Genomic DNA, 72,089 nt, shown 5'->3' on the forward strand with positions numbered 1-72,089 from the left:
GGAGAAGCAAGCAAACCATTGCATGGATACAACTTTCTATATATGGAAAGAATCGTTTCAAAGCTATCTGAATTGGTTTAAACTTTCTTGAGAAAGTTATGAAGAAAGAGATCATATAGCAAATATATAAATAAAGGGAGATCAATCCTTCCCTTTATTTTGTGGCCAAGAGACACCCAAAAGGGGTAAGTCTTATGATTATCATAAACAAACAGGGAAATTAAGTGTACAGAGGAGGCATCATAGCCAGAGCCCAGAGCACACAGTCTTAAGTTCTTTTTGTTGTTCACTTTTACGTTTTTTATTTTTCCCTTTTATGTTCTTATTTTCACATATATCAAGGAAAAATCCTCCAAGGATTGGATTAATGTATTGGACTATCTTGTTTAGTATCCATAAGAATGTCACAATGCAAAACATAAAAAGTGAAGATGGAATATTTATTTTTCTAAATTTGACACGCTCTTTTCTTTTTTCAACTAGTTTTACTTATATGCGGTAGCAATGAAGTTTGAAAATATTGCAGATATAGAAACCACTTTCCAATTTTGTTTTTCTAGATAAGAACTTCTAACATAACAGTATACGATACTCGATCAAATCTTAATAAAATTTTATAAATATATCCTCAATTTTTTTCAACCATGGGATTATATATATATATATATATATATATATATATATATATATATATATATATATATATATATATATATATTATTTTACAACAGTATAAGTTACTCTATATATATGGATCAGGATTATTTTACAACAATCTTGTCCGTTGATCCCACTTATATCGAATGGCTCAAATTTTTTTTAATGTGAGCCATTACCCCTATATATATATATATATATATATGAGGTAGGATCATTTGACACCTCATCTGAGAGTCATTAAATCAAAAAAAATCAACGACTCTGATTTGTAAGCATGTGACACTATTGATCTTTTTTGATTTAACGGCTCTCATATGAGGTGTCAAATTTCAAATTTGACACCGATGTCAAAGGATCCTACCTCATATATATATATATATATATATATATATATATAGCCACAGATTCTTTTTACACCAGTATAAGACTAGCAAATCTTACACCACATCTGAATCGTTGATGACGAAAATCATCGATCGGTATTTATAGTGCAATTAATGATTATTTAGTATCAATTAATTCGTATAACTTCCTAAATTATAACCGTTGGGTGCATGAAAATCAACGGTTGAGATGTGATGGAAGACTTATTAATCTTATATCGGTGTAAAATGATCCTGATCCATATATATATATATATATATATATATATATATATATATATATATATATATATATATATTGTTAGAAAAATACAAAATCATTAATATAATTTCATCCAATAACTTAAGCTTTTGGGTTGAATTTATTTTTTACATGGTATAAAAGCCTCAGTGTCAAGGGTTCGATTTTTACCGCCCGAGCACAATAGGTAGGTTTGTGCATTGTCCAACCTTCAAATCCAGTAGCTCTCATGTGAGGAGATATTTTAGATAAACATAAAACTATTAATATATATTCTCGCCCAACAACTTAAGCTTTTGGATTAACTTAAGTTTTTAGATTAAATTAATTCTTTACATATATATGCACCCAATAGTTATTTAATAGTGAATAATAATCTTAATGAGCAAGAACACCAAACCTTTGGGATTACATTAATTTTCTCTTAAAAAATAATTATGTTTTTTTAGACGGTGTATATGCACACAATGTTTGATGTATTTGGTAAAGATATTCGGGACAACAACTACATGTGCATTTTTGTCTTTTTCTTAAATAAATTAAATGGGCTATTTGATAACTTAAATAATTCCGTTCCTTTATAATTTAATTTTCAAGTAAGAGTAATGAAATTCTATTTTGTTCCCTTATTATTTAAATAAGAAGAAAAAATAGCTTTGTCTTATTCTTTTTTTCTCTTTCTAATTCATTTTTTTTGGTAAACCTTTGAAAATAAAAAATTTATTTGCACTTAAGTTTCTCTATATCTATTATCAACCTTTCTTAAATGCCGACTCAAAGTTCTGCATGTCTCAGAAGTCATAACAAGAGAGCACAGGTGTCTCACTTGTGTTCTTTCATGTTATGAGTTAACTGTATAAGATGTTGAGAGACTAAAGGTACATTTCAAACACATGACAGCGATACTGAATGATTCCAAAACTTAGTTCTGTCATATCTGCGATGGATATAGCAGCATATTTTTGGTTCTTTGAGTGAAATTTTGCATCGATAAATGATAAAAGAATATGCACCGTGTCAAAGATTTTATTTTCTTGTTATTCTGAATGTAAATTGAAGCAAAATATCTTTTGCTACACATATGAATCCAAGTATCTCACTCCTTGAAAACATTATTATAAAAATTTAGGTGAATAATTAATGGTGAAAGCTCTCGAGTAAAATCATGCAACTGTATTATAAAAGTCAAAATCATATCATTTGTGTTTTAAAAAAAAATTATTCAAGATTGACATGAAGTTGAATATTCAATTATTTGAATGTCAAAGGACTAGAGCAAGTAATTAAACACATTGATCAAATATCCACGTATAATAAGGTTGAAAAGTTTTTTAGTGATTCATCTGTACAATTTGCCGTGTGGCAGTTGCAGAGTTTAGGTATTCAATAAAAATATTTTTGACCATTATCCTTTTTACAATACGTCCTATATATATAGCATGGTTTAGACAAGTGTAGACGTAGAGCTTAGGTATATTAATGTTTAACAGCTAACTAAAAATTTTAGTTATTGGGTGAAATTATTTTAATAATTTATATACTGCTATAATAAGTCCTTTCACACGAGAGTCATTGGACATGAAGGGTGGATAATGTACCGGTTCATCTAACTATGTTAAAAAATCACACAAGAAAAAGTGGTGAGATAAGGATTGAACCGGTAAAACCGAAACTTTGATACCAAGTAAAGAATCAATTAAATATAAAATCTTAAGTTGTTGGGTAAACCTACATTAATAATTTTATATATCTCTAACATATTATTGGTTCTTTAGATATATAATAATAAATGAATATACCATTATTAATATCCATTGATTAAACTAGTTTTTTGTACGTAAATTCCAAAATCTTATGCAGACTCGAAGTTCTGCATATCTCATGACAAGTGTCTCACTTTTGTTCTTTGATGCTGTGAGCTAATTGTCAGATGTTGAAAGACTAAAGATAACAGAATATGATTCCATTCTAGTATATCCAAAACTTATTTCTATCATATCTGAGATGGATATAAATACAACAAAATAAGATAATAATGGTGAACAAATGATGTAAAATGATTTTATTTCCCACGTCAAAGATGGATATTTTACACCCTTTAATTCTGGATGTAAAATGAAGGAAAGTATGTTTTCGTACACAAATGAATCCAAGTTTATACATAACTCTTTAAAAACATTATTCTAAAAATTTTGGTGCATGGTGAACGCTATCGAGTAAAACCATGGAACTGTATTTTAAAGTCAAAATCATATCATTTTCCTTCAAAAATAAAAATAAAAATTTAGGATTGACATGAAATTGAATATTCAAATATTTTAAGTCAAAGAACTAAAGCAAGTCAAACAAAATGATCAAATATCCACGTATAATAAGGTTGAAAAGTTTTTTAGTGACTTGTGTACAATTTGCCGTGTGGCAGTTGTAGAGTTTAACAAGGGAAATGATTTGTTTATAAATTTTATTTACAAATTATACTACGTATGACCAGTTATATACTCTTAATTAAAGTATGATCATACTTAATATAGTTTATAAGAGTTTGTAAAAAAAAAATTGTAAATATAACCTTCCTTTTTTAACAAATATATTTCTTAACTTTATCCTTTACGATGCATCCTATATAGGTGGCATTATTTAGACAAATGTCAGACGTAAAGTTTAGGCAAATTAATTTTCAACGACAATTAACCTTCTATACTTTTTTATAATAATAAATAAATATGACATAATTAATATCCATTTATTAAACTAGTCAAGTTATATATAACACACACATGTACACCCGTTGAATAAAAACAACAAAGAAAAAACCAGTAAGAGGGAAGTTTCTAAAAAAAACTTTCATCTTCTTATCTTTAAAATTTCATATAGATGCTTTATGTATAAAGATTCAATATAAAGTTTTTGCACTACCGATCGGTAACTAAAAATAACGCATCGATCATTGTATAGAGTAGTACTACACCTTTTTTTTGGTACATCACACCTTTTTTCACTTATAGTAAAAGCTTTTATGATTCATAGCTTCATAGATTCAGTTAAGGTACGAGTTAAAAAAAATAGTGAATAATGTTGAAAATTCACAATCACACAAATCGCAAACGAAAAAAGAAAGAGAGAGAATAGACACACAGATTTACCCTGATTTACCCAATTTAAGTTACGTCCAGCTTGTCTGTACTATATTCACCTCACCGCCACTCGTTACAAGTCACTCAGTTTACAAGGAGAATATAAATAGGATTAGAAAAAAATCCTAACAACAGCTATTTATGGGTCCAAGCCCAAACTACTAAGAAAAGAAAAATATACAATAAATCAGAGGTCCACAACAGTACCTACCAAACTACTAAGAGCGGGCAATTGCTTTTCTCTTCCCTGCTGACCCTGACAACAAGAGTCTTCATCAGCATGCGAAGTATGAGCCATACACAACAAATAAATCCCGAATCGGGATTAATCTCTGTAAATAACCAATTTAACCAAAAAACTTAAGTTAGTAGGTGAGATTATATTAATGTTTTCTTCTTATACTCTAATACGCCCCTTCAGAAGGGAACTCATTGGGCTTGAAAAGTGGATGCAAGCCCAGTCTACCTGTGCTAAGAAATTCCACACACAAAATTAGGGGCGACGAGGACGGAATCTAGGACACCGATGCTCTGATACCATGTAAAGAATTAATTCAATTCAAAAGCTTAAACTAGTGGGTGAGACTACATTAATGATTTTTTATTTTATATATATATATATATATATATATATATATATATATATATATATATCTAACAATCTCATAGTTGACTCAAAGAGTTGAAGCTTGTAAAGATAACTGGGCCGGAAAAAAATTAGCCAGTATTCTTGCATTGCACATATATTTTCTTAATTTTTTTTGTTTTAAAAAATAAAAATTTATTGAAAGATAGAATATATCATAATATGCAAATGAATATATACAACATACAGAAAAAGGGAGTGAAAGGAAAGAAAGGGATTATGCAAATTCGACTAAAAGAAAAATTTAATTAGAAAATTAGAAGTAAAGAATGATAACGTATGTCATTCTTTACAGAAAGATGAAATAAAAAATGAGTAAATATCATTTTTGGTCATCAGCAAATTTCACGATACCCGCTTTAGTCCCTAGCAAATAAAAAGGCTATATGTGGTCCCTAAGAAATTCAAAATGGACCCATTTAGTTGAAATTGTGGTTCTTCACAAATTCAAAAAAATCCACATTAGTCCCTCAAAAGAACTAAAATTGGTTCACTTAGAATTTCTTAGTGACCACGAATAGCCTTTTTATTTGTTAGGGACTAAAGCGGACATCATAAAATTTGTTGAGGACCGAAAATGGTATTTACTCATAAAAAATTAAACAGCTATGAAATAATTATATTTAATTTAAGAGGAAATGATTTGTCCTTTTAAAGAAGGTATATTATGTCCTTTTAGTAATTTATAACTATGTACTGAAACTAGCACATAGTTATAATATTAAAGTTATATATTTTTTTCTCTCTTCAAATATAGTTATATTTTTTTCTCTCTTCAAATACAGTTTGCTGACGTAGAAAGTAAAAAATTTTTTTTTAATATTATAACTATATACTATCTTTAATATATAGTTATAAATTGTTAAAAGCATATAAGTTACGTCTGGACAAATTTTTAACCCTTAATTTAATAGATAGGAGTAGATTATTCATCCAATGTGATTATTCAACTATGTAAGAATCAAAATGCTTTTTTAAAAGGGGTTAAGTACTTCCATTCTTGTTGCAAGCAATCTCATAAAGGTTTATGGTATGCCCTTATATCTTCTCTTGGAATGAGATAATCTATCTTCCTTAAACTTTATTTGCAAAAGTAAAATAAGATTATTGATGTAAATTACCACGTCTTTTTAAATCATACACAATGAATGATTTTATACAAAAATTGTCATATGCAACACGTGTGTATTGATTATAACTCAAAATTTTATAAGTACTTGATCCAGGACATAATATCAGAGCAAGGTCATGAGTTTGAAACCCCCTATAAGACTAGGGGTAGATTGACAACCTTATGCAGAAACGATTAGCCGATTAATCGAATTGGAAAAAACCAAACCATATTTTCATGATTTATTTATTTTTTAATACTGAACCATGTATGGTACTCCTATTGTGTAATATGTAATTGCATTCTTTTATGCAGCTTCTACTCATATTAATCGAAAAGGGAAAACACGTTTTGCAATAATCTCATCTTTTACCTCATCAACTTCGAAAATCAAAATCTTATTTCCACTTTGTTTCCCTCTCTACTTTCAACCGTCAACCGTCCTTAAATGCTGCTATGCCTAATTATCGGTAGCCTTTCATCCATACGTAATTTGGTTACTTCCAATTCAAATGGTGAAGGTATACTTGCTATTTCATATATGGAAACTGGTAGTTTCTAATAGTCTGTATTTGTAGGAAGACAAACTGCCCTTTATGGGAAAAATCTACAATGCATGGGATACATCTTCTTTCCAAAAAGAGTAATTTTTCTTTTATTTTAATCCCTATATTTTTAATTATTTTCCATCAAATCCACTCATATTTCCTTTTTTTTTTAGTACCGATGTACCATACATCCCAAAAAATTGTTCTTATTTTGGTTTCAGAACTCTATGACGTATATGTCACAATTACGTAATTCCACCCTCCATTTATTGAACTTGCACAGCTCATCTATACGTGTCAATCCCCTAGCAAAACATGTGAGGATACGATCTTATTCACAAAATAATAATAGTAATAATAATTCTCAATCGATTGGACATATATCCTGGCTTTCGTATAAAATTTTTGATATCTTTTTGAAGGTGACAACTATATTTATAAAAAAAAATTGTTTATTTCCAAAAAAAAAAAATTGTTTATAAACTCTTACAAAAAATATTATATATTCTTAAGAGTATATTTATTTAGATATACATAAAATATTTTATAAGTATTTATAAATAAAAAATTTATAAATATAACTTATCTTTTTTTTTCAAGTACTTCCCACTATCATTCTCATACCATCCAACAACTGATGCTGACTGAATGTGCAATTTCGTCATACGGAAATAAAATCAATTCTCATACAAAAATTAAATTAAATAAAAGTTTAAATTATTAGGTATAAACATATAAATAAATTTTATATTTATAATACTTCGTGTTACGCAAGAGTTTTTTGAAATTAAAGTTATAGTGAATAATTTACAAGTCTACCAATTAAATTCCACGATATTTATTAAAGAATGAAGTGATAAGAATTGAATTGTGAACCACTAAATCTCAAAGCTCTGATAATATCATGCAATTAACTCTTCCAATAACTTAAGCAAGTAATGGATTTTATATTGATATATATTATATCATGAGGCATTTGACTAACAAGTCTTATTCTCAATTTTAGTCGTTGTTGTCCATGTAACAATTATAGTTTATTGAGTTAATAAACTATAACTGTTAGATAAAAAAAAATCAAAAACTAGGATAGAGAGTAAAATTTATTAATCTTATACCGGACTCAAAAGATCTCTTCTTTCCTAACATAAATATACCACATTATCCCATATAAAAACTTTCTGCTGCATCACTTTCAAAAGTCGGAAAGGGTAACTACTGAGACATATCAACAATCTAAAACAGTCTTTGTAGACTTATAGTTTGCTGAGAGGTGGGATCTAGACCATAATCTAGCATAAGATCAAACGAAAACGAAGTCTGTTTAGTCTATTTTCCGCAACGAAAACTACACGTGGCCACTTTATGTTGTTTCATCATGAAATGGTTGAATTCATTCACGTCCTTTTCCTCCTAAATCATCTCTGAAAGAACAGAAAAACACTTTAAAAAAGATTTTTACATAAATTCTAAAACCTTGGCCACAAATGCTGACTCGAAGTTCTGCATGTTTCATAACAAGAGCACAAGAGTCTCGCTTGTGTTTCTTTGATGTTGTTGTGAGTTAATGGTAATGAATACGCACCTTGTTATTTTCCTTTGATTCTAGATGTAAAATGAAGGAAAGTATCTTTGGGTATATGAATGAATCAAAGTATATATCTATCTCTTTGAAAACATTTATTTTAAAAAATTTGGTGTTATATAAAGTCAAAAGTATATATTTTCCTAATAAAATAAAATAAAATAACTTATTTAATAAGATTGACATAATGTTGAATATTCAATTATTTGAACGTTAAAGAACTAGAGCAAGTGAAACGAAAAGATCAAATATCCACGAATAAGGTTGAAAAGTTTTTTGTGATTCAAATTAAAGCACAATTAGCCGTGTGGCGGTTTAGGCATTCATTATCCCTCGTATCTCCATAAGCTTCAACTCTTTGAGTTGGCTATGAGATTAATCTAAAATGCAGAGCGGATCAGAAATGAAAATATTTAAACCTCTCCTAAAGGTGACATGTGAGGATCGACCCGAGATCATTTTCTTTCCACTTACTTAGTTCCCTTGTTACCAACTGAGCTAATATCCATTGATTAAACTAGTCAAATTATATATATGTCGTAAAATCATATCTAAAGTTGTTGTCCATGCAACAATGACAAATGTAATGTTATGATTGCACATATTTAATGTTTTTACCTTTTGTATGGTTATGATTTCCCACATTAAATATTTTAACCTATATATGTGAAAAATTTGTCACTAATGCACGTAAAGTGGCTGCAAAAAAATAAAACATATATATATATATATATATATATATATATATATATATCTTTCACACACACCACTAAAAAAGTATGAATTAGGGACAGATTTAGAGACGTAAAATATTTTGTCTCTAATTGGGACGAAATTAGCGATGAAATAAATTCTGTCTCTCATAGGAATGGATTTTGAGATGGAAAAATATTTCGTCCCTATTAGATACGGAATTAGGGACGGAAAATTTTCAATTTCTGTAATTCGTCTCTAATTCCATCCCAACTCGGGATAGAATTAGGATATTGTTTCTAAAATCCGTCCCTAGATCCATTCCAAATAGGGACGGAAAAAATTTCATCTCTAATAGGGACGAAAAATTGAACAAATTTTGTCCCTAATAGGGATGAAAAATGAAAAATAATTTGTCCCAAATTAGGACAAATTTAAGGACTACAATTGTATTTAAGTGTTATTGCTACATTACTTATGTCCATTGGATATTTCTATTAAAAAAAGCAACAACACGTTATTTATCTAAGAAGAAATATCTGAAGGGTGGTTAATCTAACTCGTTGTTACTACTAGAAAAGTATGGATAAGATACTGAAAAAAAATATTTCCAAAAGGGATGGATTCAAAGATGAAATCTCAATCACTCGCCAATAGGGAAGATTGATAAACTCATTGGTTATCATATTTTATAAGACTAATCTCAAAATAATTAACTTTCAAAGCAAGCCTAGAGCATGAAAAATTTGAGTTATTTGGCGAGGGAAAGCAATGTTAACCATGTCTGCAGAATCCTTCTCTTTCGGGTGTTGTTTCGATTCATCCTAATTATTCAATTTAATGGTGCAGGTTATGGTACCCCTATCCTCCTAGCCCCCTTCAACAGTAGCGGCCAATAATGGAGGAAAGTACTGGGTTTTGTCAAGTTTGGGTGAGAGAGAGTGATGGAATGAAATGGGTTTTCTTGGTCACACATACAAAGAAAGGTAAGAGATGGACTTAAGTTCCCACACTTTTTTCTCTCTTGATTGATGCTTTGAGGGAGAGGGATGAAGATGAAATTTTGGTGTGAATGGAGAGAGAGAGAGAGAGAGAACTGTGAGTAAGGGTGTGAGTGATGGAAGGAGAGATTGTGCGTGTTTGCTATTTGGGAAAAATACCTTAATAGGAAAAAACTCTCCTACCCTTAGTTCCATTTCCTTATTACCAAACACACTTACCTCAATATGGGCATGTGTGTGCATGTGGGTGTGTATATGCGTGTGTATGTGTGCATGCGTGTGGATTTGTATATATGCTTGCAATTATACACTATAAGAAAAGTTGTATTCTGCGACGGACAATTCACGGCAATTATGCTAAAAGAGTTGTCTTATCAGATTCCACGATGGTTACTGCGTTGGTTATGTTAAATGTCGGCTTATTTATGATTCAGCGACAATATTCAACGTCAGTTTTTACAAACTGCCCTGGAATGAAGATATTACACAGCAGTTACATTTAAACGTCACAAGACATGGTATTCCACAGAATGCGTACCCATATATGTAATTTATTATTGTATTGTAACTACTTATTTAATTATTTATAGATATCATTACCATATATTTGATTAATATCTCACACTCCGCTTATATAACATCTGTGAACTTGTACATAAAACCATCATTTTGTTGTATTTGCATTATATTGAGCCTTAAGTGATCTGTTCCCATAGCTACATGTTGGTATATATGGTTTTGAACACCAAGTAACTGGAGATTATTATTTTCTTATTAGAAACCTTGTGGTTATATTTATTGGGGGGCTACATTGCTCCATGAATAAATTTAACAATTCACAACACTAGACAAAGAACGTCCTTGTTTATCTTTGTCTATCGATTTATACATTAATTATTAGGTATGCCTCGTGTATATATATATATATATATATATAAGGATTCATTTTCTTACAAATTACACAGTGTATGATCGGTCATACACTCTTGATTGAAGTATGATCAGTCATACTTAGTGTAGTTTGTAAAAGTTTTTTTTTATAGCCGTAGTTTAAGAGTTTGTAAACAAAAAATTTGTAAATATAACTTTCCCCTACACACACGCACACATATATATATACTTCACAATCAGAGGATGACTCGTGGTGAAATTTTTTATGTATTTCTCTTTTATAAGTTTTCATGTAGGATCATACATATTCAATGGATAAGCATAAGCTTATATACATGAAAATTTAACAAGAGATCGATGATATTTTCTTATTCATTTTTTTCTTAACAATCCATCTATTATTTAACAATAGAATTAATAAAATATCGTATTTGGAATTCTATCTCTATTTTTATCCAGTTGTAAATTATCTTTTTCATTTTTAAATCTTTTTCTGCAAATTACTTGATCTTATAATTTTTAATGAATTATCTATTTGAAATTTAGCATTTAGAAACGGCCAAATATTTTTTAATATTGAGATAATAAAATTTTGTGAAGCTTTAATTATAATTTTTCATCAAACGTTATTATTCAATAGTTAAAATTCAAACCGATAAGAAATCAACATTATAATTTTAAAGGGGGAAATTTTAAAATCTCTCATATGTGTTTCCCTTAGAATAATTTATTCTTCTATACTATTTTTTTTATCTCTGTTAAAAATTAGACTAAATTACCTATTTTCTCCCAATTTGACATTATTATTCCTAATGAATTTTATAACACCTCGTAGTTTTAAAACATTTAATTATAGTTAAAATGTTTGGTTAGGGGATTTATTTAGGAAAAATCTTGAAATCCAGGTAAAAATACACACGAAGGGTAAAATGATAATTTGGCAAACACCTAACCTTAGTCTGTGAGATGATAAAATCATATTTGATTTGATGAAACTAATGATGGTAATGGATTCAGAACGAAATTTGGAGTGGATAAACACTTTTTGAAAAAAATTGATGAATAGTGGTCGTTCCCGGAGTGGGAACGACATTCAGCAGGACGTTCCCATGGTGGGAACGGTATTCAGCATGTTGTTCCCAAAGGGGGAACGACGTTCCTAGGTGGGGAACGTCAGATAGTTATTTTTGGGAGAAAAATATACTTTGGAAAAAGTTATCGGAAATCAAAAATAATGTTGAGGGCAATTATTAAATCACTTTGGTGAATGTTAAAATGATGATTTGATGATTAGAACATAAATTAATTGGATGATTTGAGAGTTAATTGAAGATTAGTGGTGTGTTTGAGTGATTTTAAATGAGGTGGCACTTGTGGGGACTACCTCACTTAAGTGGGATATTAGAGCACATGACAAGTAGTAAGAGTGCATCATCTTCCTCACTTTCTCCTTCAAAACCCGCAGCCCCCTTCCACAATCGAAGAAAAAAGTTAAAACTTGAGAAATTCATAACTCAAGCTACACTCAACGGAATCGAACGATTCCAAAGCCAAACTTGTGTAAAATTTTAAAAGGAACACATTTCTACCCTTATTTTCAAGTGGGGGCACTGTGTGAAGAGATCCTCCCCAAAATTAAGTGACGATTTTGAAGCTTTGGTGGGACATTGGAGGTGGCTTGGCTTGCTTTGGTACGTGAAAACACATCCTAGGAGTTCTTGGAGATCATTTGTGGTAAGTGTTCCAACTCTTGACTTGATTTGATGATGGATTGAAAATGGGTATAAATCTCGAATATTGTGAGTTGATTGAAGTAGTTGGAGGCATGTAATGGTAGTGTCCCTTTGAAATTTAATGCTCACAATGGTGAATGGTGATGATTGAACCAATAAAAATTATTATGATAAAGTTTGGTAACTTAGACAAATTTTGATGGATGAACTAGGAGTTCTTGTAAAACAAGGTGTTGAGGAACGGTGTAAATGAGTTATGGATGCCTTGAATCATTAATAATAAGGTAAAATGAGTGTGTAATGCATATGAATTGAGTGGAAAACCTTGTCCCCCTTGATATGTATTTTCGGCATAAAGGGAACGATTAGGGGAACGTGATGCTAAGTGGTAATATAAGGTAAATGAGAATTGCATTGGTGTTGAGAAAGGTTGTGTAACCATGGAGTTGATTAGGTGTGATTGAAACACATTGGGTAACAATTTAGGCCTTGTGGCCGAACTTATAGTGTGATGGAGGGATTGCAATATGTTATTTGTTGTGCTTGTTGGACAAGTTAATTGATGGTCATGTATGTGTGATCATTGTAGGTGGCCTTCCTCGGACACGATTGTAGAGGACTAACTCTTGAAGCTACCTAGTTTGGGAGCTTCTAACAGGTAATCCCTTGGTACTGGGGTTTGATCCCCGTGTGTGCTCCACCATGCCCGTTGAGGGTAATGGTAGGAAATGTATGTGAATAATGTAGTATAACATGATCATGCATATTGTATATTTGTTCATGCCATATTTTGCCTAAGTCTAGTTGTTGATTTATCATGTTGTACTTTGGAGGATTTAATTGTATTATTTATCATTTGGAAAATTATAATTGTGAACTCATGGACCTTGTGTAATATGGAAAGCATGTATGTGATGAAAGGGCAATAGGCCTATTTTAAGATATGATTATGTATCCATTGTAAGGATGCAAGCAAATGGGACAATATGATTGTAATAATTCTAAGTTTTGATAAAGTATGTAATGAATCATAAATGGATGGGAATATGTCAAATTGTGGGGGGTTGTAAGAGCACCAAGACATTGTTGGTCCTTGAGTGCCACCTTTGTCTATTAGGTACCCTTGAGGCATAATAACACATTTTTGATAAAGTGGGATAGGTTGAATAAACAAAGGAGCTGCTGCCGAAATTTATACTAAAATGACAGTTTTTAGGTTAATTTTGGGAGAGCATACCTTCCTCCACAAATAGGGACGTGCCATATATCATTTTGAATCTTAAGATGTCAGCTATGTTGTGTCAAAATTTGGTATCATTCGGAGTAGTAGAACTTTCCCAGTTTTCAAATGAATACGGACTACTCTGTTCCGCGCTGTAGAATGCAGCTTCTGTAAGCAATTTTCAAAAATTCATATCTCCCTTATTTCTTACTCAAATTAGGCTTATAATATATCAAATTAAAGCCCCAAGAATCTAGTTTCTTGTATCCAAAATTAGGAATTTTCCGGGCAGAGGATCACTCCAAGTTTGGATTATAACTAACGCTGCTAAACCTTCAAATGTTAAAATGGAGGTGATGTTCCGATAGTAGGAACGGGAATGACTGTTGTTTAGGGGACGATAATTGTAACACCCCGTGTATACCCGATTTGTTAACATGTCATCGTATTAAGCCACGCTTAATTTAAAATGCGGAATATCTTTTTCTTTTCAATTATGACATCATTATACTTAGCCAAGTTGATTACTTATTCATTTCCATAAAAACATCGCCTGTATGTAACTTGCAAATAGACATCTAACTGAAATACCTCAATATATAGATATAAATGTGAGTATCTAAGTCACGGAGCTACAACACGTAGTCCGAACAATAATCCTGATACATTATTACAACTCGAATCTAAAATAAAACATAGTCAATCAATGCGGCATGGACAATCCCCATGCTCACCAAATAAGGCAACAAAGCCCATCAAGCCTCAACAGCAACAACATAATAATAAAGCTAAAAGCAAAATAGCAACAGACATATCCGGCATCCAAGCATAATCATCATAAAGCAGAAATATCAGCTAAGCTCCGGCCTCCTGCCGCTAGAGGTCTCAACCCCCGCATTACCTGAACCTAAAATGGTTCCCCAAACGTGGGGTGAGATCTCTAAACAGAAATCTCAGTAAGACAAGGGGTCCTCAAGGATCTTCCACCCCAAGCTCACTTACATGTGCAATATAAGTTCTAAAAACAGTTTAACAGGATAAGTTCCAAAACTCAATGCAGTGCAAAAGATAATCATGCCATTTGTGTTATCGCTATTCTACTGGCCAGAGAAGTGCAGGAATACGTCTATTACCCACACAGTATGCGCCCATGCTGCACCTGCCCACAGGATCACAACCCGTCTAGGCGAACACCACATGCATATCATAAAGGCACTCACATATAACAGCTCAATAGCATTTCAACAATTCAGTATATCATGAAAACAACAACATGCATATAACCATCCCCCCATGGGACATGGTGGAACCAACAATGGCTAAACCGAGGACACGAAAGCTTACCTTGCAAGCTAACTATTCAATGCCAAGAGTCCACACAAGCTCAAAGTCCAAACACAGCAGAACCACAAACTGTTTTGGACCAACAATCATATCAATATACAAGCATACAAGCATATGACATAAAGACAACGTCTTTCCTTTACTTTCATGTCTTAAGGCTTCTCACAAAGCCAGAAGCCCTTAATCACTAGATTCTAACTTAGCTTAATCGTTACAGAAGTCCCACTTTACCAATCTAGGGTCCACAAACCCCAAATACAGTTCTGTATGAACAGTGCAGCTACTGTTCTTCGAAAACTCAGAATATTCGGATATTCGCCGGGGGCATATCTGGATATCAATATCCGAATATCTGACTTGCAATATCCGGATATAAATATTCGGATATTCAGAACCCCATATCCGGATATCAATATTCGGATATCCATATCCGGATATTTCTAACCCAATATCCGGATATTTCGCTGCAGAACTCAGATTCTGCATTTCGCGAAATATCAATCCAAAGGTCCAACTTTTACCGATTACAGAAGCTTAAACATGCATTTCTAGGTGTGTTTAGCATTACCCAACCCCAAGATATCAACTTTAGATCATTACATGCATCAAGGTTCCATTTTTAAGCATTAAAACTCATGATCATGGTTGGTACAACTTACCCAAGCTTCAAACATAAACACAAGGTGCTCTTGGAGCTCACTTGAAGCTCCCAAAGTCCGGCACACACAAGAACACGAAAATGGTGCACACACAAGGTCCTTTCTTTCCAAAGGTTGCTTCTTGAAGCAACAAAATACCAACACCAAGCTCCCACAACCCAAACAACAAAGGTCAGCCCCTCAACTCTACACACAGAAGCTGGACATCCAGAGAAAGGCTACCTCTCACCCTCACAATGCTACGGTGAAGAGACATGGAGGAAAAGAGGTCCCAAAGCTCACAAAATGGGTGGTGAAGCAATGGAACAATGTGAAGAGGAGCTGGTCATCCTCCAAGTCACGAAGAAAAAGAGTGGCACCTAGGGTTTTGGGCCAAACATGCATATATATATAGTCCATTAAGTTTTAAACACACTGTATTATCATTAATAGCTACGCTTAGCATTTTAATCTCAAACTTTGGAATCTGAACCTACTCATTTTTCTAAGATTTATTATATTTTTATTTTATTTTTCGCAGCACCTTTCCGGTACGCTCTTTTCCATAGCCAGTATCAGTTATGGCACCAGTTCTCATTATTTTAACTTGAAACTTGAAATCGCAGTCCTAGATATTATTCAAGGAATATTCCCACAGTTATTATAATTTTTCAGGATACTTCATCGGTACGCATTTATACCGAGTAGCAGAACCGGTATCGCACTTTTCGCCAGAAAAGCGACTTTCAGCATTATTATTCACTTACTATAATTATTAAAGTCTCATAATAATTATTAGGATCAATTATAGAATTATTTCCTAATTTCTCATGATTAATTAATTAACTTTCTTAATTAACGCTTCGGGTTCTTACATTCACCCCATCTTTTTAGGATTTTGACCTCAAAATCAGAATATACCTGTCTCGGAAGTCAGGGTACTGCCGGAGAAGCTCGTCCTCTCGCTCCCAAGTACACTCCTCAAGAGTTCTTCTCGTCCACTGCACCTTGACCATCAGAATGATCTTGCTCCTTAGCTGCTTCTCGCCACGATCGAGAATCTTGAGTGGTTTGACGGGAGTCTTTAAGTTCTCCCGAACCTCCACATCATCCGGTTGCACCACGTGCGAAGGATCCGCTACGTACTTCCGAAGCTGAGACACGTGAAACACGTCGTGGATGTTGGCCAAATTCGGAGGCAAGGCAAGCCGATAGGCAACTGGTCCTACTCTACCAAGGATCTGGTATGGCCTAATAAACTGCGGGCTCAGCTTCCTCACTCCGAGTGCCCGACCAACACCGGTGACAGGTGACAGTCTCACAAACACGTGCTCACCCTCACTGAACTCCAGTGGACAATGCTTGACATCGTAGTAACTCTTCTGGCGATTCTGCGCCTGCTTCAGCTTCTCCCTGATCATCTGAATCTGCTAGGTGGTATCTTGGACAAAGTCCAAGCCAAACAACTCCTTCTCTCCAACCTCAGACCAGTAGGTAAGGGTGCGACACCTCCTACCATACAACGCCTCGTAGGGTGCCATGCTCAGGCTAGCATGGAAACTGTTGTTATAAGAAAACTCAACCAATGGCAGATACCTATCTCATGCTGAGCCCTGCTCCAAAGCGCAAGCCCTCAACATGTCCTCCAAAGTCTGGATGGTCCTCTCAGTCTGTCCGTCAGTCTGAGGGAGATAGGCGGTACTCAATCTCAAGTGCGTACCGAAAGCTCCCTGCACGCCTCCCATAACCGAGATGTGAACTTCGGGTCCCTATCACCGATGATACTCTCGGGCACCCCATGAAGCCTCACGATCTCGCGAACATAAAGCTTGGCCAACTGCTCTGTAGTGAAGCTCACCTTCACTGGAAGAAAATGGGCAGACTTCGTCAGTCTGTCCACAATGACCCAGATAGAGTCACAGCCAACCTGAGTCTTCGGCAAATCCACCACGAAGTCCATGGAAATTCTCTCTTATTTCCATTCCGGAATCTCTAGAGGTTGAAGCTTACCAGACGGCTTCTGGTGTTCTAACATCACCTTCTGACAAACAAACATTTGGACACGAAAACAACATTGTCCATCTTCAAACCAAGACACACCATCCTGGTCCTTCACAAAGTCCAGGCACTCTCTCTGCACTTGCGCCTATTGATCTTCTCCAAAAGCTCAATCTTGACTCTCACAGTCTCCGTCTCGAGAAGTGCACCCCCAAACAAGGAAGTCATCGTCAAAACTCGAAACTTCACGAAGACATCAAAAGCTTCGCTCGACACACTGGGATCACCAGTCACTCTCTCAATATAGGTGACCTAACCCCACATACTCAAATCCACACCAACTTGAGTGAGTTTGGTCCTATTCCATGACTCTAGCCTCAACACGACTTACAATTTATAATCAACATACACAACATAAATTCATATTCATCTCACAGTACGAAGTCATAATCATGTTCATTTCAACCAATACATGTTATTTAACATATTCATTCACATAATAACGTACCTTAGTTCACGTACACCTGCAAAATTTTCAATTTCAATAACATAATAACTCAAACTCAATGCAACGGTATACCTCAATCTCCATGGTATCTGTAAAATCGAGAGTCAATTGAAGGTGAAATAACATTGATACATTACCACAATTTATCGTACTTATTTCATGCTTTACACTACTCCACGTGTTAACATGCCAACTACTTACGAAGCATATTAATAATCAACATTCGAACCTAGAGTCATGGAGACCACTCAACTCACAAACGAATTGTACATACACTGCCTCGCATATACAAGATCGCGCTTGGCCCCTACCACAAAGTCCAAGTGTTACACACTTAGTTTCCCTAAAGAGAATTTCACATTCTCAACAAGACACCATCACGATTAAGTAATGGCGTAAGGCATCATACCTTACAACAAAATTGACCGGTGCTCCCCACGGAGACACGCTCGGTCGAATGAAGTCTTTCGCCGAAAGATCTTCAATGAGCTTCTTCAGCTCCGCCAACTCAGGTGGCGACATCCGGTATGGAGCTAAAAAAATAGGCCCCACACCAGCAACAAATCTATGGAGAACTCTATCTCCCGCTGTGGCGGTAACTCAAGAACCTCCTCAGGAAACGCCTCGAGGAATTCCCCAACCGCAGGAATGCCAATGATATCCTCCTGCGTCCCACTCACCACACCTCCCAACATGACATATCCAAGTGCCCCTGCACTCAAGCTCTCCTAGCCTGCAGTAATGATATATAAGGGGAGGAACTGGATGTGGATTCACACAGAGGCATCACCACACGCTAGGTACAACAATCAAACAACCATTCAGTCGTCACACAACTATAGGATGATCTATCCATGCCAATGATGGTCTCCAAAATTTGCCATCGGCAATTCAATCCGATCTACCGAAGATCGCGGCCATCCCACTGAAACACGACATCTCGATGCACAGTTGTAGAATCACACTTTTCTCCGGGGGCGTGGTCACCCGCAACGGTGGAGAAAGCACAACACTGGGCAACTCAAGCCCCAAGTAATCGGGGTTGCAACTGGACCTTTTTTATATTTCATAGATGCTTTAAGCATTTGAGTTAAATTTGTTTAGATTCAATGTAGTTTATTACACCACCAATAACTAAAAAATGACACATCGATTATGGTAATAACTAGACCTTTTTTTAAAAACTTCTAGTAAAAGCTTTATTATTCATAGGGGGTTCACTTATAGTATAAATTAAAGTAAGTTAAAAAAAATTGAAAGATGTAATATATATATATATATATATATATATATATATATATATATTGGAAACTGATCCTAATTATCTCTTTGAGGCAAATCAGAACCCCCTGGTATCCCCACGGATTCGACTCTTTGAGCCGCCTATGGGACTAATCCAGAGTTCGGGTGCGAGTCCAAGGATTACGGTACTTATGCCCCTCCCCAGATGGTGTTGGTGGGATTCGAATCGAGGTCCTCTCCCACCACTCAGTCCCCATGCTACCAACTGAGCCACCACACTTGGGTAAATATATTAGAATATGGAAACGAACACACACACACATATATTTATAAGGGTCAAATTTAAAGTTTGACATCTCATCTGAGAGCCGTTAGATAAAAAAAAAAAATCAATGGTGTCACATGCTTACAAATCAGAGTCGTTGATCTTTTTTTATCTAACGGCTCTCAGATGATGTGTCAAATTTCAAATTTGACACCGGTGTCAAGAGATCCTACCTCATATATATATATATATATATATATATATATATATATATATATATATATAAAGGAATGTGAAAATTAGAGTAAAAGAGAATTTGAATTTAAAATTTAAAAAAGTATATAAGTAAAGAATGATGATAACGTGTCATTCTTTGAAGAAAGATAAAATAAAAAATTAAACTACAATGAAATAATTATCCTTTAATTTAATAGATTGAAGTTGATTATTTATCCAATGGAATTATTCAACTAAGAAAGAATCAAAATACTTTCTAAAACGTGTTAAGTTCCATTCTTGTTGCAAGAAAATCTCACAAAAAGGTTTATGGTATGCTTTTCTCTTAAAATGTGTTACCCCGTCATTTAAACCATATGATGAATGATTTCACACAAAAATTATCATATGCAACACATGTGTGAAAGGTTGGAAGAATTTGTAAGAAAGCTAGGTTGTTCCAAGGGTGACGGTCCTACTTTGAAATTAGGGAAGTAAAGTTTGAACCATCTTCAAAAGTATGCCAAAATTGATCCTGAGTTTTGGTGGTCTGAAATGAGTTGCGGAGCTTGTACTTATGTAATGATGAAATAATGCCGACATGTCGTAGTGCTGCTGCAACAGTGATACGAGGAATCTCTAGGAGTGGGTGCACTAGAAGTAGAAAGAACATGCGAAGTGGTAGATGAATGAAACACCAACACTTGTTGAAGATCAAAATCATCTTTCTTGTTCTCAGTAATGTTAATTATTAACTATACGTTATGTCTTTATGTTACTCTTTAGTTACATGAAGTTATTTCTCTCATTCTACTTCTCTCACAAGATTTCGAAAAAATTTGTTTTAAGACCCAACCCAGCTTGATAACATATTATTTTTATATTAATATAACAACCACTTTTTCAAAAATTAATTTCATTTTAATTCATTGTCATTATACTGACGTTTACCACTATCATTGGTTCATATACTCTTTCGCTTTAAAAAAGAAAACAAAACGAGTGACCTTATAATTGTAGAAAAGTCAAAAACTCGTTAAATGATACAATAGAAAATGGTTAGATTATAGGTAGATAAACAATAAACTTTAATTTTTTTTAATAAAAAAATATTATATATTTTTTTAAATATAATTAATTGTTATTTATTTCATGCATACCATAGTTAATATCTGATTGAATTATAAATATTTTTTATTTGAAATTATATCGTAAAATAATTTTAATATATTTCAATATGGCACAAAATAATGAAAAAACCTAACTCAAAAAAACGTAAATTTTATTTTGAATTTTAAAAATACAATTTTCAAACAACTAAAATGAAATTATGGCCCACTAAACTTAAAATATTTCAATTGAATAAAAATTTCATCTATTCAATAATTTAAAATTATAGCTATTAATCTTTTTAAAATAATTTAAGTCTGTATTACATCCTTAGTCGAATTCCAATAACTATTAGATTATCTTCGAAGCTTTGGCCCAGCCGTAAAATATTAAATTTAAATAATTGAACTATAAAAACTTTTATACGTAAGTTAAAAAAATAAATCTTCAATGGTATTAAAATTGTTGTTAATAACTAATTAAAAATATAACGATGAAAGAGCCATATAAACTGTACCGTAATAACACTCCCCTAATCGGCTAATACCACACAAACTTCTATCATTGGATTTCGGCATTTAGCGATCCCGCAATAGTCCAAGATGGGTGCAAAATTCTAAATACAGAATGATTTATCCCCAAAGACCACCGTCTGTGTATTCAAAGTTAACTATTAATTAAGACATACCAAAACATTATTGGTAATAAACGTTTTATGAAAAAAACGAGTTATGAAGAAAATGAATTCATGTTTTTAAAATTTTCAAACAAGCATAACGATAAAAGATATAAAAAAATAAAAAAAAATAAAAAATTGTTGATATGTCGGATTCCAAGAACACAATGTTTATTGAAATCGCAATCTACGATTGCCAATTACGCCCTTCTTTAATATGGTTAATCTTGTTTCTAATTTCAGCTTGCCATCGTGGTTACATAGGATCTAGATAATTTAGAACCGAACTAACCTAACCCCGACCATAAGCAGGGAAATTTGAGTCAGATTATCGGGGTCTCAGCTTCCAAAGAGTAAATTTCCAATGTTTACTGGAGTAAAAAGAATTAATGTCATTTCACTCGGGATAAAATTTATAGCAGAATACCAAAAAAAAAAAAGGAAGCACGAATTGCAAAGACAATACCCGAAACATCAGCGGGATAGATAAATGGAGAACGACCTGAGGACAAAGAAGAATGAAACACAGCCAATCATGGACACATGGTCTTCTACAAAGGAATGGATGACCCTACCCTCATTTATCACAAACTTTCACGTGTACAAATGCCATACATCAAACTCATAATGACCGCAATATCAAGCTTCTCACTGTTGGAAAAACCATTATATGGACATACATGAAAAAATGCACAAAAATTAGGACAAAAAAGTTACAGCTTTGGTAGAACAACAAAGATGACTCCGAACTTAATGAGTAAAATGCAATGACCGTGCACAACAGTACCCTTCAGAATCTAGAGTGGACCAAAACCTGGATGCAACGAGGAAAGCCTCATGCATTCAATTGCTACGAAAGCTATATTCTGCAACAAGAACTCTTTACCTGGCTTAGCCATCATTCCTGGATATGGTATCACCCCATTCTGGATGGCTGCAACTATCCATGTCTGATCGTAATTTATATTATTCAATTTTGCATATATCAGATATGGAAACTGCATGAGCAGCAAGTCGCAAGGTAATCTATCATCAAACATCATATGATTTAGAATTGTCCTTTTAATCAGATTAGCCAAGCAAGTCCTTGAACAAGTTGGGATTCTGACTTGAGGGCGTCACACCCATCTGCCTGACTTTTGCATCCTTCTCCAAAGAATCTTTAGCACTTGGACCCTTTACAGATTGTGACAAAGGCGTCATAATTGTTTCTCCAGTAGTACCTGTGACGGCTGCATTCGACAACTCAGATAAAAGATTTACATTATCCCCACTCACAGAGATAGAATAGCCACCGCTGCTACTCTGTCCACTAGCAGTAGTCTCTGGATAGAGTGCCATAACATCAGGTGCATTTGTAGCAGCTCCACCACTATGATTTTTAGTAAAATTAATGCTTGGGTCAATAAGTCCTTCCAGTTGCTCGAATGGATCCAAAGGGGGAGGTGCAACAGTGACAGTTGGTTCACCCAAGTCAAGCAAATCTGGAGGAGATTGTTGATTAGTTTTCTCCCCAGTTGCTTCATTGGGTACAACTTCAGCTTTTGATTCCTGAGATCTGTCTGCAGCACTAGCACTAGCCTTTGGAACCTTATTGCTAGTTGATGATCTTTTCTCAGCTTTAGTTGAACCACCAAACAATGAAGCAGCAAGCTTTTGCTTTTCAGGATCAATTTCAATCTTTTGCTTTCTAGAATCGTAGCTATTACGTGCTTTTGAATTTACAGCAGTTGTAACATCCACCTGAGTGACCCCATTCACTGGGTTTTGGGAACTAATATTTGAGGAAGATGATGTTGGAGACGAATAAGTTGGCCTACCCCACTTCTTCTGAACACCATCAAGCCTTAGCTTAAGCTCTGATGATCCTGTCTCTGATGCTATTCCAACTGAAGAGATCTGGTGAGTCTCCCTAGGATACAATGCCTCAGGTACTGGAACAAGGTCTGTTGAGGATGAAAGTGAAACTGAAGCAACTTTTGATGGCATTGGAGGCTTTGGAACTTCATATGCCTCAAATCTCAGACCATGCTGTGCAGATTCATGCTGATCCTGGCTTCTGAAGTTGCTCATATTCACCATTCCAGTACGCTCATCCTCGTTAATATAGGGCTGAGCACCCCTTTCTAGAGACTGCTGGACATAACCATTGAGGAAAGAAAGATTCTTATCAACCTGCATAAAAGATTCAGTATGTCAATATTCTTAGATCAGAAAAACAAGAATGTTCATATGATGATATGCATTGTTCCAAAGCACATTATTACATTAAGCGAAAAGAGACGAGCATGTGTACAATACAAATTTAAACTACTATTATGTTTAACCTGTCAACAACCAAATCGTCCAAAGATTTTTTTCCAGGAGAGACAAAAATCAATCAAAAGAATCCATAAGCAATAAATTATATATTACAACTGACAAGAATAAATATCTGGGCAGAAGACGAAGACTAGCAATATTATTTGACTAGAAGAAGACTAGCACACTTAGCAATGCAACTATAACACAGTTAAGTAGAGGACAATGTGTTTCTGTCCCAAAACCCCTCGTGCATCTTTTCATCAAAAAGGATTTAGGATAACCAAAAAATTGTGGTTTTAGGTTACCATCTCATTGTTAGTATATAGGTGTCCAAGAGACAATCTGTTTTATCAGATGAACACCTTTTTCGAAGTGGTATTTCATGATTTATAAATTTGAGCAAACTTTATCTTTATCATATTTATGTCTCGCCAATATTTTATTGTTTATATGTGAATAAAGATAAAGACCCTATGAATAGAACAGGTGTTCACTCGGGGATCTATGATAGGGATCATGATCATGAGGACTCGAGGACACTGTATGTCTATTATCTAAAATCTGTTCCTGGTCTTGAATCACCAAGAAAGGGTATTGGTGATCTCAATAAGACTAGTACGACGTCATTTACTTGTATAAAGATGCGAGGTAGGAACCTCATGGAATGCAGGCATGGTGATGTTTTAGGTGATGTCGTGGGTGGATCTATTAGAGAACAAATAGCACTGAACTGACCCACCGAGAGACTCCACAAGGATTCATTATAGAGAGTATCATTGGATTTGTAAAGTCTCTCATCGTTTGGTAGTGCAGATCGTCCTAGACTTAAGGATGTCATCGAATACTATGTCCTAGAGTTATACTTTGACTGTACAACTTTATCCGCCTGAAAAATGGGGAGAACAGTGTACTCTTGGGTATGACTCGAATACATGAGTATAGATGAACATGCCGAAAGGACTTCACAATTCCCTATAAGGGATTAGTCGTTCACAAGACCGGCAGGGTTTGGATGACTTCTAGTTGACTCGGGAATCTATGCATAGTAAGAGATCATGAAGAGTCATGATCTATCTTAGAGTCAATGGAAGAAGATTCCTAGTTCCTGTGAAATATTATATTTAGTCAATAAAGAGAGATGATACTCTATCCTTGCTCTCGACTAAATGTGAATGACGTTGTGAGGGATGATGCCGGCACGGTATCCAAATTAGAAAGGTAGATCACTTGATCAACTCAATTAGTTCTGGGGCTGCAGAACATTGCTAGTGTCTTATGTGGTCATTAGATAAATTGGGCCTGTTAAAAGAGTTTAATTGGTTCAAGTTTATTTATGTCAGTGACTAATTAAGCCTAATGGGTCACACACTAAGGTTATTCTTGATTGCTTACATTTAGCAAGTTTGGACCAATAAGTGTTATTGGATTTTTCAAGACTATAAGTGTAATTGGGTTGGAGTTGAACTCCAAGTCCAATATCATCATGCGCCTTTGGACTATTAGTGAAAGATTAATTTTTCTATTAATAAGCCCAAATGTGTTAGTAGGCCCAATACGGTATTGGGCCATGAATCCTAGCAAGTCAAATAGTTGACTTGGCCAAAATAAGTTTTTGGCGCAATTCGAAATTTGAATTTGAATTTTGAATTTTCGAATTTGAATTCAAATTTAAATTGCGGGCTAGGATAAAATCGAATTTAATTTTATTTAAATTCAAGAGGTTAGGTAATTAAGGATAGTTTTGAATTATCTTTATCTGTATCTAATATGATTAGATAGAGATTTATTATTTCTATTTTATTTGAATTATGAATTTAAATAAAATTATATTTAATGTAACGTCTGTCTCTTAATGCTGATTAAGGGATTTGATGAGGAAACGTTAATGTAACGTCCATCTCTTAATGCTGATTAAGGGATTTGCTGAACCACGTTAAAGTAACGTCTTTTTCTTCAGATCAAGATATACAGCGCCTCTCTGGACTAAAATCCTAATTTTTGGCCGCCCCTTTTTCTCTTCATCGCTCTTCCTCCATTATTGGTCCTCTCACCTAACCTCAAGACAATATTACAGTCTTGAGAAAAATAAACAAAAACACTTGAAAGCCTCCACCTTGCCGCAGCCTAGTGAGCTTCCAAGGAAAGGGAGGGTTCAGGGAGAAAGCGTTTCTCAGAAGCAACCAAGAGGTAGCCGTGTGGATTACTGTTAGAGGGAGTCATCCACTTTGACACCTTCAAGTGAAAAAGGTATGAATTTTAAACCCTACATGTTTAACGGGCAGATCCTAAAACATGAGGCGCATAGATTGTCTATGCTTCCGCATCAAAGACCATTTTTTTTGTTTTTACCCTCATGTAGGCGCATCAAGGTGGGACCTTTGTGCAGCCAATTTTGACTTTCACTCATCTGGGCAAACATTTTGATTTTCCCATCAGTAAATTATACATAAAATCAATTATCTGGCTGAGTGATAACTTCATCTTTCCCCTTGACTATTGTACTTCAGATGGGGAATGGATAGCCTGGAATAATTAATATTTACATCACTTATAGGTTTTGGAACTACTTCTAATCTCAGTAATATGAATGCCTTAATTTTCCTGGCTTATATTATAAAATAAGGGATAAGATATTGTGCCTATTTTTTTCATGCCTTCTGTAACACCCCGTCGGCATCCGGTTTGTTAACATACAATATAGTAATAAAAGCACATTTTACTTTATTTAAATGGCGAAAGACTTAAAATAAGTATGCATGGTAGTATGTAAGAGTTAAACATAAATGAAAAGTTAACTCACGTAGTTTACAGAGAACTTTATATGCCACCATTACTATTGTGAGGGACGCCCGATATGTTTGAATTCAAAACATACAAGCAAGCCGTTATATACGAGATTTACACCTTTACCAACTTCTCTCCAAAACAGTTAGATCACAATCTGAACCAATAGTTGGAGGAGAGAAAAAGGGTGAAGGTCGCTTGAGATTGTGATTTAACGGTGTTGAAGAAAAGTAGGTAAAGTAGAAATTAAAAAAGGTAGGCATAATATCCAATCCCTAACAATAATTAATGCAAGGTTTAACTTTAAACAATGAGGAGTTTAACTTGAAAATATCAATTGTTCAAGGAGTTGGAGCCTCCATTGTACTTCTCAACTCTCAAGTTGTATTAAGAATAAGAAGAAAAGAAGATTGTACATGAATTCCTTAAACATCTACTAAGAGGAAAAAATCTCTAGCTAAGCAACAGTATTTTTGCAAGAGAAATTATCGCATGGAACTAAGTAATACTATGTTAAGATGTAACTTTTCTTTCAGGATGAATGGGAACTTTTATACTGGAAGGAAGGGAAAGAAGGGAAAGAAGTCTATGCACCAACTACAATTGTGGCAGAGCCGCAGAGCTTGACCAAAAATATGAGAATTGACAATAAAACAACTACATTTTCTACATCTAAGCCACTGATAAAAGCCAAATCTTGGATTGCAACCACCAAACACCACTCAAACTTTAGATCAAAAGGCTATAAACAGGCTATCTTCGTAAAATAGAAAAAAGAATGGTCACCAGAATCGTAAGTGTTAAGGGGGTTGAAGTCTGCCTTATTTTCTCGGTAAGGTTTCTAAAAACAGAGAATTTTTTTTGGTTTTTCTTAATAGTCCTAGGGTGGGAGTGCAGTCCAATCAAATACCATTAGGAATCAACTCAACATTTTCAAGTCATGTATGCAGCTACAGAAGCTAATTATGGTAGGATGGTTGGAACTGATAGGTGATGAATAACTTTTAGTTACTAAAAGCATATTGTCTCCTTGACCACACATTTTACATGCACTAAACACCAAAAAAGTGCACAAAGCATTATGAACGAACACAGACAAAATATTATAGTCTTAATGATATATGAATATGTAAAAAAAAAAAAAAAATTTGTTCATGAATATGTAAAATTTTAATGATAACCTCAATATCTTCACAACTTGCATCTTGCGGCATTATTGTTTCAACAGCTCGTGCATCCAAACCAATAAGGGCTTGCAATTCATAAGCACGTTGCTGCAAATCAGTAGAGTGGGACGCTAATAGTTCTTCGACCAAAGATTGACACTGCATGTAGACAAAAAAAGTTACTCATCCTGGCAGTACTGTATCAGTCAAATTTCATTATCAAATTGTAGTAAAGGAAGCAGGATTTTATTTTTCATTAACAACCAATCCACATGAAAAATCACATAAGAATTGAAAACAGTCAAGTATATAATACAGTGAAAACCAAATATTTAATCACAAAAGCAGTTAGTTGAGGATCTTCTTGACTACAACTTTTCAAAGAAAAACATGGTTGGAATTTATAAACATATATAACACCAGAAAGAAGCATCAAAAAGAAATTTATAAAGACTTAGTCCGTTTGAATTAACTAATTTTGAGATCAAAACAGATTATAATCAAAATCTTACTAACAGTTTTCTAGAACAAAGTAATATTTCTCCCAAAATTAATTAAAACCAGAAATCCTTTTAATCTTCATATTCCTCAATGCCAACTCTATTTTGTTAAATCATAAATAAAAAAACATAAAAAAAAAACTTTTAAACTTTATGGATCAAAATAGATATGTAAATAGTAACATGATTCGTGCAACTGCAAACACTGTATAGGTTAGAAGAATTCTTAAAACAAAATATCATTAGTGTGGTTCTTTTGTTCAATGACAGATAGGATAGTCAAAGGTTAGATTGTGCTCAAAATTTAAACCTTCACTTCCATCACAGAAAGCCCATGACCTAAAAGAGGTACAAAACATTAACCTCAATTCTTTCAGTAAATACCTCTGGTAGCATATCCACTTTCCTCCCAGCTGCTATTTCAAATGCATAAATTTTCATCAATGCTGAAATCGCATATGCCTACTCAATAAACAATAAGTTAGTCCTAGTTGAAAATTATTCAAGCAGAAAGATTGATTAAATAGGTATATTAGAGCAGGACAGAGGGTTAGGGTCATAGAGGGGTCATAAAACTAACAAGATAAACATCAATAATTGAATGAAATGGAAGAAGTTACGCAGAAAATATATAATCAGAAGCAGCAATACAAAACAATTTAATATTGCAAAGATTAGTCATACTAATCAGTGTTGTTAAAATCACAATTTTAATTGGAGGATCGTTCGATCCTACAATTTTTTGGCAGCAAACGACACTGAGTGTAGGTAGGATCGTGTTTTGGTAAAGATCGAGTGGGATCGCCTTGCAAGATTGTAAAATCGCTTGGATCGTAGCAATTTCAGCATTTTTGAAAAAAAGCTCAAATACCCAAATTTTTAAATCCATAAACCGTAAGCCCAAGATCCTAAGTAAAAAAATCCAAAGACTAAAACCCTGAACACATGGTAAAAAAATGAAAAAAAAAAAAAAACATTTGAGAAACGTCTCTGACCGACTGAGAAGTGAGAAAGAAAACGAAAGCTCTGACTGTTGCTGCACGATACTGTTCACCTTCTCCCTATTGCTGCACGACTGCTACTGCCATTCTTCATCTCCTCCCGACTGCTACTGCCATTCTTCATCTCCTCCCGACTGCTAACCAAAGACGTCTCCAACTCTGGTTTATGTTATGCACTTATACTTTGTCTTTTACTGTTATTGTAAAAGTGAAACACGGAAAGTGTAAAAGAGAAACTTTGGTTTGGTGGGACTCGTGGCCCTCATGGGTGTTAAAATAAAACATGTTATAGTGACTCTCTTTTTTTCTTTTTCTTTTTTTCTAAAACACTGTTAAGAAAGTTTACTCTCTCATCATTCTAATATTTTACTTGTGGCCCTCATCATTCTTATCATTTTTTTTTCTTTTTTGTAAAAGACTATTATGTTATGAGTTATTCTCCTTGACTTATTACCCTCATCATTCTTATTATTTGTGACTTATTCTCCTTGACTTATGTTATGAGTTAGGAGTCTTACGACTTTTATATTATGTTTATGAGTTTTACAATTGATATAAGTTATTTTACATGCATATATATGATTGAATATAATTTTGTATTTTAGGTAGTAGGATCTTACAATCTATGTCGATCCCACGATTTACGATCCTATTACCCACTGCCGATCCTGCGTATGATCTCGATTTTAACAACATTGATACTAATACTATATTCCCCATTCAGAAACACCCAAAACCAATTACAGACATCTCATCACACCCTTAACTACAAATCAAGAATACAAATATGGAATACCATTACACAATCATAAGTTGTTGTTCTAACGCATCCTGTTGAAATTATAGATATTTAGGCATAGACAGATAAAAAGGGAGAAGATTGAACAATATTGTATATTGATGTGATCTGAAGTGATTGATGTCATTACAAAAGACATAGCACTACTAAATAGGGGACTCCTAAAATAGGAAACAAATAATGAAATGTAAGGAAATATGAAAACTAATCGTAAGAGATCCTCTAGGATATTCTAAACTATATTAAGATATAATCCTATTATTATATGATATATTCTAACACATCCACACATTTGCACAGAATAGGAACTACTGGAATCTCACCAATGAAATCAATACATCAATGAAACAGCTAGAATAACTGCTTATCACAGTCAATAAAGATGATTGTCATGTAACGGAGTAAGTCCAGGGAAAAGCTAATTCCACACTCACCCATTTCGATCAATTAGAAGGTGATAATGCTTGTCCAAGCATGTATTTTTCATGTTAAATAATTAGGCTAATTTACATGGCAACTATTAACACAGACCATATTGCAGACCTGGACAAGAAGCATTTAGCTACCAAAGAAACAAACTGAAGTACTTGATTCTTGAGAATCAAGTGTTTTATTTGGAGTGAAGAGAGACAGAGTAAAGATCCAGCAGGGGAGTGGGGAAAACACAGGAGAAAAAGACTAACAATCCTGATGAAAACTTCTCAATAAAACTGGAATGAAGCTTTTTAACTAGAATTGAAAGTTAGATTGTGCTTCAAACACAAGTAGCCATATTTATGCCTAATTTCAAATTGGTAGCATTTACTTTGATATTGATGTCAATATTGACAGCAACAATAAAATAGAAAGAAACTATCCACTGATAATCAAAGTCCGTCAATAAAAAGTTAACTTCACTATTATAAAATAAAAAATTGGCATTAGATAAATACCTTAACAGTTTCATCATTAGAATATGCCTCTGCTATGTCACATAACTTCCCAGTGATATAGGAAGAAGAATACTTTCCATCTGCCATGCCATATTCCCCCAGAACCCAACAGATGACCTGTAATCAGTACTAAACATTATGCTAAAAAACAGATCTAATTTCTTGAAAAGTAAAACAAGTGAGGAAATATAAAACCTAAGTAAGATAGAAAGTACTTGAAGAAATGCTGACGGAAGCTTCGGCTCTCCAATAATGCGCAAATATGACTCAGCCTACACCTCATAAAACAGCTTCCACTCAGTAACAGATGCATGCATATAAACAATTCTGTAGTGGACACAATAAATAAATGGGTGCAATTATATAAATTACATACAGCAGACGATCTCAACTGACTATCTGCAGCAGCATCATCCTCTCCAAATCCTTCAGCAATCAATCGCATTAAATTATGAGCCACCTTAATATTCACAAGATCTCCAGCATGCTCGAAAACTTTATTCATGGTCTGTGTAATCAAAGAATAAGGTATTATTAGTTATCAATGGATGTTTGCAAAAAATAAAGAATTCAAAATCAAGAACATAAAGGCAACAATTCCATTTACCTGTATAAACCAATGATTACTTGGTGCAAATTGCTCAGCAAGTTCTACACATCGAGATGCTATATAGGTTTTATAATGATCATCACTTATGCTAATCATGTAATCAATCATCCGATCAACAATCACTTCCACATTGGAGGACTTAGTCATTTTGTATAGCAGTTCAAAAGTTTTTCGCTTCAGCGTATCATCAGGGTCCTGCACCACACAAATTAAATTTTAATCCGAACTGCAAAGTTTGGCATGAGCTTAATAAATTGAAATATTCTTCCAAAAGCTCACGAATGTGTGCGTCATTCTAAAGAGCAAAGATAAATTGAGATTAATAACTAGTTACCAAAAACCAGATACAATTGCAAATTTTAATAAACCAGACAAAACAAAATCTTGTTGAGTTCACATACAGGAATCATGTCATAGATTAATGTATTATAGAATAGATAAACAATATAATTAGATAGAGAAACATACAACTAACGATTAAATACAAGGTGGATCCATTTAAGGTAGATCCATTCAATTGATTTAAATTAGCATGCTTCTCACATTCAGACAAAGTCAGACAACATCTGACCATACTTGTCAGTAGCAGTTAGTGGCGAGTAGCAGCAGACCCCGAAAATGGTATAGCGGTATTGCCGCTATGGGGAAGTATTAATTACATATATATTACACTAAAAGTCTAATGCTACACAAATATAAATGCTCAAACATAAGAAGTCACACAAACTCAAACACATAATTCCACAATCAATGTCAAATACAAAGAACATAAAGGAAGGATCCAAAATTAAACACAAATGAACAATGAAATTGTCAAATAGTCAAATACAAGAAGTGAACTAATAAAGAAAATCATCATCATCTCTAGATTCTCCATCAAATTCCAACAAATCTTCTCCCTCACTTTCATCTTCACTTGAACTAATGGTATAGCGGTGTAACGGGTAGCGGTATTGCCGCTATGCTACACCGCTACCTTCTACTACCGGCCAGCGCCGTATCGCGATTGTAGCGGCTGGCCGCCGCTACCGACAACCTAGCATCTAACAAGCATTAACTTATCATCTTACAAGATTTGTCACCAAATTCTTCATGATGTATTTCTAAGACATGAAAGGGACATATTTCTCACAATAAAATGAAGTCAATGCGCATACAACAAACATTAATCCACCCTAATGGTGACTTTGTTGGCAAATTCTTCATATTTCATAATGAATTTCTAAGACATGACACTAATCGCCAACGGTCTCCAATATCAGTCTAAACTCTACATTAAAAAAAAAAAAAAAAAAAAACCTGCAAAATTGTCGAAGGGTATTCATTAGAGAATATATGTTAATTAAACTCAAGGATGCAGCAAACAGGTGATCATCCAAACAATTCTAATTGCTTATTTTTTAGCCATGTAAAGCCAAAAGTACACGACTATATCCATGACTAATACCAATATCAACCCTTTGCATGTACATTTTCTCTACAAACTTTGTCCCAAGAATTAGTTAGGCCCTGTTTAAATACTGTTTCTATTGAAAGATGTAAACAAAGGTTTTTCTAAAAATTGATACATTTGATTTACACTGATAGGGGTGTTTATACAAGAGCAAATGAGAAAAAAATGGATAAAAATGATTCAGCAATGAGTCATCAGCCCTATCCTATAAAAGCATATTCAAAATTCAAATTCCTATTAAAGGAAAAAATCAATCACTAATTAATAGGAAATAAAAGCAGAAAGAATCTAATCCTGATTTTCTACATTCTCCCTCAAGTTGGGAGGTAAATGTTGATCATTCACAACTTGCCAATGAGGTCTTCAAAGGTTGGTCCGTGTAGGCCTTTAGTGAGGATATCTGTGGTCTACTCTTTAATAAGAATATACATCATACACACACTTCTATAATCTTTTTTTTTTTTTGATAAAGTGGCGATCAACCTCCACATGTTTTGTTCTATCATGGTGAACTAGATTTTAAGCAATACTGACAGTAGCCTTATTATCACAATACACTCTTATAGGTAAGGAAAAATAGATCTTCAATTCCTCAAGGAGTCTTCTTAACCAAATTCTTTCACAAATACAATGGGCTAGAGCCCTAAATTCTGCTTTTGCACTGCTCCAGGAAACAACTGTTTGTTTCTTACTTCTCCAGGTCACAAGATCTTCCCAGACACAGGTACAACATCCTGAAGTGGATCTTCGTTCCAATGCAAAGCTAACCCAATCTGCATCTATATATATATTTGTCCAATGCAAAGCTAACCCAATCTGCATCTATATATATATTTCAATCATCCTTTTGTGTCCCCTTTTAGAGAACAATCCGCAACCAAGGGTGTTTTTGAGGTACTTGAAAATTCTATAAACTGCACTCAGGTGTTTTTCCTTAGGAGAATGCATGAATTGACTAACCACGCTAATGGCATATGCAATATCAAGCTGTGTGAGATAAGTAGATCAACTTCCCCACCAATCTCTAGTACTGCTCTTTGTCAACTTCTTTCCCATCTTCAATTCCCAATTTAATATTGGGTTCAACTGTAGTCTCTGTTGGCCTGCACCCAAGCATTCTGATAGGACCCCACTAATGGTTTATCATAAAGATTGCCACAGAGAATTATTTAGGAAGGATGACTCAGCTAATGAAAGGAATATTCTAAAGGAGAGGTTGTTGGAAGGCTCCAATTCTGTTAGAAGAGATGATGTGGCAAGCAGAGAGGGTGAGGTGATTAAAAGGCAGCAGGGAAGTAAGGAAAGACATCTTTTGGGCATTTGGAACCTTGGGCACCTTGGGGTGATTTGGAAGAGACTAGGGGCTCTAGATTTCCTCTAGAACTTTAGCTTCTGTAATTAGGATGAGTCACTGTAATTTGTCTTTCTAATTGTCTTCTGCTTCCCTGTACTCTTTTATTCAACATTTTGGATTGTAATTTCGTTTCCATATTATACAAAAAATCCAGAAGATGGCCTTCTAGGCCAAAAAGTGTTGTTCTCCATTCTGTTATTGTGTGTCTCTGATCCGGTTCCTATCACATTCCTATTTCTTGTAATAGGTCTAGAATATATTTCTTCTTTGTTAAAGAAATCCCTGCCTTATTTCAAGCAACCTCCATTCCCAGGAAATATTTGAGAGATTCAAGATCCTTCAGTTCAAACTGATCAGCTAAACACTTCTTCAAAGAGCTTATCTCCTCACAATCTTTACCTGTGACAATTATATCATCAACATAAACAATGAGAATAGCAATTTTACAACCATTAGAGTGTTTTAAAAATAAAGTGTGATCAGTCTGAGCTTGGAGGAATCCTCTTCCCTTAACAGCTTGAGTAAACTTCTCAAACCACTCTCTAAGGGATTGTTTAAGACCATAAAGAGACTTCTTCAACTTGCATACTGAACTGTCTCCCTTTTCAAAACCAGGTGGTGGATCCGTATAAACTTCTTCATGTAGATCACCATTCAAGAAGGCATTCTTTACATCTATTTGTTGTAAGGGCCAATCAAGTGCATAGTGTTAAGCTTGGCAACAGGGGCAAATGTCTCCTGATAGTCTATCACATGAGTCTATCTAAGTGAATCCCATAGCAACCAATCTGGCCTTGTACTTGTTGATGCAGTTATTAGCATTAAACTTTATTGTAAACATCCACTTGCAACCTACTGTTTTCTTTCCTCTGGGTAATGCTACGGACTCCCAAGTTCAATTTTTGTTGAACGCGTCCATTTCTTCAAAGATTGCATTCCTCCATTTTGGATCATCAAGTGCTTCTTGGATTTTTTTGGTATTTTTGTACTGTTTAACTTAGTGTTGGAAGCACGAAAACTTGGGTACAATTTTTCATACGTGATATGATGAGAAATAGGATGAGCAATACAAGTTCTAGTACCTTTCCAGAGAGCAATAGGCACATCTAGGTCGACTGTATCAGTGTTGTTGGAACTAAGGCTCAAGTCAGAATCCTAGCAGTCTAAAGGCTCCTGAGGTGATTCTTGCCTGCTATAAAACTTTCTCCATTTACCAGGAGGATCTCCATTCTTTGGCATAGTAACTCCCCCTATCTTTTGGACAAAGACTCCCCTTGTCTCCAACAACAAAATCATTTGGTTTCCAAGGCTTATCTTCATCTACCCAATAGACTCCCCCTAAAGAGAAGTCTAAGGAAAAAATGATTGTCTCTCATCAAATGTGACATCCATAGAAACAAAGACCTTACGAAGAGAAGGTGAGTAACACTTGTAACCCTATTGGTTAGGAGGATATCCTATGAATACACATTTAATACACTTAGGATCGAGCTTGGACCTTTGATGGGGAGGAACATGTACAAAAGCCACACAACCAAACAACTTGGGAGGAAGGGAAGAATGAGCCTAGAACGAAGTAAAGGTGTGGGTAAGACAAGATAAAGGACTGAAAATTTAGGACACGAGAAGGCATCTGATTGATGAGGTATGCTGCAGTCAAGATTGCTTCCCCCAACAGTATTTAGGGACATGCATGGTAAACATAAGAGCTTAAGCAACTTCAAGGAGCAGCCACCCCATTTTATTGAGGGGTGTTAGGACAAGAACTTTGATGAAGAATACTATGCTAGGTGAGAAAGTCTCCAAGAACAGAATTAAAATATTCAGCATCATTGTCAGTTCGAAGAATTTGGATAGAGGTCTAGAACTGAGTTTGAACCATAGCATGAAAGATTTTAAAGTGAATGCAGCATCATACCTATCCTTTAGAAGGTATACCAATATACCCTAGACTGATCATCTATGAAAGTTATAAGCCAACGAGCACCAGAGATATTTTATTCACGAGCTGGACCCCATATATCACTATGAATCAAGGTAAATGGAGAAGAATCATCATGGACTCTAGGAGGATAAGAAACACGAGAATGTCTTGCAAACTGACAAATATCACAAGAAAAAGAATTGGGATTTTTATTGATAATTAAGTTTGGGAACAACTTCTAAAGATAAACAAAATTTGGGTGTTCTAACCAACGATCCCACAACAAAACATCATTACAATCATCTAACAAACATACCGAGTGGTTCACAAAAATTTTCTCTTCACAAGATCCTTTTCAAAATAATAGAGCCCTTCTTCCTCTCTAGCACTGCCAATCATTAGCCCCGAGTCCTATTCTTGGAAAACACAAGCATGGACAAAAAACTTGGCAACCATAGTTATCAATTGCGGATTGCGGCCCGGCCCGGCCAACTCTAAAAAACGTTATAGCGGATTGCGGTTGCGGAAATTGCGAAATAATAGAACCTACATATATATAGATATATATATAATAAAAAAATATGATAATATATAATAAAGAATATAGCAATTATATAAGATATATATATATATATATATATTAAAAAGTAAAAAAATTCATTCATAATAAAAAAAGTAATATGATAACAAGTCATTTTCTTAAATACAATAAAGAATATAGCAATTATATAAGATAAATATATATATATATATTAAAAATAAAAACATTCATTCACAATAAAAAAAATGTAATGTGATAATAAGCCATTTTCTTAAATATAATCAAAGATGTAACAATTATATAAGAGCTATTTTTTTTAAAAGTATATTATAACCAATAGTAAATTTAACATACTTGAACACAATATTTAGGTTTACTAAACCCCAAGTTTTTGTTGTTTGTCCTGATATTTAATTTTTCCTTAGAATGAGACAACATTGTTAGGTGACATTTTTCTTATCCCTAAGGGTGACATCAGTGGTATGTGCAATAATGTTGATCCCAAGATGAAAGTGATAGTTGGACCCAACTTAACATTGGTACAGGCCAAAACAAAAATATTAATGTGGCTAAAGATGTGGCCATTAGAATTGGTCATAAGTTGGAGTAGGTGGCTCCATTTGATTGGGTTGGTACAAATGGTAAAATATTAAAAAAAATGATGCGAGAAAAAAAGTCAAAAACAAAAGCTGATAGAAAAAAATAATAAAAAAAGGCCAAAAAAAATAAAAAAGATGCCATAGACAGAGAGAGAGGGGGGGGGGAAACAACAAAACATAACAGGCCAAAAAAATTGAGAGAGGAAGCCATAGCAAAGAGCAAGAGACAGCACGCGATAGAGAGAGGAAGCCAAAGTAGAGAGCAAGAGACAACACAAAGCTATGGTGCAGCTTCGCAGAGATAGAATGGAATGGGGCAACTTCATACAACAGGAAGAGGGAATGGGTTTAGGTTAAATAAAACGACTAAAAACCCACATCCAGCTATTTGTCCGCAATTTGACCACAAAACCGGACACAATGGCCGCAATTCAATTCTGGCGTGACGCGAAGTCCGTTCTTACGGTGCGCACCCGCATCTAGCGCGGCTAACTACTATGTTGGCAACAGAATGTAATTCAGAGGTAAGTTTGCTAATAGAAATGAGGTTACAAGAGAGGGAACATGAAGGATTGAGTTCAGAGTAATGTGTTCAGAAAGTTTAATAGATCCCTTTCCAGCAATAGCAGAGAAGCTGCCATCGACTGTTCTTATTCATGGTTGTTGATAGTAAAGGGTATAAGAACAAAACAAGGTTGTATTACCTGTCATATGATCAAAAGCCCCTGAATCAAGAATCCAACGACTATTTGTCAACATGGAACGTCATACCTTGTTGGGCCACAAAACTGGTGATTTGCAATGCCAAACTTTTTCAGATGACGGCGTGTTGGGCGCAGCGGAAGGGACGGGTGAAGCCATGAAAAAAGACAAAGTTTACCCAGAAAAGTCGCCGAAAATTTTTTCCGACAGCGTCTGACGGTGGTGACCGGTTGAATTCTGCTCAGAATTTGATTGTGCGGTGATTGATGCCCTCACTTTGGTGATTAGACCTTCACAGATGAAGATTCCGCAAAAAACAACAAGAAGTTTGGGTTTTTTTATGACGAACAATGGGGTTTTTGAAAGGGATTTCTAAATGGCTTGAGAACAAATTGTATAAGATTCGATGAACAGTAACTCCGACGTTTACATTTAACTTTCAAAACAAAAAATACAGAAAACACATGTTTTCATAACTATTCTACAAAACAGTTTTAAAAACAAAAAAACAAAAACACAATCAAACAGACCCTTAATCATTGTCCTCATCATAGAGAGATAATGAAGAGATTCTTTTCCATATAGCACAAACTAAAAGAGAGAGACCCTTCTCCTAACTAAATTAACCTAAAGTGAGAAGAACATACAATAATCTACAAGACTAAAACAAAAATTGGCAACTCAATACACATTCACCTTAACTCTTAAAGCATTTAAGACAAATATCCTCACCTCTAAGCAGTCAATCACGGCCAGTTGATGTTGTTCAGCAACATTCGGGCTTAACTTTATCAGCCGACCAAGGGCATCAATCCCCATGTACTTGAGATTATGACTGTCACTCTGCCCACATAACAATAACAACATGTAACAGAACACACCCCAATGCAACATCAATGTACACAATTACATATAAACTTCAAAAAGAATTCACTTCACCAAAAAAAAAATTAATAAAAACAAACCTTCAAAAACCTCGCAATAGCGTCGGCAGCAGCTTCTAACAACTTAGGATTGGGATATATAGAGGAAACACAGCATATGCATTCATAAAGAATAGCATTCCCTATATTACTCGTCGAATCACTCTTCCTAATTATATCACCAATAACAGTATACATGTTCTCACTAGCATGCTTATCACCGCTCCCCAACAATGCAAGTATCTTCAGCAACTTAATCTGCACACTCAAAACACATTTTCTCAAATCAGGTTCAATCCAAAGCCAAACAAAAAGAGCACATAACACTTAAATGGATAACGGACCTGAATGAACGGAGCTGGCATTTGGTGATAATCGTAGCTCTTAGGTAACCTACGTTCTGCTACTTGTTTAAGAATGCTAACGAAGCTAACAACAAGGTCCTTATAAGGGTTAACATCGATGGTTATGAGATCAAAAAGGGGGCATAAAGTAGCACCCATGACCCCAGGGTCATTATCACACAACTTCTTGCGAAAATTGGAGACCAAATGTGAAACGGAGGAGGGAGATTTATGGAAGAAACGATGAAGAGCCATAACGGCTTTTTTTCTTACGGCCTCCTTAGAGTGAGAGAGAAGGTCTACCACTTGAGGCAGCACGGCGGGGATGGTTTCCTCGTTAATGAGGCGGCAGACGGCGTTCAAGGCGGCGCAAACAACGAGGTAGTTATCGGATTTAAGGTCCTTCTGAATGGTGTTAACGATGAGGATGATGAGGTCATGGTCTTCGTTGAGGAAGAGTGTGACGGCTAAGTAGCCGGTGCGTTTGGAAATTAAGTTGTCGTCGTGGGTCATCTTAACGGCGTGGATGTATCCAAACGACGCGTCGTGGCCGAGCATCTCGACGTAGAGGAGGCGAATGATGTACTCTTTCATCTTGCGTTTTGGGATGTCGGGTTCGGAGATTCGTCGTTTTAGGGTTTCCATCTCGCGAACGACGATGCGGTCCTCTTCGGCTTTGGATCGGGCTTCTCCGATTGATTTGACCAGCTCCAGAAACTCCTTGGATTGACCGAACCCGCCTTGGGATCCCATGGCGAGTTCTCGCCCGATCGTCTTCAATTGCTCCAGCTTTCGGGTTTTCGGGTGGTGGAGCTTCGGATTTGTGGAATCGGGATCCGGGAGTGGGGTTCGGTGGATGTGGTGAAGGGTTCTAGTGAAGGGAAGTTCGCAGAGAAAGATGGGGAGTGTGAGAGAGTAGAAGAAAGGGTTTGAGAATTGTGAAGAGTAGGTGTGGCGAGTGTGAAGAAGAAGACAACGATTGCAGCAGACGGTGTCGTGTCAGACGGAGGAGCGGAGAGAGAGAGAAGAACTGCTTCACTCGGGTGCTGATGAAAACTAAATTAAACAAACTGATTTTTTTTACTTTTTATTTTTTATTTTTTCTGTGAAAACATTTTCTAAGTAGTGGGATAAAGTGGAAATGTCGTTCGGCAAGGATAAAACATAGGAATCAATGAATCATGATTTTCACAAATTTACCGTAAAAGTAATTTTTTTTAAAATATTACAAAAATTTGTTTAGTACGTCAAAAAATTTATCAAGAATATTATCAAAAAGTTATACGAAATTTTTCTATGTCGTAGGAATTCAAAAATATCACACTCTAAGTGGTATTCTTATATAGCATTTTGGTTCAAAAAGCATCAAAAAAATATTTGAATTTGATTTTTCAAAAAATTTAACAATTCATATACCAAACGTAAATAAATAGGATTATCAATGTCAATTTTCCAAAAACCAAATTTTTTTCTTATACCCAACCGCCCGTAATTTTTTATATTGAAATAACATAGATTTTAGGGAAAAGTTCAAATAGCCCGGTTTGCCTTTGAATTACTTACCCCTTGTGCTTTTTTTTATCATTCATCTAGAGAGTGTTTAGTATAGGAGAAATTTTTTATAACCAGGTAAATATAAATAGTGGAGAAATGGTTGTAAAATAAAATAAGTGGAGAAATTTTAAAAATGTTGTTTGGTAGACCGAAATATAACAGGGAAATTGTGTAAAATTTACTGAGACCATGTTTGGTTGAAAATAAAAGATTGACGGGGAAATAAGACAAATTTCCCCAATTACCCCTGAATATTATAATAAAACTCGGTAGAAAAGAGACGTTGGACACGTGATGAAAGCAACGTTCTTCTTCGTCCTTCATATTTGTGTTTCTGTGCATAACATTTCGAAAACTACCTTCATCACTCCGGCACTGTCAGGTATCGGTCTGATCAGAAAAATCTCCGCCGACATTAAAGCTTAGACAACAGGATCGAGTAGTGTGCTGCCATCAAAAGTGAGTTATTCTGAAAACATCCTTGATGCATAGAGTTAATTTGTTTTTGGTTTTGAGGTGGGGTTCGACAGTTGCTTCGCCTGTGTGTTATATTTGTGATGGTGGGGGTGGGAATTTAAAGTGGTTTAATTTGTATGGTTTAGGTTTGTAATGGTTGAATCCCATAATAAGTGGATATAATATTCGAACTCATCTATTCGTATGTGCATTTAATCCGTAATGCTTTTATATAAAAAAATTACATTCGGATGTGCTAATTTCAGAACCAATCAAAAGTGTCGTTTCTTTGAATGGTTTGAAGAACCAACATGTCGTAATTGTGTTTCTAAAGACAAATTGTTGAATAGATTAGTACTTTTGGTTGTTGTAATTGTAATAACATTTGGGTTGATCATAGGGGAAATGTTTAAGTATCTTTGACTAGTTTAGTGACTGTAAACATGGGACTATTGTGTATTTCGTATTAGTAGGGTTTAGAGTTTGTGATCTTTAAATTTGTTGAACTGTGGACATCTCTTAGACTTTGGTCTGTAATGTTGAGACTTTTATTTATGTATCTTTGTGTTTATCTCTATTTCTCTGTGTTTATGTTCCTATTTGCGTATCTTTGTGTCTCTTTGTTTATACATCTGTCTATCTGCCCAAGGTATGATCTTACTTGGGTGATTGACATTTTCTATCATTTTGTATTAGATTTGGTTTTTTTCTTTGATGTAACTTAAGTTCTATTATATGGATTCTGGTGTGGCAGTGAATGGCTGCCCAAGAATGAAGAAACATGTATCACTACAGGTAGCCATTGAATTGTTGATAGGCTTAACAGTCAAGTTTAGTTATGGCAACTAATGATGTGACATAGGAAATATGAAGAACCATTACAGATGATGAGTGTGAACGCATTTTGCTTCTGTTTATAACCAGGTCCAATGCTTCTGTTTCAGATAGTGGGGTAACAGCATCCTGCAAGAAATCATATAATAAAAATGTAGGTGTCAGTCCAAGGAAATTCGATTTATCAAATATTTCAAGCATAGAACCAGTTTGAGAACTTCACCTGGGGTGGTAATGAGGAGTGGCCTAGGAGACGTCACTTGGTTATGAAGAAATGGCATAATGAGTGTGGATCCAGAGTTGTGAGAGCTATATCCAACCAGGTAGCCATTTGCTTGTTGTGTTGATGCTATATATCTGCATTCATTTAATTGCTTGTTGTGTTTGACTGTCCTTCCTCTTTGTGCTGACAAGGATGTGCTAGCAGAAGCTTTTCTATGCTTTGGTGCTAGTTCTATGACATGGATGGATTTAAGCTCCTAGAGTTTGTGGGACTTGAGTTATCAGTAAGTTCATACACTTTTGTCTTGACATGCATTTGACATGAGCTTTAATTCTCTATATTATGAGGTTTTGGTATATAACTGATGAAGATTGTCCTAATTACGATTTAATTTGTTTAAATAATTTTCCTTCTGTTATCTCAAAAAATAGAGTTGATTTACCCATACAAGAAAGTAAATTCTCTTGGAAAGAAATTTGATCTTGAGAAAAATAAGTTGTCTTACAATATAGGGTTGAAAGTTTGTATTATGAATTTACAATTATGGGAAAGTGTGTAGCAATATCAATCATCAAAGTGCGAAGAACTTCATATTCAGTTTGAGAAGGTGCCTCGTATAATATTATAGATACTTATTTTAATAAAAAGGGATGGATCAAATTTTAATAATGGCACGTTACTAGTGAGGCATTTAAGACTTTAAACACATGTTTTCAAGTCCAACTGAACACAGGTTAATTGTTGGATTCACTTTCTGACCATCATTTGTTTATTCAAGCAGAGATGTGCAAATTTGTTTATTCTGGCTAGTTTGTTGATTTTCGTTTAAGAATCCTAAGTTGCTAGGGGATAGCTCTTCATTTTACAGGACAAAATATAATTTTCATTATTGTGTTATTTGTACATTAAGCTCATTGTCATTATGTATTGCAGAAGTATAGACTCTATCTAATCCGTCCTAATCCGTCCTGTTCAGTCTCAAAACATTAACAGCTCCTTAAGTACACTTGGAAACATTCAGCCATCCAGGTTTCCTGCAATGTCAATGAATCAATGCAGCTCATTGTAGCATTACATGTAGTAATTTGTTGTAATCGTGATCTATTACATGTAGCTATTATGTTTCAGGTCCATAACATGTAGGCCTTTCAGGTTACCAAAACCTGGCCATACTGGTCCTTGAAGCTTGTTGTAACTGAGAATGACTTCCATCTAGATTTTGACCTTGTGGCATTTCGTCCTTACAGAAGTTCAAAGTAATGACCATCTTGTGTACCTAAGTTCCTGCAGTGCCAAGAGAGACCTCAAGTGTTGCAGACAAATAAACATGATAGGCCTTTGAAAGTGAGAACAAATGTTAGGGACTGAAGACCAAGTGAGAACAAATTGTATTCACCAATGTTGCAGGCAATTGACCAGTGAATTTGTTCAACTCAGCAGATAAAGTACACTCAAATTATGCAGATCAAAGATACTCTCTGGAAGGCTTCCTGACACGCCATGACCCATCAATGGCCAGATGCTGCAGAGAGGAACAATTACCTAATTACTTTATGAGTTTATAAGTTTCACTTTCTCAATTACAAGTGTAATTTGTTAAGTTTCTTAGTGTTAGAAAATAGTCATGAAGGATATTGGTACTTTTAATTTTTAATAAGTGATGAGTCATTCTTTGTTATTTGGTTGACAAAAGTTACTTTTGTTAGATTAATGATGTTAGTTACTCTACTTGTTGTAACACAATGCAATGAAGTGACTTGTTCATTATATACTCAGGCTCATTACCAAGTTAGTTGGGCTTCCTATGATATAAAAAATATGTGCAATCATATCCAAACTAAATACAAATTGAATGTACCAACAAACAGTTTTATTCTCCTGTATCATTATCAAATATAACAATGGATTGTAATGTAATAGATACACCAAGGCTAAACCATAATTGGAAATAGAGTATCGAATCACTTGAAATTCTGACAGTGGACTACATAATTTAAAAAAAAAATAAACATGAGCTGCAATCAGTGGACTACATTGCCAGAATAAAATAGAGTACACAAACTACATTGACAGTGGACTACATTGCCAGAATAAAATAGAGTATCCAAACTTAATTTTGACACTGAACTGAATAAAATCTTGCTAATGTTATAAGGGACAGTGATGTTCGACCTATATACAACATCCTGACAGTGGACTACATTGCCAAATAAACATGAGCTGCAATCAGTAGCCAAGCTATCCTCTATTGTCCAATGTGCAATCAGCTGCCAAATAAACAATATGGTGAATCTATAATGTCTGAGCATAACTTGACAACCAGTCTCCAAACTCAGTGGTCAAGCTGCAATCATTGAATCACCTTCACATCCACATAACCATGACCTGGCTCAGTCCTGGAAGGTCAGTCCTGCTCACGTAAAGAAGCTATCCCTGCCCAATTGTAGGTGACATAAACCACAAATAGGAACAATGAACATAAAATCATGCTAAATATTAGTAAATTATAAATTAGTCCATATGATGTGATATTAGTAAAATCATTCATATACAGACTCAATGTCAATGAGATTGATATATAAACTTAACCACTTTCAACCAAATGGCAGCCACGACCTCATATTAACATACAAGTAAGTTACACAAAAAAAAAAAGGATTCACCTACCAAGGTACAGGTCTGATTAGCAGCCAAATGGCCCATTACACAAGTTACATACAAAAAGTCCAGGTTTCACCTACACAGTAAGGTAGCATATATGCTATACTTTGGCAGCCTACCACTGTTGTCTGGCATAAACAGTATGGCTATCCCATTAACAAAAAAGTGATGATCCATAAACAGTATGGCTATCCCATAAACAGTATATCTATACAGCAGATCCAAAAAGAGTTATATGTGTCAGTCACTAATGAGTAGCCAACATCCCAGCCACCAATACTCTTCTTTTATTTTTATTGCATTGCATGAACACATCTGTGAGATTGCTATCCTTGCCCAATTGCACAGCAACCTGAACCATTTGAGTCTCAGTCAAATCTTCAAATTTCTCTAACTCTGTCACAATTGACATTTGCCTGTGATTACCCTCAGCTTGATGTTGAAAGCAAGCTACCAAGTTGTCTATACTATCAGTGGACTTCCTGTAATGCTGACTCAGATCCTTCATGACATCAACTACTTCTACAACCAATGGATCTTCGTTTCTTTGTCATTTTTTACCTCTCCTTGCGGTAGCAGTAGACACTGGAGATGGTGGGGAGACCTCATCGGCAGCGATGTCTGGCATTGTAGTATCTACACATGGTGTGGGTATATAGTCCCCAGTAAGGTCCAGATACTCGTCAAAGGCAGTGCCACTCTCTGCATTCACAGTTGCCTCTCGCTCCAATCCTGCAATGGATTCTGTTGCTTCCTCTGCATTAACTCCGGATGCAACATCTTTTCCAAAGACTGCTCCTAAACTGTCATAGTGGGGGAATGGCTTATTGAAAAGCCCCTTTGCGCCAGGGTGGCTCTGCAGTAGCATATTGAACATGTGGTTAGTAACAAGTAAATTGAAATTGTTGTAGCACATAAACATAAATGATACAGAGTAACAAAAAAAAAATGGGTCATCACCTTCACCCAATCATCGAATACTTCCCTCTCCACATCTATCATCTTCTTCGTGACGTTCCACCCGAACCCGCTCCCACCATTTGGGCCGATCATTTCAGCAATGGCGTTGTACTATTTTTTTAACAACTTAACCCGGGATGTGATGTGAGGAATACCTCTAAGTGTGCATCCAGGTATCCTTTGGTGCATGAGTTTCTCTACTGCAGCCGAAAATCCAGGTTTAAATCCATTATCCCCTTTCCAACTTGACCCAATGTCAATGAGACACTCAACAAGGATTTTGTCCTCTTCCACAGTCCACGTATGATTAGGCCGTTTCGTAGCCGGCTGGCTGTCTTGGGCCATGATGTTGAGAGTCTCAAGTGAATTCTGCTATATGAGAGAAAACTGCTGCTGAATAATAGGTGCAAAAAAATGTTATACTAAACAAAAAAATAATATCATTCAATCATGTTTATAATGGCTGTCGGTGTCTAATACACGTGAACAGGAACATATAATAAAAAGTAATAGTAGGAATCAAAAGTTAAAATAAAATTTCATATGTAGATAATAGTCAACTGGTCCAACATTTTACTTAAGGTTTAACTTATACTAAAAACAAACATAAATAGAAAATACAATGACCGAGAACAAATGTTATTTTCAACCACGGCTCCTCCACGTGTTCCACATCTGTTGCGCCATATCGTCCCTCCGAAGTGGCCATGCATTAGATGACTCCACATGAGTTATCAAATCATTTGATGCCATCTCCTCTTCAACATGTGCATTATCCACTTCACGATCCTCTAAAGGGTCAAACGCCATTTCTCTTATGATATGGTTATGAAGCAAGCAACATGCAGTTATAATCCTAACTTGCGTTTTAACTGGATAGTATGACTTTGACCTCACTATCGCCCAACGCCCCTTCAGCATCCCAAAACAGCGTTCTATTACATTCCTTGCCGAAGAGTGTTTCATGTTAAAAAATTCATACGATGTTGTTGGTTGTGCCCTATGTCTCCACTCACTGAGATGATATCTTTGCCATCTATATGGTGTAAGGAAACCTTCCCCATTCATGTACCCAGCATCACACAAGTAATAGTAACCTGAAGAAAAAAAATATGGCAGACATTACACACCACATTTCATGTATTTGTCAAGTTAAATTCGTAGCAAATAGGAACAATGTAAAAAAAAATTTATTACCTTTTGGCACCCGTAAACCATTATTACGAGATATGGTATCTCTGAGGACCCTTGAATCTGCAGCCGATCCTTCCCATCCAGGCAGTACATAAATAAACTGACCATCTTGTGAACAAACCCCCAAGACATTGGTTGCTATGTCTCCCTTTCGAGTGCGGTATCTAGCCTTATCAGCTAGTAAAGGATTAACCTTTATATGTGTCCCATCAAGAGCTCCCAAACAATTCTTAAAATTCCAACCAAAAAAATATTTGTAGCAGGTAAGAGTAGCATTGACATCAATTTCAACAACAATATATTGTAACACTTCCTCCTTTGTATGTTAAAATTACCTTGAACCACTTCCACCTTTTGTCCGTCGAGTTCTCGGGGACTGGCTCAGGTCGTTTAAATAAAACTGTAGGACATCGCAACACGGCCAACAACACATGGGTGAACTGCCTGCTAATTGTTTCACCGGACCTCATGAATTGCCTTTTAATTATCCTATTCTTAACATCATGAGCCAAAATGTGAAGAAATATTGCTACCATCTCTTCTACACCCATATGCTTCGTCGGTTCAAGCCCTCCAATACTTTTGACTAACTCACATAATTTAAAAAAAGTCCTTCTGTCCATTCTTGTATTCTCTATACAAGCAGTGTCACTTAAATGAATAATTCTATGGAAATTTACTTCCCTTGTCCTAGCCCTGCTACAAAAATCCTATGTTACCCTCCTCGTCCTTTGACTTCTCCGTTTTAAAAGATCGCGTAACAACAAAGCACACAGACTGACTAACAACATTGTCAATTGTTCATACACTGCAAATGAGTTATGAGTCCAACAATGACACTTAACTCCATTTCATTGTTCATTGCCATAAGCTAACACAAATAACGACAAAAGAATTCAGTTTCAAGTCAAAAACAATATATCACAATCCAAATAATTCATGGTCAAATGTCCACGGGCCATTTGTAACTTCATTATTAAATACAAGTAAAGTACATGATTTTTATCCGACCAAAAAAAGAGATTTTTCTTTAATGTGCTAAACAGTTCTTTCATGCAAGTGTAATTCACCTTAACATTGTACAAGACAGATTGAAACCTGTTTCATTCCCTAAAAACAGTTATTGCCTCAAGCATGGATCATCTATTTCTTTTATGGCGCTTTTCTTTAAAAGTCAATATATTAAATCATATTTACTATTGCACAACTATTTCTAAAGTAATAAAAAATTTGCATGTACTAAATCCTCAGCTTCTGCTCCACACTTACATTTGGGAATAATAACCATGTTTACCATCAAAATTTGTACTTGTTTGAAGCCTACTAACTGCTCATTTTGTATTCCAAAGTTGCAGTCATACCATAATAATATACATACAAGCATTCATTGAGTGGTAAGGCAATTAATTATATGAATATTCACCCACCGATTAAGCACTGGACTGTGTTCGAAAAAATAAAAGGTCACATTAATGTCATATGAGCTTAGCCAGGCAGAGTGAGAACACAAAAGTTAGTATCCTCTCCTTGCAGGAACGTAAGTATGTTAACAGGAAATCCATTGTTTGGAATCAATGAAGACTATGAAAGGACTTACCGGAAAGGGTATGTGAAGAGGATGTCTTAGATCCCTCAGAAGAACCAACGTAAAAAGCCTCACTACAGTTTCGAGCACAAAAAAGTGACTGTGCTGTGTTATCTCTGTCCTTCACCGTCGATGTGCTGCTACCTGTTGGAACACAGACAACTTAGAACAACAACTAACATTTTGTACATCATTTTTGTCAAATGAAAAAACAAATAGATGATGCGTGAGAGTTTCATTCCCTCACTTGCCACCGCATGCAATGACTTTGTTGAACTAATACCAGGGTTTAGATTGACGAAGAACCAGATAAAATCAAGCCACAGTGTCTACAACCACTTCCATGAAATGGGACTGTTTCAGTAGAGAAGTCCACTTCATCGTATTGTAATCTCTTCTTCCTGCGCAAAATAAGGACCACACAGAGGAGAGAGGATTTTAGTAATTGATTATCAGGGGCTAAAGGGTAACAAAACGCGCGCCAAAAATTCCATTTCCCTAGTTCTCTCCAATTACCGCCTCTCAGCTCGGTTTTGCAAACAGTGATTTGGAGAGAAAATTACACACACCACACCGATTGATGGGGAAACAGCTTCCCTGCTATTTTTTTCCAAACTCTTGTACCAAACGAGGCTGTCTTAAAAACCCTATCTCACTTACCCATCATTCTCCCTAAAAACCACCTACCAAACACCCCCTTAATGTACTTTTTTTCCATCCAAGTCTCTCACTTAAAAACTTAATCATTATATCTAGTTTACCCTTCTTACAAAAAAATGATAAAATATCACCTAAATGGCTTAGGCCAAAGTTATAAATTTACAAATATATACATATATATATATATATATATATATATATATTTCAAATGCCAAAGGCATCAAATATCATCTTATAATAATTCCTAATACATTATTTTCTCTAAATAACTAATCTATTTTTGCACGGCCATCGCACGACAACCAAAACTTTTCAACGTCAAACAGAGTTGTAAATCTTGTTTTACATCAACTGTTTTGAAAATATAAAACTACAAATGAGTTATAAAACTGCTATAAAATATATAGTATAATGTCAAATAGTGCAAAATCAAATTTGACAAGCTTGACATTCAAAGGGAAAATGCTTTGTCTCCATATTATGTATTTAAGTTGTTTGACCTTCATTAGGTGACAAAGAAGCAACACCAAGTTTCCCTCCTCTGGTAGCCATCTACCAATGCAAGATACCATTGTTATAATTATAGATATAAAATAAAATAACATGAAAACTGTTATTGACCCGTATAAAGGGCCCAGTGAATGACATGCCCAGTAAGGGACAATCCAAGATTCAAATCAAGTATAATTACGGATAGTATCCATCAAGGATATTAATCCTAATATGACAGCGTAGCAGACAGACCTAGGCTCTTATCAGAGGTACTAAAGGCCCACATCATACTACCCACAGGTAACCTCTATAAATAAAAGGTAAACCTTAAAAGTACGTTACGCTCTCTCCCTTACTGTTATGTTGTCATTGTGCGCACACACACTCCATTGGCAAAAACCGTTATTAGTTCGTTGTGCATAGTAATCTGCTTGGCTCAAGGGTATCTCCTTCATAGATACCTTTGATAGGGCACTAGATCCAAGATAAACATACCAATCTATTGGACTGGACACCTCTGTCTCCAAGACAGAACATTGGCGCCGTCTGTGGGAAAATTCTTCTTTGAATTTGATATTCCCACCATTCTAACTGAAGATGGCAGTCCGAACAAGGAGTAATAGCCAACATCCACACCCTCAGAATCAGCCTCTGGATCCAGTTCTGGAAGAGGTGAATCAACCTCAAAACCAGCCTGAGAATGAAATAGATTATGATCATGTTCATGTCAGTGAGGATGCATCAGATACAGCCTCCACCCCAGCACCCCGCGACCGAGTTGCGACTCCAGCTCTGAATAACCCTCCCCATCATCCTGGGATACTGCTGCTGCTCACGTTGCCTAACCTGCGGATCCTGATTCTAAACTTGCTCAAAATGCAGTTGCTGCAGTTTTACGGCGAATGGAGGAGATGGAGAATCGTAACAACCTCCAGCGGCAAGATTTTTAGAGAATGCGGGAACAAAATACCAAGAGGATGCAGGAGTTGGAGCAGCAGTTAATGGGGATGGCAGGGCCTGGAGTGAGAGAGGCCCCAGGCAGAGATGCTAATGGCCGAGAAGGGAACCACAACCCGGATTATCAAAATCGGGTTACTGCGTTAGAAAACCAAGGAATGCCCAATCCTGGATTACATCGAGTACGAACCCGAGAAACAATGTAAGGCCCAATCTTGGGTCCAAACCCAGAGAACATCGAAATCGGTGAACAGAATGCAAATGCGCAAACTTTGACCAAGAATGCTTCGGTAGGAGCAAACAGGTAGAGAGACCGGGATGGTGCACATCCTAACCGAGATGCCCAAACCATCAGAGGACGCGTGGAACCCGGTGGTTACAGGAGGAAGTACGGTTGGGGGCAGTACAATAACAACCTCTTTACTGGTGAAATATTGAATGCTCCTTTCTCGGAAGATTTCGATTCAGCACGCTTGCCGAAATACTATGGAAGTCAGGACCCGCAGGTCCACATAGATGCATTCGATACAGAGATATATATCCGAGGAATTGATGAACCCCTCATATCTCGAATATTTGCCATAACTCTGACTGGGGCAGCGCAGGCATGATTCTCAACCCTACCTGCCATAACTCTCGAATATTTGCCATATCTCTCCAGAGGTATCTTAACACATTTAAAGATGCTGCCTTGCAGGAGCTGGGTTTACAAGAGAATGTCCACGTCCACCTCATTGTGGCCTGGATGGATCATCTAGACTAGCCAAGTCGGTCTACAAAGACCCTGTGAGCACGTTGGAAGAGTTCAGAACTCGTTCCAAGAAATACTTGAAACTCGAACAAATAGAGATAACAAATGTGCTATCAGAGGAAGGTAAAAGAGCAAGCCCAAGAAGGAGGAGCCCGGCCCCAAGAGAAAAGGAATGACCCGGTAATAAAAAGAAAGACTCCAGAAATAGGATCCTGGATGATAGAGAACGGGTTGGAAGATATGAGAAGTATACACCGTTGAATGCCTCACGCTCTCAAATTTGGAGGGAAGTGACAATGACGGAGATGAAGAAAGTAGATAGACCTCGGCCCATATTTGATAGAGGAGGTTTGGATAAGTCCAAGTATTGTGCCTTCCATGATGGACATGGTCACAACATTGACCAATGATGGGATCTCTGAGATGCTGTGGAGAAATTTGTTGGAGAGGGGAAACCACGCCAGTATGTGATCAAAACTCAGGGTGCCAAAAACAACAAAAGAAAGTCGGGAAACCGGAAGAGGAGCAAGAGTCTGGTCCCTGAGAAGAAAAAGAAAGAGGAAAGAAACCAGAAAGATGATTCCAATAACGATGAATTCTCGGAAGTCGAATTCGATTGTAGTGTGATCAGTGGAGCTCTGGGAGGAGGAGGAGACACTATAAGTGCTAGGGCAAAGTACCTAAAAGAAGTGCTGTCGATCCAGGATCGTCCTAAATTTAAAGAGGACCCCAGTAAACCAGACCCTCATCTGCTCTATTTCACAAAGGAAAATATGCAAGGTATTTTGCCAGGGCATGTAGATGGTTTGGTCGTCACCGAAACCCTGGTGAATTGCCGGGTTAAAAAGATCTTCATAGATGTAGGAAGCAGTGCCGACATTATACTATAAGGTGCCTTCAAAAAGATGAACCTTGATGAGGAGGACCTCAAACCATGCAAGACAACCTTAATAGCTTTTAATGGAGAAAATACACCCCCTAAAGGCTACATAGATCTAAGGTTGACCCTGGGAACGAAGGAAGCGTTCAAATCAGAACGAGTGAGATTCATAGTAGTTGACTTCCCGTCAGAATACAATATAATTTTGGGGAGACCAACCATACACAAATGGGACATGTTGGTCTCTACAAAGCATCAAAAGATAAAGATGGTAAGCAGCAAGAATAAAATCATTACCATCAGTGGCGATAAAAAAGAATCCAGAGAAAGCTACTTTAAAACATTCAAAAGGAATGAAGGCGGACACTTGAGTCCACCCCGGATACGTCCAGGGGATAAAGCTGGCAAGAAGGCAATCCCTTATCATTCAGGAAAACCTGTTAATGTGGTTGAGCTGGATATGAGAGAAGAAGTGATTCCCAGGCCAGAACCAGATGGGCTATTAAAAGACCTTGTGTTGGAAAAAGAACCTGGTCAATTTATCTGAATTGGTAAAACCATAGATCCCCACATCAAGGAAGAGCTAGTCGGGTTTCTCAAAAGTAACACTGATGTCTTTGCATGGAAGTCATTAGAGATTCCCAGCATAGACCCAACCTTTTGCTACCTCAAGTTGGCAGTTTATCCCGGATAAGTACCAGTTTTGCAGAAGAAAAAGAAGCTGGGGCCAGAAAGAAAACGAGTTCTAGAGGAACATGTGAAGGAATTGCTGGATGTCATGGTGAAAAAATCCAACAGAAAATGGAGAGTCTACACTGATTACACAGATCTGAATAAAATGTGCCCAAAGGATTCTTACCATATGCCCAACATAGATCAGCTAGTGGATAACTCAGCTGGATTCCAATTGCTATCCTTCATGGATGCTTATTCGGGTTATAACCAGATCCCGATATATCCTGAAGATCAAGAAAAAACTGCATTTATTGCTGAGAAGGCCAATTACTGCTACAACGTGATGCCGTTGGGCTCAAAAACTCTGGGGTTACGTACCAGAGGATGATGAACAAAGTGTTTGAGGATCAACTGGGCAAGAATGTAGAAGTGTACATTGACAATATGATCGTTAAGTGATTCGACATAACGAACCATGTCCGAGATCTGGAGCAGACATTCCAAAAGCTTAGGAAATACCGCATTCGGCTGAACCCGGTAAAATGTGCGTTTGGAGTCCCGGCAGGGAAATTTTTGGGTTTAATGTTAACCCATAGGGGAATTGAAACAAACCCCGACAAGTGCAAAGCAGTGCTTGATATGAAAGCTCCTCAAAGCAAGAAGGAGGTTTAACAATTGCCTGGTAGGCTAGCTGCGTTAACCCGGTTCTTACACAAGTCAGCTGAGAATGCCCTCCCATTCTTCAAATTATTAAAGAAAGAAGTTGTGCAAGGATGGAACCCGTAATGTCAATTCGCATTCGATAAGGTTAAAAAATGCTTAGCAACCCCACCGATACTGTCTAAGCCAGAACTAGGAGATACTCTGATCTTGTACCTGACTGTGGGGGAAGAGGAAATAAGTGTTGTTCTGATCAAGGAAACCAGCAAAGGTCAAGAGCCAATTTACATCGTAAGTAGGGCCTTAAAAGGTCCTGAGTTAAGGTACCAGAGGCTGGAAAAAGTGGCTTTTGCCTTGCTGATTACGGCGAGGAGGTTGCGGCCATACTTTCAGGGACACCAGATAATAGTTCGCACTAATGAACCTATACGACTGGTGTTGCATAAGCCAAATATGGCAAGAAGAATGACTAACTGGGCAATTGAACTCTCTGAATACGACATAACATATGAAAGTCGGAAAGCCATCAAATCACAAGCTTTGGCCGACTTCGTAATGTAGCTCACCCCGGTTAGCCCAGAAATAGGAGAAGCTGAAGATACTTAGAGGGTATATGTAGATGGATCCTCCAATGATAAAGGAAATAGAGTTGGGATAATACTAGAAAGTCCAGAAGGAGTGACAATAGAACACTCCTTGAACCTAGGTTTCCCAACTTCAAATAATCAAGCAAAATATGTAACCCTAATAGCCAGGTTGATGCAGGCTAAGGAACACGGGGCCAAAAGGGTTAAAGTCTTCGGTGACTCCCAATTAGTGACTTCTCAGATAGTAGGAAAGTATCAGGCCAAAGGACCTTTGTTGATGAAATACCTAAACATGGTCCGAGAAATGATGGCCGAGTTTGAAGAGGTGAAAGTCACTCACATGCCTCGAGGGGAAAACAGTCGAGCTGACATCTTGTCTAAATTAGCAATTACGAAGAATCCAGGAAACCACAGAACCGTGGTACAACAGAGGAAAATAGAGCCGAGTTGTGTGATGATAATCACCTCGGCAAATGACTGGAGACTACCCATAATGGCATACCTTGAGAAAGGGACATTGCCTGAGGACCCATTGGAGTCCAGGAAGCTGGTCCGAGATGCAACACAATATGTAATAGTGGAAGATCAGCAATATAGAAATGGGTTGCACATCCCTATGCTGAAATGTTTAAACTCGGAAGAAGCATAATATGTGTTGGCTGAGATACACGAAGGAATTAATGGCCACCACATGGGGGAAAAGCTTTGGCTAGAAAAGCCCTCTGAGCTGGCCATTACTAGCCGACTATGGAAGCAAACTCTAAAGAACATGTCAAAAGATGTGACAGCTGTCAAAAACATGCCAAGCTAATTCTTTCACCACCAGAAAAATTGAAATACATCTCGGCTCCATGGCCCTTTTTCAAATGGGGGATGGATTTGCTGAGACCATTCAAAGCTGCGGAAAGACAGTTGAAGTGGCTAGTTTTGGCCGTAGACTACTTCACCAAGTGGATAGAAGCAGAACCGGTTACCACAATAACCTCGGCTAGAGTACAAAGGTTCTTTCAAAGGAACATCGTCTCCAGGTTTGGAATACCAGCCGAGGTAGTGACTGATAATGGAACACAATTTGCTGATAAACGGTTTCAGGATTTGATGAAAGACTTGAAGGTCAAACACCGCTTCGCGTCTGTGGAACACCCACAGTCAAATGGGCAAACTGAAGCTGCAAACAAGGTAATTGTTGACGGGCTCAAGAGACGAATGATGGATTCTAAAGAAAGCTGGGTTCATCAATTATACTTTGTTTTGTGGGCATACCGAACGAGTACCTAGACAGCAACGGGGAAAATCCCTTACAGACTGACATATGGATGTGCAGCCATGATTCCGATAGAGATTGGAGAACCCTCTTGGAGAAGAATGAAAGCTATTAAGCAGAATGAACAAGAGAACAATAAACTGCTCACTGTTGAGTTAGATCTCATTGATGAAGCCAGGGTCACAGCTCACTAACGGGATATGATGGCCAAACAACTGATAGCAGCTAGATACAACAAAAAAGTGAGGCCAAGAGTCTTTAAGAAAAATGACTTGGTACTCAGGAGAGCAGATATTGGCAATAAGAATGCCAGAGATGGGAAATTAGCTGCAAACGGGGAAGGCCCTTACCGAGTTAAAGAAAAACTTGGAAAAAGAGCCTATGTCCTGGAAACAACGAAAGGCAAAGGAATCAAGAGACCTTGGAACACGGATAAGCTGAAAGTATATTATAGCTAAATCCGGGATCCACCTTCTGAAGATTTGAAATATTTCATTTTATTTGAAGTTTTTTCTAGGCGAATTATTTTCCTTTTTAGGAACTTGACTAAAGTCGAATATGCCGGCAAATTCATGTAATCGACAAATTTGATATCAATAAATGAGGAATTTGTCTTTCTTAAGATTTATTCTTATTCAGTTTTGATGCATCAGTACGCGCTCTGAGGTACAAGTGTAATTTATCATACTGACTCTGATCAAGTCGAAATGCTCCTTTCCGTGGTCAAAGGACCTAAGGGGGACAAGTGATAATACTGCCTTTACCTTGAGTACAACCGGATTACAAAATTCGGGTTACGATGAAACAGTTAAAGTCAATAAAGACAATTACCATCATCAATCCAGGCTTGCTAAAACGGTTAAGTCAAAATAAACATGCGTCATAGAAAATGACAGAAAATGGAATCCGTGTAATGCTTTTTGACCTCGACCAGGTCAATATACAGGCACTCGTAAAATGCATGAGTTACAAAAACGAAGGTATATTCGAGTTGTTAAGAATAATCCATGTCGGATGGGGAGCAACACGACTAAGGTTTAAGAAGAATTGGAAAATTTTCTAAGTTATAAACCTAGATAATGGATATGCAAATCTGTTTATCAAATAAGGGAAATGCTAAGACTTGAGAAGTATTTAATAAATACTTCAGGCAACCCAGAACGAAGATGAACCTTAAACACTTAGGCAAACGCGTCTAAGTTATTAAAGGGATATGCAATGCAAAGTATAAAAATGCGAAGGCAGATTACGAAGGAAAGTAAAATACTTCAAAGAAGTCAAAAAATTAAAATCGAGATATAACCGGCAATATTAAGAGAAAATTAAAAAAGGGCTCAAAGAGCCCCAATTAAAATTGAAAAATTACAACTTAAAATCAGCATCCATGTCCTTCAAGCAGCAGGGTTGGCAGGAGTCTCCTTTTGTGCAGCGGGGGTCTAAGTGGGTTGATTGGTGGCCTCCTCACCCGCTTCAACCGTGATCTCCTCAACATCTTCAGTTTGAGTAACGGAGTCACCACCAGGAGATTCGGGAGGAGGAGTAACAATTTTACCCTTGCTGACATATGCCTTAGGGTGCAACCTGTAACACCCCGTGTATACCCGGAATATTAACATTACATCATATTAAGCGGTGCTTAATTAAAAATGCGGAATATTCTTTTTCTTTTCAATTATGACGTCATTATCAATTACCAACTTGATTACTTAAAAAAATTTAATAAAATATCGCCTGTATGTAAATTGCAATAAGACATCTACTGAAATACCTCAATATATAGATAAAGTGTGTATCTAAATCACGACATTACATCAAGTAATCCGGACAATATCCTGGTACATTATTACAACTCCAAAAGACTCAAGACATAACAAGACATGACAATACTATGTGTCATGGACAATCCCCATGCTCACCAAATAAACATAGTAACCAACGAGTCTCAACATAAAACTCCAATACATAAACTGAAGCTATAAGCATAAAAGCAGCATACAAATCCAGCATCCAATCATGGCAGCATAATATAACTGCAATCTAACTCAGCTCCGGCCTCCTGCCGCCTGAGGTCTCAACTTTACCTGACCCTGAAATAAGCATTCCCCAAACGTGGGGTGAGATCTCTAAACTAGAAATCTCAGTAAGACAAAGGGTCCTCAAGGATCTTCCACCCCAAGCTCACTTACATGTGCAATATAAGTTCAAAAAGCATTTATATCATTATCAGTTCCAAAACTATGTAGTGCAACAGATATCTATGGCATGTGTGTAATCACTATCTACTGGCCAGAGAAATGTAGGAATACGTCTATTCCATACATGTAGTACAAGGAACACCGCTTGCACCTCACCCACAGCCTCACCCTTTTGTATGTTCTACATACTCAGGCTTACCATATAAGTGGAACACCTCCATGCATATCAACAAGACACTAACATATAATAGCTCAAGAGCATTTCCAAAACATCAAAAGCATGTAACACAACATGCATATACCATATCCCCATGGGACATGGTGGAACCACAACATTGCTAAACCGAGGACACGAAAGCTTACCTCTAAGCTAGTTATCCAATGCCACAAGCTCAAAGTCCAATCACAGCAGATCACAATCTGATATGGACCAAATATAAATCAATAAACATGTACCACATGCATACAATTAAAGACAACATCTTTTCATTACGTTTTCAAGTCTTAAAGCTTCTAACAAAGCCACAAGCCCTTAATCCCATGATTCTGGCTTAGTTCATTAAATACAGAAGTTCAACTTCATCAATCTAGGGTCTACAAACCCCCAATAGCCTACTGTATGCACAACACAGCTACTGTTCTGCGAAATCCCAGAATATCCGGATACTCCTCGGGACCATATCCGGATATTCAATATCCGGATATACAGATTCTCATATCCGGATATACAATATCCAGATATCCTAAAACCCTATATCCGAATACACATATCCGGATATCATATCCGGATATCAAATATTCGGATATTACACGGGAAGATATCCAGATATTTCACGACAGAATGCAGTTTCTGCATTTTCGTGAAGATATCCCAAAAAGGTTCCCTTTTACCGATTTTAAACACCTAATCATGCATTTCTAGGCGTGTTCAACATTACCCAACAACAAGTTATCATCTTTAAGTCATTAGATGCATCAAGGTACCATTTTTAAGCCTTAAAACTCAAGTTAAAGGTTGGTGATCATACCACAGCTCAAAAACAGCAGAGGGAGATGCTCTTGGAGCTCAACACAGCCCCTCAAGTCTGACTCAAGGAAGATGGACGAAAATGGCTTCACAAAGGTTGGTTCTTTCTCAGCAAAGGTCACCACTTGGACCTCAAAATGCCATGACTATGGCTTTCAACACCCAAACCACCCAAAACCAGCACCCTCACCCACACACAGAGGATGGAAACTCAGAATACACCCTCACACTTCCTCACCATGCATGTTCTTAAGTGTATACAAGCTCAAAGAGGGAAGAAATCAAGTAAAGGTGACAACTTGAGTTCAAAAATGGTGAAAGGAGGCAATGGAACAGTGAACCACCCTCAGCCCACCAAGTGCTTCACGTAGGAATTCTGGTATGCCTAGGGTCATGTGCTAAAATGCATACATATAGCCAAAACTCACTTAAGCGCACAGTTTTAACTTTAATTGCTACGCTTAGCATCTTAATCCCAAACTTTGGATTATGAAACTACATAATTTTCTAAGATTTATTATATTTTTCTTATATTTTTCTGAGCACCTTTCCGGTACGCGCTTTTCAAAGCCAGTACCGGTTTCTAGCACCAGTTCTCATTATTTGGACTTGAAACTCGTTTTACAAGTCCTACATATTATTCTAGTAATTATCATGCTCTTACATTAATTTTCCGGGATACTTTTTCGGTACACATTTATACCGACTAGCAGAACCGGTATCTGCATTTTTTCTCCGAAAAGTGACTTTCAGCATTCTTAATCACTTATTATGATTATTAAGCCTCATAAATAATTATTAGGGTCAATTATGGAATCATTTCCTATTTTGGCATAATTAATTAATTAAATACCTTAATTAACGGTGCGGGTTCTTACATTCACCCCACCTTTTTAGGATTTTGACCTCAAAATCAGAAACATACCTGGTCGAAACTCGGGTACTGCCGGAGAAGCTCGGCCTCATGCTCCCAAGTACACTCCTCAGGAGTCCTTCCGGTCCACTGCACCTTGACCATAGGAATGATCTTGCTCCCCAGCTGCTTCTCGCCACGATCGAGAATTCTAAGTGGTCCGACGGAAGTCTTTAGGTTCTCACGAACCTCCACATCATCCGGTTGCACAACGTGCGGCGGATCTGCTATGTACTTCCGAAGCTGAGGCACGTGAAACACGTCGTGAATGTTAGCCAGGTTCGGAGGCAAGGCAAGCCAGTAGGCAACAGGTCCTACTCTACCGAGGATCTGGTATGGCCCAAGATATCGCGGGCTCAGCTTCCTCACTCCGAGTGCCCGACCAACACCGGTGACAGGTGAAAGTCTCACAAACACGTGCTCACCCTCACTGAACTCCAGCGGACGATGCTTGAAATCATAGTAGCTCTTCTGACGATTCTGCGCCTGCTTCAACTTTTCACGGATCATCTGGATCTGCAAGGTGGTATCTTGGACAAAGTCCAAGCCAAAAAGCTCCTTGTCCCCAACCTCAGGCCAACAAGTAGGAGTCTGACACCTCCTACCATACAGTGTTTCGTAAGGCGCCATGCCCAGGCTAGCATGAAAGCTGTTGTTGTAAGAAAACTCCACCAACGGAAGGTACCTATCCCATGCCGAGCCCTGCTCCAACGTGCAAGCTCGCAACATGTCCTCCAAGGTCTGGATGGTCCTCTCAGTCTGTCCATCAGTCTGAGGGTGATAGGCGGTACTCAATCTCAACTGCGTACCAAAAGCCTCCTGCAGCGCCTCCCAGAACCGAGATGTGAACTTCGGGTCCCTATCACTAATGATACTCTCGGGCACCCCGTGAAGCCTCACAATCTCGCGGACATAAAGCTTGGCCAACTGCTCTGTAGTGAAGCTCACCTTCACTGGAAGAAAATGGGCAGACTTCGTCAGTCTGTCCACAATGACCCAAATAGAGTCACAACCCGCCTGAATCTTCGGCAATCCCACCACGAAGTCCATGGAAATACCTTCCCACTTCCACTGTGGTACTTCAAGAGGTTGAAGTTCACCAGACGGTCTCTGATGCTCAATCTTCACCTTCTGGCAAACCAAACACTTGGACACAAAGATAGCAACATCTTTCTTCATGCCCGGCCACCAAAAGTTCTTCTTCAAGTCTTGATACATCTTAGTAGCACCAGGGTCGATAGAAAACTGACCCTTATGGCCTTCTTCCATAACCTCCTCTGTCAACGGGCCTCGAGGAACTACAATCCTCTGCTGAAACAAAAGCAATCCATCATCATTCCAAGACACACTGTCTTGGTTCTTCACATAATCCAGACACTCTCTCTGAACTTGTGCCTCTTTAGTCTTTTCAAGCAGCTCGTTCACCACATCAGATGCTTCCAATCCGAGAAGTACACTCTCACACGGAGCGGTCACTGCCAAGTTGCGGAACTTCTCAACCACATCGAAGTTACTAAGTAACAAACTGGATGAACTACTGGATTTCCGACTCAAAGCATCAGCTACCACATTGGCCTTGCCAGGATGATACCTTAGCTCGAAGTCGTAGTCCTTTATGAACTCCATCCATCTCCTCTGCCTCATGTTCAACTCCTTCTGGTCGAACAGGTAGTTCAAACTCTTGTGGTCACTGAACACCACAAACCTCAAACCAAAAAGATAATGCCTCCAAATCTTGAAAGCAAACACAATAGCAGCCAACTCCAAGTCATGAGTAGGGTAGTTCTCCTCATGAGGTTTCAAATGCCTCGAAGCATAGGCAATCACTTTGCCTAACTGCATCAACACACAACCTAGCCCCTTCCCGGAGGCGTCGGTGTAAAGCTCAATCTCAAGCGCAGGATCAGGAAGGACCAACACAGGAGCAGTAGTCAGTCTCTCCTTTAACTCCTGAAAACAGACCTCACACTCGTGAGTCCACACAAATGGAGTCTCCTTCCGAGTAAGGCGAGTCAATGGCAAAACCATGGTGGAGAATCCCTTGATGAACCTCCGATAGTAACCTGCCAAACCCATAAAGCTCCTCACTTCCGTAACTGTCTTGGGTCTCTCCCAATCCAGTACGGCCTCAATCTTTTTCGGATCCACTGCAACTCCCTCAGCAGAAATAACATGCCCAAGGAACTTCACAGACTTGAGCCAGAACTCACATTTGGAAGGCTTCGCATACAGCTTCTTCTCTTTCAGCACTTGCAGAACAGTTCTCAAATGCTCCACATGCTCTTCCTCCGTCTTGGAGTAAATCAAAATGTCGTCAATGAAGACCATCACAAACTGATCCAGGTACGGCTGGAAAATCCGGTTCATGTAATCCATGAACACAGCAGGTGCATTGGTGAGACCGAACGGAATCACCAAGTACTCAAAATGACCATATCTCGAGCGAAATGCGGTCTTCGGGACATCCTCCGGCTTCACCCGAATCTGATGGTATCCGGACCTGAGATCAATCTTGGAATACACACAAGCACCCCTGAGCTGATCCAACAGATCATCAATCCGAGGAAGGGGATACTTGTTCTTGATTGTCACCTTGTTCAGCTGCCTGTAGTCGGTCCACAATCGCATTGTCCCGTCCTTCTTCACAAAAATAACCGGTGCTCCCCAAGGAGACACACTCGGTCTAATAAAATCTTTCGCTGAAAGCTCCTCAATATGCTTCTGCAGCTCTGCCAACTCCGGTGGCGACATCCGGTATGCAGCTAAAGAAATCGGCCCCACACCAGGCAACAGATCTATGGAGAACTCTATCTCCCTCTGTGGCGGAAACTCAGGAATCTCCTCAGGAAACACCTCGAGGAACTCCCTCACCACAGGAATGCCAGTGATATCCTCCTATGTACCACTCACCAAACCTCCCAACATGACATAACCAAATGCCCCTGCTCTCAAGGCTCTCCTAGCCTGCAGCAACGAAATGTACGGTGAGGAACTGGCTGTGGAATCACACGGAGACAACACTACACGCTTGGCACAACAATCAATCATCACACAATTTCTGGACAGCCAATCCATGCCCAGAATAACCTCCAAGTTGGCCATCGGCAATCCTATCAGATCCACCAAGAACTCACGGCCATCCCACTGAAACGCCACATCGCGATGGACAGTGGTAGCATCACATCTTTCTCTAGTGGCGGTAGTCACCTGCATCGGTGGAGAAAGCACATCACTGGCAACTCAAGCCCCACAGCAATCGGGGTAGCAACAAAAGAATGCGTAGCCCCAGAGTCAAACAACACATCAACAGCTGATGAACCAATCGTAACAGTACCTCTGACAAGGTTCGGAGCTCGATCCGACTGCTGACGATCCAGAGTATAAACTCTCCCAGAAGATGGTGGCACTGCCGGTGCCGAAGTAGGTGGAAGGGGAACCATCTGAAGTGGCATTGCCTGCACTGCAGTAGCCCTCGCTGTCGCTGACGAACAGTCTCTGGAGAAGTGGCCCTCCTTGCCACACTGAAAGCAAATCAACTGGCCGGTAGAGCACGGCCCAAAATGAGTCTTCCCGCATCCCGAACACCTGGGAGCAGGAGGTCTCGCTGCACTCCCCTGAACAGAAGTCCTCTTGAACTGACTCGGCGCCTGCCGAGCTGCCAACTGTTTACCCTTGTTCTTGTTCCCAAACTTCCTGTCTCGCCAAGAAGTGGAACTACCAGCTGCAACCTTCGTCGCCTCAGCAACCTTGGCCTTCTTGGCCTTACTCGAGCTGTAGTAATCTTCAATATCACGACACTGCTGAACCAGTGTCCCAAAATCCCTAGAAGCAGAACCAGCTAGGTAACCAGCAATATCCTCACTAAGTCCCCTGCGGAACTTAGCAGCCAGAAATTTAGGAGTAGGCCTCGCCATCCTGAAGTGTGCAAACTTCACCAACTGGTTGAACTTGGCCAGGTACTCGTCCACAGACAACGAGCCCTGAACCAATCTGTCAAACTCTCCCTGCTGCCTCTCCTGAGCGTCATAAGGAAAGTACTGACCCAAAGAAGAAGTCCTCAAACATAGGCCAAGTCATCACATGACCCTGCATCTCATAGACATGAGAAAGGTTTGTCCACCACTCATGGGCATCGCCCTCTAGCATGTAAGTAGCGAACATCAATTTCTACGGATCTGTGCACTGCATGACCCGAAATATCTTGTCCAACGCCTGAAGCCAACGTGCCGCAGCAACAGGATCAAAAGATCCATCAAAGGCAGGTGGCTTATGCTTACGGAAAGCATTCAGCCGGCGATCGATCTCATCACGATCCTCAACAAAAACAGGGACGGTCTGCATGACCCCCGTAAGATGACTGCCATCTCCCATCTGACTCTGAGAGTCATCCTGCAGACTGGGTGGAGGTGGTGATGGTGGTGGCGGTGGAGCATGACCAACACCAGGGCCATTCCTCATCTCCTCCAACATGACTCTAAACATCGTCATGTTCGCCAGACGGTTGGCCTCCAACACGTCCTCAGTGGCCTTCCTGTTCGCCTCTCTGACGGCGTCCAGCATGGCCTGGTTTGCCATTCTCATGGCCTCCTGGTCGGCTAGTCGGGCCGCCTGCATCTCAGCTAATGCAACCAGGACAGGATCGGGCCGATCCTCCGAAGTCTCGCAGTTTCTCCCGGGTCTTACCATGATTCTGCACAAGTTACACAAATTATGAGTTGATCAGGCCCACACAATGTGGTAACATATGCATTATCATAATAATACTCGACGGAGCAAACACACAAAACAGACACAACCAAACATCCAAATCATTGCAATACATACAGGCTTTTCCCTTGAACCGTTGCTCTGATACCATAAAATGTAACACCCCGTGTATACCCGGAATATTAACATTACATCGTATTAAGCGGTGCTTAATTAAAAATGCGGAATACTCTTTTTCTTTTCAATTATGACGTCATTATCAATTACCAACTTGATTACTTAATCAATTTCATAAAATATCGCCTGTATGTAAATTGCAATAAGACATCTACTGAAATACCTCAATATATAGATAAAGTGTGTATCTAAATCACGGCATTACATCAAGTAATCCGGACAATATCCTGGTACATTATTACAACTCCAAAAGACTCAAGACATAACAAGACATGACAATACTATGTGTCATGGACAATCCCCATGCTCACCAAATAAACATAGTAACCAACGAGTCTCAACATAAAACTCCAATACATAAACTGAAGCTATAAGCATAAAAGCAGCATACAAATCCAGCATCCAATCATGGCAACATAATATAACAGCAATCTAACTCAGCTCCGGCCTCCTGCCGCCTGAGGTCTCAACTTTACCTGACCCTGAAATAAGCATTCCCCAAACGTGGGGTGAGATCTCTAAACTAGATATCTCTCTAAGACAAGGGGTCCTCAAGGATCTTCCACCCCAAGCTCACTTACATGTGCAATATAAGTTCAAAAAGCATTTATATCATTATCAGTTCCAAAACTATGTAGTGCAACAGATATCTATGGCATGTGTGTAATCACTATCTACTGGCCAGAGAAATGTAGGAATACGTCTATTCCATACATGTAGTACAAGGAACACCGTTTGCACCTCACCCACAGCCTCACCCTATTGTATGTTCTACATACTCAGGCTTACCGTATAAATCAATAAACATGTACCACATGCATACAATTAAAGACAACATCTTTTCATTACGTTTTCAAGTCTTAAAGCTTCTAACAAAGCCACAAGCCCTTAATCCCATGATTCTGGCTTAGTTCATTAAATACAGAAGTTCAACTTCATCAATCTAGGGTCTACAAACCCCCAATAGCCTACTGTATGCACAACACAGCTACTGTTCTGCGAAATCCCAGAATATCCGGATACTCCTCGGGACCATATCCAGATATTCAATATCCGGATATACAGATTCTCATATCCGGATATACAATATCCAGATATCCTAAAACCCCATATCCAAATACACATATCCGGATATCATATCCGGATATCAAATATTCGGATATTACACGGGCAGATATCCGGATATTTCACGACAGAATGCAGTTTCTGCATTTTCGTGAAGATATCCCAAAAAGGTTCCCTTTTACCGATTTTAAACACCTAATCATGTATTTCTAGGCGTGTTCAACATTACCCAACAACAAGTTATCATCTTTAAGTCATTAGATGCATCAAGGTACCATTTTTAAGCCTTAAAACTCAAGTTAAAGGTTGGTGATCATACCACAGCTCAAAAAAAGCGGAGGGAGATGCTCTTGGAGCTCAACACAGCCCCTCAAGTCTGACTCAAGGAAGATGGACGAAAATGGCTTCACAAAGGTTGGTTCTTTCTCAGCAAAGGTCACCACTTGGACCTCAAAATGCCATGACTATGGCTTTCAACACCCAAACCACCCAAAACCAGCACCCTCACCCACACACAGAGGATGGAAACTCAGAATACACCCTCACACTTCCTCACCATGCATGTTCTTAAGTGTATACAAGCTCAAAGAGGGAAGAAATCAAGTAAAGGTGACAACTTGAGTTCAAAAATGGTGAAAGGAGGCAATGGAACAGTGAACCACCCTCAGCCCACCAAGTGCTTCACGTAGGAATTCTGGTATGCCTAGGGTCATGTGCTAAAATGCATATATATAGCCAAAACTCACTTAAGCGCACAGTGTTAACTTTAATTGCTACGCTTAGCATCGTAATCCCAAACTTTGGATTATGAAACTACATAATTTTCTAAGATTTATCATATTTTTCTTATATTTTTCTGAGCACCTTTCCAGTACGCGCTTTTCAAAGCCAGTACCGGTTTCTAGCACCAGTTCTCATTATTTGGACTTGAAACTCGTTTTACAAGTCCTACATATTATTCTAGTAATTATCATGCTCTTACATTAATTTTCCGGGATACTTTTTCGGTACACATTTATACCGACTAGCAGAACCGGTATCTGCACTTTTTCTCCGAAAAGCGACTTTCAGCATTCTTAATCACTTATTATGATTATTAAGCCTCATAAATAATTATTAGGGTCAATTATGGAATCATTTCTTATTTTGGCACAATTAATTAATTAAATACCTTAATTAACGGTGCGGGTTCTTACACAACCCGAATGCATTGAACTGCAAATTAGGGTTGAGTACCTTCAATTGATTTAATACATTGTTAAAGGAGCCCACCACTGACTTCTCAAGTTCACCCCGGTAAAGTAGAGCACTGTTTTCAGCCTCCTTCAGCTTTGCCTCAACCCTCTCATGGATAATTTTGAAGTCCGATAAGGACTTGAAATTGAAAGCGTGCAAAGCTTGAAGTTCATTATGCTCTCTTTGATGATTGGTGAAATTTTCTTTCACCTTGGCCAAGTCCCGAATTTCCTGGTCCTTCTCATCCTTCACCTGGACCAACTCGACAACGATTTTCCCCCTCTCCTCCCGAGATGCGTTCACGTTGTTTAGAGTACGAAGAAACTTGGTCTTCAAAGAGAGTAGAGGCCTAACCATGGTGGACATCTTCATACAAGAAAGCTCCATATCCTCCAATTCCTTTATTTGAGTTGCAATGAAAGGAGATGACTTTAAAAAAATCTCAGGGGGGCAAACAGCATCCCAAAGAGCACCAGTTACTCCGGATTGCCAAAAGCATGCTTGGCAATCCCGGAAGATGGTGGAGGCATAGCAAACTTCGCCATAACTTGAGAGGAGGTGGAGGTACCTTTGTCAGCAGGAGTTCCTTTTGCCTTGTCAGCCGGGATCCCCTTGGTCTTCTCGGCAGTGGCAGTAGGAGGTTTCTTGGACTTGTACTCAGGGGCTTTCCTTTTCATCCCGTCAAGTCAACAACTGCTTCCTTTTTACCCCAGCCCAGAACCGACAGCCAGCTTGGTTGGTCATCCTATTGGTCTTGCTGTTGGTTATCCATACCGGGAACTGCAAAATAGAAAGCAAATAAGATAGTCATAAGATGCAGTACAACAAATATGCATATAAGTACAAATATGCATATAAGTATGAAAACAAGCCATACTTATTTCAGCATCAAATTCTTCTTGGGACTTGTAAAGAAGAGATGCAACGCTAACATGTGTACGCGAACCGTTATACGCTCGCATGGAAATGAAACTATTGACATCAGCGGGGTTCAATTCGGACTCTTTAAAACGGTAACTTGAAGAAGAGAATTGGTAATGGTCAGATGACCATTAAAGGGAAAACTTTCCCTCCACATCCTCGGAATTACAACCATTGAGAAACCACACTTCCTTCTCGGGATGCGCAGACACTTTGAAAAACTTCTCCTTGAAGTTCTTGAAGGACTCAGTGTAAACATGAAAAAGTTTACGACCAGGGACACCCCAGATGGTGACCCAACCCTTTAACTCTGGCGGTTCACGGCCAGTTCAAGGAGTAAGAGACATAAAGAAATAAAAGCAAACACAGACAAAAGGTGGAAGGGCGAGGTATGCGCAAAACGCTCGAACGCCTTAACAAAACCCCAAGCATTGGGGTGAAGTTGACTGGGAGCTATGTGAAGATGATTTAAGATGTCGATCTGGAACTCGGTGAAAGGAAACTTATTGCCGAGTGGAGTTACAACATCTCGGTAGAAGAAGAAGAAACAAGGTTCACCACAACTTCCCCCAGAACAAACTGGTTCGTCTTCATGTGGAGGGCCTATGTCAAATTTTTCCAGCTTCCCAACGGGGAGACCGACCACATCGTCCGTACTCATCTCGGACGTAGTGTTTAAAACTTCATAAGTTACCCAGGAAAACTGAGATACTAACGAGGCTGGACGAGACTCAGAACATGACTCGGGAGAACCTGACTCCTCTACAACCTCTAGGGGGAGATGCCATAAATGCCTAAAACAATAAAAGAACTTAATCAGAAGGACAAAATGGGCATACTGTAACAGCCTGTTGTACACCAGTATTGTTAACATTAATTATGATATTAAGCGCAGTTACAATCACAGCAATTCATTTATAAAAATGCAAATAAACTTTTTCCGATTATTATGCGAGCATTTAAAACAATAAAAAGCGTAATAATTAAAAGCTGTGACCGTAACTGTAAACTCTTGCGGAATACTTATTTTAACTACTTTTTCATCTTACTTTACTTATTATAAGTTACTAAGGGGTTCCCATAAACCCACTTAGCCAATTTTTCAACTTTACGTTTTTCCCTTTTCGAACATGGTTCACTAATTAATTTTCTTCGAACACACCACTCACAACCAGACATTCCTCTCAGATTATATTTTTTTCTTACTTAATTCCCTTTCTAATAAGCTATCACACGCTTTAATCGGAGCTCGTTTGCTCCGTTTATCGCTGTTTGAAGTTGGACAAGTAAAACAGCCAACCAACCCCGAAACAGCTCAGAACACCTTTCATTCCACGAATTACTGCAGCGAATCCTCTTATCCAATTGCTCTCAAATTTTTATGCTACAAACTAGACACCTCAAGATTCAATTTGATATATCATGCGCTTAATTTGATTGAGAAACGCAGCGGGAATTAATTCCCCAAAAACTGCCAGAAACAGCCCCTACATAAGGGGGTTCCGGACAGTCCGTGTTCATTAAATCCTATAGGGCTGCGTGCAACCCAGAATTTTCTCATATTTTAACACCATGTAGGGTACATCTCAAGCTTTAAAGTGGCGTATGGAACGTCCCCATCGGACCTCTATGGAGGGAGGTATGCTCTCCCGAAGTTCGTCTAAAATCTGCCAATTCTACAGAAAATTCGCCAGATTTTCCTTTGTTTTTCCTAAAATCCCCAAATTGCAAATGCTCACAAGAGCCTCAAATGTACCTAATAATCCAATGGGTGGCACACACAAGGACCAGCAATGCCTTGGGGCACTTACAACCCAATTCAGTTTATATTTATTACACAATTTATACTATAATGCTCACTTTAAAATCCTTAACTTGTTTCAATCACAAGGATCCATTTACATGCCATTTCTCAACATAAGCATATAATCATCATCCTACAATAGTCCTAAAGCCCTTCCATCATATTACATCAATATTCATGCATACTTACAACATCTCATTTAAATATAACAACGTACATATTCATAACTTGAATTTACAACTTGAAATATGAACTTGAATTTACAACTTTAAACATAACTTCGAATGACATAACAACTAACTAGACTTAGGCAAAATATATATCATGAACAAATAATGACAATGCTCCCATGACTCATCCTACGGGCCTCTTGCCCGCCACTCCTATGCCACTGCTACCTCCTGAAATAAATCCCCCGAGACGGGGTGAGATATACGCATATATCTCAGTAACCCAGAGGTTCTGGAGAAAACTCCGCCTAATGGTTCACTTCGATGTATATAAACAATATAAAACAACCACTTTCAAAACGGGATAAAGCAAAGGATTTAGAGAAACTGGGGAATATCGGGATATAAAATACGACGAAGCTGGAATGGTAGCTACCAATACCACGCAACGTCCTCGGCATATATAAGCCTACGGGTATCATCCATGGTGTGTTCCAAGAACCACAACCAATGTACCCCTTCCATCCATATACACCCGAGACATTCCTAGTGTGCTCCTATCCGGATCACACACCACGACCCTAGGTCAACTGGAACTCCCTCTCGGAGACCTATCCAGTGGAAGTCCGAAACGCCCGAAGGCACAAACTGTCTACTGGCCAGAGACTCGGTACATAAGTACCCTCATAAATGCTACATGCATGCTTATGTTGTTCTACACTACTCATATACACTTCCTACCATTACCCTCAACGGGTATGGTGGAACAGAAAAGGGGAACAAGCCCCAGTACCAAGAAGTTACCTTAATTCGTTCTTTCACTAGCTCCGCAACAACTTATTTCTCAACTTGGTACACAACATAATGCCTCAATCCACTTGGTCCAGGACCAAGGGCAATCCACTGATTCACTGTTCGGGATTCAAGTCGACGTACGACAACCTATACAACCATGTACAGCCATCAGTATACGTCAATTTTCATCAAAACGCGAAAAACACAAAATCATCATCCCCTTCTTCTTTGAAGGTTCGGCCAAATAGGTGAAATTTTGACATTTAATTTTCTAAATTTTCTTTCTCATTTTATTATGCTTCCTTAGGTTGCCAAGAGGCCAATTCAAGTGTCGTTTCGCCGTTTTACGTCTTTTACTCATCGTTTTGCTTAATAATTCACTCTATGTCAATACAACACTTAACACTCCCAATTATTTTTCTATAGGTTTTCCAACCTTCCAACAACCACACAACCCGTGTAATTACCATTTAATTACACAAAACATCATCCCAATTATTTTTCCAACACAATTCCTCACTTTTCTCAATGTGGCCGAATTATGCCCTATAGAATCCCAAAGGTTTTCTTTCAATTTTCAACCACTCCACACCTCATCCAATCTCATATTATCAACATACAATCATTCAACAACTCACCAATCAAAGCCCAACAAAATTTCAAACTTCAAAGTCATGACCACCAAAAATTCTTCTAAGTTAAAATTCCATTTTTTTCACCTAAATTTTTCATGGCATTTCTAGCTTTAATACATCATTCTAAGGCATTATCATCTAATACACATTTTTCATTTGAGCTCTCTATCATCACACATCAACCATGCGAGGTCTAAGTTTCATGAAAATAAACTACAATCAAACCATGTAAATGGGATGGAAATATACTCACAACCAAGGCTAGATGAGACT

At 37.4% G+C, this 72,089-nt stretch overlaps 3 protein-coding genes and 1 long non-coding RNA gene across 5 annotated transcripts in view; 2 read left to right on the plus strand and 2 right to left on the minus strand.

The window, feature by feature from the left end:
- Positions 1-375, plus strand: part of LOC133306897 (abscisic acid 8'-hydroxylase CYP707A2-like) — a 2,905-nt gene extending 2,530 nt beyond the window's left edge. For both annotated transcript variants that reach the window (XM_061507291.1, XM_061507282.1), the window contains exon 7: positions 1-375. This exon is cut by the window's left edge. The gene's annotated coding sequence lies outside the window, so the exon portion shown is untranslated.
- Positions 376-22,248: 21,873 nt separating this feature from the next.
- LOC133306880 (AP-4 complex subunit epsilon) lies at positions 22,249-40,784 on the minus strand. The gene is made up of 10 exons (XM_061507260.1): positions 39,779-40,784; positions 39,477-39,692; positions 39,244-39,354; positions 31,936-32,133; positions 31,705-31,836; positions 31,544-31,600; positions 31,329-31,445; positions 28,981-29,058; positions 28,112-28,255; positions 22,249-24,017 (listed from the first exon to the last, which is right to left on the minus strand). The coding sequence occupies exons 1-10, from the start codon at positions 40,529-40,531 to the stop codon at positions 22,914-22,916; spliced, it is 2,910 nt and encodes a 969-aa protein (XP_061363244.1). The 5' UTR covers positions 40,532-40,784; the 3' UTR covers positions 22,249-22,913.
- Positions 40,785-41,699: 915 nt separating this feature from the next.
- On the plus strand, positions 41,700-43,120 carry LOC133306953 (uncharacterized). The gene is made up of 3 exons (XR_009750985.1): positions 41,700-41,791; positions 42,733-42,945; positions 43,037-43,120. It is a non-coding gene; the product is annotated as an uncharacterized LOC133306953 (long non-coding RNA).
- A 3,991-nt stretch (positions 43,121-47,111) lies between these two features.
- Positions 47,112-51,207, minus strand: LOC133306922 (protein ALP1-like). Its single transcript, XM_061507323.1, has 7 exons — positions 51,199-51,207; positions 50,981-51,091; positions 50,406-50,457; positions 49,258-49,389; positions 47,996-48,294; positions 47,664-47,889; positions 47,112-47,563 (listed from the first exon to the last, which is right to left on the minus strand). The coding sequence occupies exons 1-7, from the start codon at positions 51,205-51,207 to the stop codon at positions 47,112-47,114; spliced, it is 1,281 nt and encodes a 426-aa protein (XP_061363307.1).
- Between the last annotated feature and the right edge of the window lie 20,882 nt (positions 51,208-72,089).

Source organism: Gastrolobium bilobum, unplaced genomic scaffold (assembly GCF_033153095.1).
Source record: "Gastrolobium bilobum isolate Gb01-03AN ecotype WA unplaced genomic scaffold, APGP_CSIRO_Gbil_v1 utg41733, whole genome shotgun sequence".
NCBI lineage: Eukaryota > Viridiplantae > Streptophyta > Magnoliopsida > Fabales > Fabaceae > Gastrolobium > Gastrolobium bilobum.

Excerpts from the sequence above, each read along its gene's own strand:
- LOC133306880 (XM_061507260.1), bottom strand. The coding sequence starts at position 40,531 with ATGGGATCCCAAGGCGGGTTCGGTCAATCCAAGGAGTTTCTGGAGCTG. Across the intron at positions 31,601-31,704 it reads GTCAGTTGAGATCGTCTGCT|GCTGAGTCATATTTGCGCAT; the intron begins GTATGTAATTTA and ends TATGAGGTGTAG. Across the intron at positions 29,059-31,328 it reads CTAATGATGAAACTGTTAAG|GCATATGCGATTTCAGCATT; the intron begins GTATTTATCTAA and ends TTTATTGAGTAG.
- LOC133306922 (XM_061507323.1), bottom strand. Across the intron at positions 49,390-50,405 it reads TTCTTTGTCACCTAATGAAG|GTAGCAGCACATCGACGGTG; the intron begins GTCAAACAACTT and ends GTGTTCCAACAG. Across the intron at positions 47,890-47,995 it reads AAAGGTGGAAGTGGTTCAAG|AATTGTTTGGGAGCTCTTGA; the intron begins GTAATTTTAACA and ends TGGAATTTTAAG.